Genomic DNA, 68,735 nt, shown 5'->3' with positions numbered 1-68,735 from the left:
CAGAATAATTATCTATTTTGTTTTTCATTTCAAGACAGCACTGGAGGCTTGGGAGACCACAAGCTACAGTACTGTACTGTACTGTACTGTACCTATCATTTCCTAAGAAAGTTTGTTTTTTCCTATTCCATCATTGTTCTCATTAATCATAAATACATAACCTTAACTACCTGTACAGTACTTCACAGGCAGTAATCCTCTTCTCAACCGTTTTGATATTGAGCTAAGTTACTTTGAAACTGAGGCCTACAGTACACTGTTTGTATTGATACTAACTCCTGTGTGGAATACAAGGCGTCTGTCAAGATCCTGGGGAGTCAGTTCAGTTTCACCTTCCTACCTCCGTTTCACAGTTAATGTACTACGTAGTCAGAGGTTTATATATTAAAAAAAAAAAGATGTTCACAGGGATTCGAATGAAAAAGATCTGCTAGGACGAGTCTCTAAGGAACTTGACGAAATCAATAAATAAATTACCCGTATTGGAGAATGCAGTACTAAATTATTCCCTCCCGCTAACGACGCAACATCAACATTGACTCTTTTCAGTTTTAACAATTTTAATACGAAGGTAATTTCAGTAAGCCTATACAGTAATTGATTGCGGTAAAGCGTCACTTGGTTTTCATATGAAAATGATTTTCTCGCATTCATTTTGAACATTGTTGATTCCGGTTAATGATGTAATGTTTTGGATTTAACCCCACAGTAATACATTTTATGATCACATGCGTAAGCTGTCATTTACCTGTTGGCACATATATCTATACTAAGCAAAATGTCACAAAAAATAATTTTCTCTGATACGGGAACAGTCGTAGAGAAAACTTCCATACGATACCTCAGGAGAATACTACGGTCTTTGGGCGATTTTGTGCAATGAGTGTGGGTATTAATAGACTATAGGTACTACCGTGACCATAGCAGTCACGGATACACTTAAGTTGACGAGAGGTGCCGGTATGGCCAGCATAATGACCGAACCAGACAATGTGATGTAGTCCTGGCCAGAATTAGGCTAGGATACAGACACATCTGGCAAGTTAGTAACGCTGTACTCATACCGGAACACTCGGCATATAAACTTTGTGATAAACCTTTAAAGCATACACTTGAACACTATATTATTGAATGTGACACTGTCAAAGACTTCAGGCCACCTGCCTTATTGTATCATGAACCTTGTAATTACTTTTTACTTTTAGCCTCTTCACCACTGATCGGCTCGTTAGCCGCTTGGGCGATCGGTCACGTCTCTTGTGCACTGTTGGCAAGCACTGGGCATGCACCGGCTCCTAAATGGTGGGGAGGCTCACAGCCACCCCCCCAAGCTGGGTGGGCTCGCTGTACTCGCCATGTTCCCCCACCCACAACTTCTTTTGAAATTCCTGGATCCGCCCGTTATGTGCACTGGCACTCTTCAACATGGTAATGTACAGTACTGTACACACCCACTCAATCAGGTTTTATTAAGCAGTCTCTATAACCAGTCCTCGTGACTGCCAGGTATTTGGCTAAACTTAAATTACTTGACAAGTTTCCTGATTCTTTATATTAATTCACACCCAGGAGCCGAGACGATGCCAGTTACTCATGGGCGATGAAGACAACGCACCGCCCACCACCCAATCGTACAAATGCTTTTATTTTTTCATCCGGGGAGAGAAGATATAACTTTACCAAATGTGATCAGCTGTCAACCAACATCCCTTGAATTTTAAGAAGAACTCTCGTTTTAACATATCTGATATATTTTAATCTAACCCCTTTGCTAGTAACTGCTCGGTTATTTACCTGTTGCGACTCAACACTCCTAGGAAGTAAAACTATTGTACACTAATGGAATGTACGGGCTCTCAAATGTATACATGATTTTTTTTTATCGGTGTTCAGACCTGGAATACTGTGGTTTTGCTTGGTCTTCGAGATATACCAAAGACTGCCAATTCACTGAAAACGTCCAAATGAGAGCTGCCATCAACTCCACGGGATGTGAGGAGGAAAAATGGCGGGTTATTCGGCAGACAAAAAACTTAACAAGGAGCGAGGCATCCCGGGGTGTATTCATTCACTCAGATCGCACAGCACAAGAAGCTCCTGCAGGACTTGAAGGGGGAGGAGTCAAGGAGGAACGGGGACGGGTGTACATGGGTTATATTCAGGGGGAGGGTAGTGGAAGCAAGTGTGACACAGGGCCAGGGGGCAGCGGCGCACCCTCCACCCGCTCTAACCCCACCCGGGAAGTGGCACCAGCTCCGCCTACCAGACAGGAGGAGGCGAGCGCCGTGTAAATAATGACATTTCTAACCACACCCTGCAAAATACAGTGTACTTAGCAAATGCTGCAGCAGAGACGTTACCGAGAACAAATTCTGGCTTGAATGTCATGTACACTAATACTGACACGTTTCTTGATAAGAGAGAGGAGTTTGAAACCCTACTAAAAGTACACCAACGAGATATTGTAGAAGTTGTAGAACTGTTGTACAAGAACAGGAGAATCGACCCAGAGGAATGTTTGCTGGATATGACTCATTTACGAACCTTTCTCAAGAAACTTGCAAGAGGGGTTTGGTTATCTATGCTAGGCAAGACCTTAGAGCCAGCCAGGCTATGGTACAGGGAGAGGATGTTTTTGAAGAGTCCAAGTGGTGTAAAATTAAATTAAAGGGAAGGGACTTACTTATCGTCGGGTGTATCTATAGATCCCCAAACTGTGGGCCACTAAATGAAAGGAACTTAAGAGCCTTAATAAACAATGCGGCGATGCTCAACCCTAGCCACCTCCTTATCATGGGGGACTTTAACTATGGCGAGATCGACTGGAGAAACGAGTTCACCCCAAATGACTTGAATAACCTTGCTACTCTATTTGTAGAAACTCTGAGAGATAATTTTCTGTTCCAACATGTTAGAGACCCGACACATTACAGAGGGAAGCAAACACCCAAGCCACTTGACCTCATCATGACAAACGAGGAAGGTATGGTGGCCAAACTGGAACAATTTACCCCAGTTGGCTCCAGTCACCATATAGTGTTGTCATTCAGATTTAACTGTTACCTAGTTCAGGATAAGGCCAGGCCAAGGTGCAAATATTACAAGGGAAATTACAACGGGATAAGGGAAGAGATGAGGGGTATCAACTGGCCTGACTCATTAAGGCACAAGAACGCAGACACTATGTTGAATATCATAACTAGTAAAGTGATCCATTTGATCGATAAATAATACCCAAGACCAAACCCAGTGCCTCTAGGAATACGAGGGGATCCCTACACATGAACCATGCGGCTGTCGACAGAGTTAAGATGAAAACCCAGAAATTCAAGACGTGGGTTGGGTCAAAGGATGAGCAGGACAGGAGGATGTATGCAAGATCCAGAAACCAAACAAAGATAGAGTGTAGAAGGGCTGAAAAGGAGTTCCAGAGGCTGATTGCAAGCGAGGTCAAGTCAAACCCAAAGGCGTTTTACCGCTATGCAAAGTCGAAATTGTAAACGCGAGTAGGAGTATCAGACCTGAGGCTTGAAGATGGTAGTTACGCAGATTCTGACCAGGACAAAGCTAAGGCATTGAACAGCTTCTTTTCCTCGGTGTTCACAAGAGAGGATGCAATTAACCTTCCTGCGTTTGAGGACAGACGGTTTGACAGAGCACTGACCCACATTGTGTTCACAGAAGAGGGTATTAGAAATAAACTGTCCAGGCTAAAGGGCCACAAGAGTCCCAGCCCTGACATGGTGCATCCTAGAGTGCTAAGAAAGTTGTGCAACAAGCTTGCCGAGCCCCTGAAGATCCTGTTTTGTAAATGTCTGGATGAACAAACGGTCCCCAGTGAATGGAAAGTGGCTTATGTGAGTCCTAACTATAGACCGGTGAGCCTGACCAGCATAATATGTAAAGTACTTGAGAGTATTATCAGAGATGCCGCAATGGAACATCTAATACGAAACAATCTTGTAAAGGATTGCCAACACGGTTTTATGCCGGGGCACTCCTGCTTAACACAATTGCTCAAGGTATTGGATATTTGGACCCATATTCTGGAACGGGGTGGTAATATCGACAATATTTAATATTTTGCCAAGGCTTTCGCCAGTGTACCCCATAAAAGGCTGAAAATCAAACTGGAAGGGTACGGAATTCGGGGAAATGTCCTAGCGTAGATAGAAGACTTTCTACATAACTGTAAGCAGTGTGTGGTGATTAATGGCACGAAATCATCATCCGTACTTGTCACAAGTGGGTTACCACAGGGCGGTGTATTGGGCTCGCTGTTGTTTGTTTGTTTCATAAATGACATGCCTGACGTTGTACACTCCTCCATACAAATGTTTGCCGATAACGACAAGCGGACTGTGAAGGGCTGCAGAAGGACCTCTGTGGGCACCAAGAATGGTCGAAGGAATGGCTGTTGAGATTCAATGTCACGAAGCGTAAGAGGATGCACCTGGGGCGTACCAACGGTAAGGAGGCGTATCATATGTCCCAACGGGATGAAGAAACTGCACTAGTTGAGACTGAATGTGAGAAGGACCTAGGTGCGTATGTTGACAATGAGCTGAAGTTCTCGGGCCATTGCGAGAAGAAAGGTAAATCTGGCAAATAAATTATTGGGTCTTATAAGAAGGTCGTTCAGATATCTAGACGGTCCGCCCCTCGTAACGATCTGCAAGAGTGAAGTGCTTCCCCTTCTGGAGTACTGTCATCCCGTCTGGTCCCCGAGATATGGTAGGGAGTGTCAGTTGGTTGAAAATGTTCAAAGGCAGGTGCCTGCACTTCGGCACCTCAGCTACCCTGAGAGATTGGAGCGCCTGAACTTGCCTAGCTTATACTACGGATGGGCAAGCGGTGACCTAATTGAGGTGTATAAGCATCTCAAGGGGCACTACTCAATCGAGTGTCCTTACTTGGAGCTGGCGGACGCTCACCCCACAAAGGGTCTCAGCTCAAGATTGAAGAAGCAGCAAGTCCAGAAAACTGTGAGGGCAAACTTTTTCGTGAGCGTTTTAAACTCTTGGAACAATGTACCAGAAAGTGTTGCTGAGGGATCGGCTATTTTCACACTTCATTTTTCCAGCATTCGCGGACTGTGATCCAATTTTTCTTCTGTGGAGCAGCATCTATCAACCTCTTCCCCCGACCTCTTACTACTCTCCGTACTTCAACTGACCAAAGCAGCGTCACCCAAACCTTTTCAAGTCTCTAACTACAACTTTTATACCTACTTCCGTTCTAAGGGAGGTGTATGAGCCTACTGCAACACACGTACACCCACAGCCCGACTCACGGATCTTGAATCTCCCCTTTATGATGTCATCTGGCTCAAAATATCTCTACCTACTGTGACTATTTTTCTTTGTTTCCTATACTGTTCTCCCAACTCTACCAACTATTTCGAACTCTTTGACTATCTCACTTATTGCCACGGGTCGTTGCTATCCACACACCCCAACACCGAGATCCTCTACCTAGGGGATTTCAATGTACATCACAGAGAGTGGCTTGGCTCTGCAAGGGATGACCCAGGTGGAGCTGAGGTACTCTCTTTTTCCTTACCTAATGATTTAGAACAAATAATCAAACACCTTACACGCGTTCCTAATCGACACGATCAACTTGCTAACATTCTTGATCTTTGTTTTACCTCTAACCCCTCACACTATTCATACTCAATTTTTGCCCCCTTAGGGTCTTCTGATCACAACCTTATTTCTATTAAATCAAACTGGGCACGACCACCTCCCCCACCCCCCTCTAAACGTCAACTATGGCACTATCGGAGGGCAAGCTGGCAATCCTTGCGAGAATTCTTCACCGACTTTCCCTGGGATGAATGTTGCTTTTCCACTCGGGACGCCTCGGTATGTGCTGACAGCATTGTTGGGGTTATACAGGGCGGTATGAGTGCATTTATCCCATCTTCTACCAAAACTTTCACATTACAATCATGGTTTGATTGCTCCGGCTCTCTTGTTTGCAGGGTGAGAGATAGGGCATATCGAGCTATGAAACTATCTCCTCCTATTACCCACACCTCTTCCATTACTTTTAGGAATCGTTGTAAGGCTGTTCTTCGTAGGGCCAAGCGGAATTTTATTAAAAGAAAGACAGCTGTCCTGACTAATTCTTCCTCTAGTAAATCCTTTTGGTCTTTAACTAAAAACATCTGTAACAACTTCTGCACGCCTTCTTTTCCTCCCTTCTTCCGTCCCAATAACTTTATAGCCAACTCTCCCCCTAACAAAGCCAACCTCTTTGGCACCTTATTCTCCTCTAATTCCACCTTAGACGATTACCACTGTATCCCTCCTATCCCTGCACCTCCTACTGAACCTATGCACTTTCCTATAATCTCCACTCGCAGGGTTGCCGGTGTGTTATCCAGGTTGGATGTGAGTAAGGGGCATGGACCGGACGGAATACCCCCTCGTGTTCTGAGGGAGTGTGCTGAAGCCCTGGCCCCTGTGCTTGCTCGCCTCTTTCGCCTTTGCCTCAAAACCCAAACTTTTCCTTCTTCTTGGAAGCATGCCTCGGTTCATCCCATCCCGAAGAAGGGTGACCATTCTAATCCCTCTATCTATCGCCCCATTGCCCTAACTTCATCCCTCTCTAAGATTTTCGAAACTATCTTGAACTCCCATTTTCTTCGTCACCTTGAACGCCTTTCTCTTTTGTTGGATCACCAGTATGGCTTTCGTCAGGCGAGATCTACTGGTGATCTGCTCTCCTACTGCACCCATCTTTGGTCATCCTCTCTTAGGGATTATGGGGAATTTTTTGTCGTGGCTCTCGACATCTCCAAAGCATTTGACAGGGTATGGCACAAGTCCTTGCTATCTAAACTTCTCTCTTTTGGTTTCTCTCCCCCACTTTGTTTTCTCATCTCTAGCTTCCTTGAGAACCGATCCATGGCCGTTGTTGTCGAGGGATCGATTTCTCGCTCTTTCTCTATCAGTAGTGGCGTCCCACAGGGTTCTGTTCTTTCACCAACTCTCTTCCTTCTTTTTATCAGTGATTTACTTCACACTACAACTCTTACGCTGATGATTCTACTCTTCACTCTTCCTCACATTTTCCCCTTCCTCCTAACTCTCAAACTAGATCTGTTTCTAGAACTAATATCATTACTTCTATCAACGCGGATCTGTGCAGCATCTCTGAATGGGGAGGTACAAACTTGGTTAAGTTCAATAGTAATAAAACTCAATATTTACCAATTACACTTTGTAAAATAGACGATCTCCCACCAATTACATTTCAGGACGCTATCATCCTCCCAAATTCTGAAATAAATATGTTAGGCCTCACCATTTCCTCCAATATGTCCTGGTAATCACACATCCTTAGTATAACTAAACTTGCCTCCCGAAAGTTGGGAATGCTGTACAGATGCCGCAGGTACTTCACTCCTGAGCAGCTACTCCAAGTATATAAGGGATTCATTCGTCCTAACTTGGATTACTCCTCTCATATCTGAGGTGGCTCTTCTTCTGTCCAACTATTAAATAGGGTGGATCAAAGGCATTTCGTCTTATTAATTCTCCTCCTTTAGTCGACAATCTCTCTTCCCTTTCTCTTCGCCGCAATGTTGCTTCACTCTCTCTCTTTTACAGTTACTTTAACGGGTAATGTTCGGTGGATTTGGCATCCTGTGTATCGCCGGCAAGGCCGTGGGTTCGTAACACACATCTTGCCCGCGGTGCCCACCGTTTCTCTGTGGATGTCGGTCACACGATAATAACCCGCTATAGTACCTCCTTCTTTCCTCACACAGCCAAACTGTGGAATGCTCTGCCTTCCTCAGTGTTTCCATGCTCTTACAATTTGTCTCACTTTAAAAAGCTGGTTTTCCGGCATCTTCGTGGTGTAAATTAATACAGTATAACTTTATTTTTCTATATTTACAATTTCTTTCCGTTCTTTTTTTTTTCGCCCCCCAGGCTCCGTTGTGGGTCGTTTGACCTGTGCCCGGGTGGGCTAATTCCCCTAAGAAAGAAAAAAAAGACGACCTACACTGGAGCGGGTTCAGATACATTCAGGAGCCGGTGCATGCCCAATACTTGCCAACAGTGCGTAACAGAGACGTGAAGAGGATAAAAGAAAATGAAAAGTAATCAGAGACGTGACCGATCGCCTAAGTAGCTAACGAGCCGATCAATGGTGAAGAGGATAAAAGTAAAAGAGAGCTACTTAACTTTCAGTACCGGGACTCAAGATACCTCACTCACCAAGAGAGACTAGAATGTCTGCTTTATATGTTGGGCATCTGTATAATTAAATATTCCATACTTGCCCCAAATTTATACGATTTTTATAAATCTCTTCAGCTTTTGAATAGAGCAGACGTAACACATAAACCTCGGGGCTACCAACTAATTCAGGTTTTACGGTGTTATAAAAGTCTTTATTTTATTGGTACACGAGCATGTTCTGGTCTAGCTAATTTTACAGTTTCAAGTAAAAGCTCAGGAAACCACAAAAAAGTTAGATCACTATATGCCAATAAAAGTTTTAAGCTGTTTTAGCAGCTATCTTAATTCCACATCCATTCTCCTGTTTACTTGGTAGGTAGTGAGTAAATGACCGTCAGGGAATATTAACTAAACTCGACAAAATATTACAGAGGATTATTTCACAGTCTTCTTCGTTTTATACATAATCATGTGGAAATACATGAGTCTGCAGCAACGAGGCTAATAAACGCCCAGAGTAAGAACATAGAAGCATGTGGCTTCTCATTCTCCCATTACACCATGTACAATACTACACATGTCAACTTATTTTTGCGTCAGTTTCTCGATAATTTTAAGAACTGGGAGCTCTAGGAATAACCAACTGTGAGCTCCACATATGACCAGACACACGACCAGCTAATAGGCTGTGGTAGCCGGTGTCAGTGGCGAAGAGGACAAATATTGATAGTATTGACAATGTTCTTGTGTACCACATGCCTAACACATTCTAACTTTGGTAAGAAGTAACATAATATATAATGGATATATATAATAAAATAAAGGCAGCATATAAACATACACATATATAACAACATGGCCACACGCGGGAAATAATATACCGTAACCAAACACCCTCATTTAATGTTAGGGTGTTTAGTCATCGGGTGAAATAAGCAGTGGTTCTTTATTATGAGATCGTGCGCGTGCCTCTGATTATTGTGTCCCGGGTTCAAATCCCCAAGCCAGATATAGGAAGGGTATTATCGTGATAATACCAAACACCATTACCAAATTTTCTCTGGGTAGTCCGGTTTCTTCCTATACTAACGCTAGACATTGCAGGGGGTTGATTTAAGGGGTGGAATAAAATCAAATTTCATCTTGCTCCATTTTATCGCTGTTATGTTAGTGGCGTTGATATTCAAATGCTTCATTAACGTAGAAACTAAAGCCATCACTGAATTAAGGTATCCGTTTTAATGTCTGGGATCATCATTTTCACCCTGCAAAGTTATATGACTGGATCATCCGATGAGTTAAGTGAAACAGATAAAAGTGACTAGTTTTGATGAGACAGATTTTAATTAGAAATAATAAATTTTAGGAATGTAAAGAATCCCTCAAAACTCTCAAATCTCGAACTTCATTTAAATTAAACGTAAAATAGATGGCTTTGAAGGATTATAGCCAGGGGTCAACCGGTCAAGGTTACGGTCATTTCTGGAAATGTTCGCACCTTGTATATCATATTCATTCCCTCTGCATATCTGTTCTTTCTCTGGTTCATTTTTCGTAGTGCCAAGTACTACAAGAATACATGAGAATATGCTGACATGAGTATCTGGCAACAGTGAGCAACGAGGAGGGCTCGCCTGAACCCTAGTGAGTTGTGAAACTCGGGACTGGGAGAGTGGGGGATCCGAGTCAAAAACTTCTGAGTCCTGACCCAATCTAATCAGTCTCCGGTTGTCCTTGCTACTGCGAAGACGTGGGAATTTTTCTCAACAGTTTATTTATTTTTTTTATCCCACACGGGTGGCCACTCATTGGAGCGTCACGGTAGGTTGTATTTGGCTTATTTCACCGTTGTAGTGCAGTACCTGTATGTGTTTTAATTTTAAACAGGTGCAGGGCTGAAATTGTGAAACAATTATGTAACTAATGTGGTATTCACATTCAGCCAAAAGCTCAGTGGTTAGTGTTGGTTCGTATTAATGTATACCCGCATTTGGCAAATAATTGAATCTCATCATTCATAATTTTTCTTTTGTCGTATTGTAATACTGGTAAAATGTAGGCTATGCACTATATGGTTGAATATAAGGTTGCGACCACGGACTGGAATGACAAATTAAGGCCTCTAAACTAATTTTTCTTCTATATGGTGTTTCAATTAAGTTTTCTAGTTGGTCTCGGTGTAATACTGATGTTATTTTGGTAATATTTTTCTTTGTTATAAGCGTCTTCTTTACTTCATTTTCAGTTACAAGGAAAATACGACGTATGGACTTTACAGAAATTTCTTTGACAGTTACAGAAATTTCTTTTGACAGTTTCAGAATGCGTATTTGCACTAAAAAGTCTAAAAAAAAAAAATACTAGCTTATATAAGTTGAGGATACGAGAAAGTTTTGTTGTGTAATATTTCTCTACTTTCTTGCCGTTTTCTACATTTTTCTAATTAGGTTAATGTTCCCCTTGATCTCCGCAGACAAGTAAAAAAATTGATCAAAGGTAGATAACTAGAAACAGATATCCCAAATAATCTAACGTATTCGTAGGTTGCAGTGGTGGTGATCATCGACCAGGATGTTGCTGATAGCTCTAGTGGTGTTGCTACTTGCTCGCTTTACCTACCGCGCGTACTCTGGAAGGTGCACCAGCAAAAGGACCCTCCGAGGCTTTACTGCCATCGTCACCGGCGGCTCTGCAGGTTCCTAAAATTTATCCATTTTGTTCATGTTTCCATTGTGTGTCTTGACTGTTTAGTTGATGCTCATTGTTTTAGATATAGTATACGTTTGTTCAATATTTGTTGTCCTCCCTCAGGTATTGGGAAGGAGGCAGCACGGGACCTAGCGGGGCGCGGAGCTCGTGTTATTCTTGCTTGTAGAAACCAGGTGAAGGCACAGATGGTGGCAGGTGGGTGTAGATGTCAAATGAGTGAAAGAACGTAGGTGGTTACAGTCCAGTGTAACCCATAGTAAGATTTACTTAACATTTAATAAGAAAAGTTTTAATTATTATTACAATAAAATAAAATAGAGGTTTGTACAGTACTGTACTGTACTTGGCAGACTTACCTGGGTAGTAAAGGCAATGCTGACTAAAAACAAACATATCTAACAGATGAAATCATGAGCGCCACAGGCAACAAGGAGGTGCTGGTGAGGAAGCTTGACACGGCAGACCTACAGTCAGTCAGAAGTTTCGCACAGGGGATTCTAGAGACGGAGGAAGCCCTCCACATCTTGGTGAGGACACCTCAGTTAAGAATACTTGAGTTTTCCGTTACTTTATGATATTTCGTAAATTATTTATAACGAGTACTGTACAGTATTTTTATTCCTATATCATACTGTACTGTACAACTTTTGTTCCAAAAAATAGCTGTACCTGGGCTTGGTAGATATACCTGTAGGTCTTGTGAATTATTTAGCAATAAAAGAAACTAAAATCTCAAAAGCCTTGATGAATATTTTTTTTATATGGGGAAAATAATGCCACAGTTCTAATTAAAAATAATGTGTCTGTCTCAGCCAGGGGTTTGGTAGTGGATTTAAAGTTCAAGTGCAGCAAATTTTTGTGGCCAGTTAATACCTAACAGAACCTGACCTTACCACCAATTAATTTAATTTTTCTTTGAGGTCGCAATTCATTTTGATTGTCACAGTGTTTTCCGTTTGATGTACAACTGTGATAATGCTTCACATGACACAATGCCAATGCAGATATAAAAAGCCAGATGTGTGTGTGTTTGTGTTTCAGGTGAATAACGCAGGTATGTATGGTACTGAGGAGCGGGAAGTGTCACCTGATGGACTGGAGATAACCATGGCTACCAACTACTACGGCCACTTCCTCCTTACCAACCTCCTCCTCGGTCAGTATCACACACCTCCTCTTCCTCCTCAGTCAGTATCACACATACCTCCTTCTCTGCCTCCTCAGTCAGTATCACACATACCTCCTTCTCTTCCTCCTCAGTCAGTATCACACACTCCTTCTCTTCCTCCTCAGTGAGTATCACACTCTTCCTCCTCAGTCAGTATCACACCCTTCCTCCTCAGTGAGTATCACACCCTTCCTCCTCAGTCAGAATCACACCCTTCCTCCTCAGTCAGTATCACACTCTTCCTCCTCAGTCAGAATCACACCCTTCCTCCTCAGTCAGTATCACACTCATCCTCCTCAGTCAGTATCACACACTCCTTCTCTTCCTCCTCAGTCAGTATCACACCCTTCCTCCTCAGTCAGTATCACACCCTCTCCTTCCACTCTTCCTCCACAGTCAGTATCACACCTTTCCTCCTCAGTCAGTATCACACCCTTCCTCCTCCTCAGTCAGTATCACACCCTTCCTCCTCAGTCATCACACCTTCCTCCTCAGTCAGTATCACACCCTTCCTCCTCAGTCAGTATCACACTCTTCCTCCTCCAGTAGAATCACACCCTTCCTCCTCAGTCAGTATCACACTCTTCCTCCTCAGTCAGAATCACAACCTTCCTCCTCAGTCAGTATCACACTCTTCCTCTTCATTCAGAATCACACCCTTCCTCCTCAGTCAGTATCACACTCTTCCTCCTCAGTCAGTATCACACCCTTCCTCCTCAGTCAGTATCACACTCTTCCTCCTCAGTCAGTATCACACCCTTCCTCCTCAGTCAGTATCACACTCTTCCTCCTCAGTCAGTATCACACCCTTCCTCCTCAGTCAGTATCACACTCTTCCTCCTCAGTCAGTATCACACCCTTCCTCCTCAGTCAGTATCACACCCTTCCTCCTCAGTCAGTATATCACACTCTTCCTCCTCAGTCAGATCACACCCTTCCTCCTCAGTCAGTATCACACTCTTCCTCCTCAGTCAGTATCACACCCTTCCTCCTCAGTCAGTATCACACTCTTCCTCCTCAGTCAGAATCACACCCTTCCTCCTCAGTCAGAATCACACCCTTCCTCCTCAGTCAGAATCACACCCTTCCTCCTCAGTCAGTATCACACTCTTCCTCCTCAGTCAGATCACACTCTTCCTCCTCAGTCAGTATCACACTCTTCCTCCTCAGTCAGAATCACACCCTTCCTCCTCAGTCAGAATCACACCCTTCCTCCTCAGTCAGAATCACACCCTTCCTCCTCAGTCAGTATCACACTCTTCCTCCTCAGTCAGTATCACACCCTTCCTCCTCTTACATAAAGTTTTTGCTCAGGTCTTGCCTGGGTTTATAGTATTTGTAAGGGGCAAGTACTCAGGGTTTCATAGTTACTCAACACATTCAATCAGGATTGCCATAAATGTTGGTGAATTTCTTAGTGAAGAATAAGTTTCTATTTAGTGCTGAAAAAAAATGTACAGTACAGTAGTTTGTTTCATATATCAAACTCCAAGAAGAATCTGTGTCACTTATTCTACAGAAGGCCACCAGTTTATCAGACATAAGGTTTTCAAGTATCTTGCAATATAAAGCAAAAATGTTTTGTATGTGCCACTTGTAATACTGTTTTTACTTTGCTAGCCTCTATTCATATTCAGGTTGACATGTGTAAGGAGTGGTGGGTGGAAGAGTGATACTGTATATGACAAAAGTGTTCTCTTACCAGCAGAGCTCCTCAAGAAGAGCGCTCCCAGCCGCATCATCAATGTGTCTTCAGCTGCTCATTTGTTCACCAGGAATATTAACATCAAAGATCTTAACTTCGAGAAGAAATCTTATGGCGCCTTTTCAGCATATTCCCAGAGCAAACTGTGCAACATTTTGTTTAGCCTCGAGCTGTCCAAGAAACTACGTGGCTCAGGTAGTGTGGTTAAGAATCAGTAACTTATTTCTACATGAGAACAAAGACAAGTGACTTACCAAAGGGATAATGAGTGGCTCAGGTAATATTCAAGAAGTGGTAGATAACAACTAGCAGTTATTACAGTATTATTGTCTGTAATAAAGGTGATAATTCATAAAACGATACAGTATATGTACTGTACAGTGGTCCCTTGGTTAACGAGCACAATCCGTTCCAGCAGGTTGCTCGTTAACCGAAACCATTGTTTCAATGGGTTTTTGGGTAATTGGTTCCAGCTCACCGAAAATTGCCTAAATTCAACAAAAAAGGTAGAAAAGTACATTTACTTTGAGGTGTGTATGTAGAAGGCTCCTGGATGATGATGATGATGGGAATTAGAATGGGGGTGGAGGAGAAGGGAGAAGAGAAGGCATTGGGGTGGAAGAGAAGTCACCCCATGGTGCTATTTCACCCATAAAATTTTAGTTCTCTTGGTGTAATTCAAGATTATTTTCTTTAAATCAACACTGCACTGCATTATATATTGTCAATATGTAAAATAAATTTCAAAATGGCCAATAATTTGCTTGGAAACACAGAAAAAAAGCGTTTAGTTGAAGAGAGTCTCAAGCAATATGTTATGTCCACTGAAAAGAGAGAGAGACTAACGCCTGTTTGTGTGTTAACAGGCTGGATGGCGTGCCAGAAACTAGTTTATTTACCTTCAATTACGTTTACTTTTATCCTCTTCGCCACTGATCGGCTCGCTAGCCACCCGGGCGATCGGTCACGTCTCTGTCACGCACTGTTGGCAAATACTGGGCATGCACCGGCTCCTGAATGTACCTGAACCCGCTCCAGTGTTGGTCAAGTCTTGTCTTGAAAGAGCTCACACTCGGTGCCGTCACAACACTCTCTGGTAGATTGTTCCAAGAGTTTACAACCCTCACTCCGAAAAAGTTTGCCTTCACGGTTTTCTGGACTTGCGGCTTCTTCAATCTTGAGCTGTGACCCCTTGTGGGGCGAGCTTCCGCCAGCTCCAAGTAAGGACACTCAACTGAGTAGTGCCCCCTGAGATGCTTATACACCTCAACTAGGTCCCCCCTTGCCCGTCTGTAGTATAAGCTAGGCAAGTTCAGGCGCTCCAATCTCTCAGGGTAGCTGAGGTGCTGAAGTGCAGGCACCAGTCTGGTGGCCCTCCTTTGAACATTTTCAACCAACTGACAGTCCCTAGCATATCTCGGGGACCAGATGGGGTGACAGTACTCCAGATGGGGAAGCACTTCACTCCTGAAGATCGTTACGAGGGTCGGACCGTCTAGATATCTGAACGACCTTCTTATAAGGCCCAATAATTTATTTGCCTGATTTACCTTCTTCTCACAATGGCCCGAGAACTTCAGCTCATTGTCAACATACACACCTAGGTCCTTCTCACACACAGTCTCAACTAGTGCAGTTTCTTCATCCCGTTGGGACATACCGGTATGATACGCCTCCTTACCGTTGGTACGCCCCAGGTGCATCCTCTTACACTTCGTGACATTGAATCTCAGCAGCCATTTCTTCTACCATTCCTGGAGCCCACAGAGGTTATGTTCAATAATTGTTAAAATTACTAAAAAATGTTAATATTAAACTTTTAAAATTATTGAATAGTATAAACTTAAAAAATGTTAATATTAAACTTTTAAAATTATTGAATAGTATAAACTTCTTGATATTTACTAAAATAGTAAGGAATTTAAGCCGTAAAACCGATTACTGTATTGGCGGACTAATACTACAGCTGGTGGACCGCCAAATGCAAGCGAAAACATGTTGAGGTCGGCTTGTAAAAAACTTGTTAATCGAGGGATTGCTCGTTAACCGAAGTTAAGAATCTTATGGAAGGTAAATCGTAAACCAAGGCGTTCGTTAACCGAGGGATCACTGTATTTGATGTACTTCATCACTCTTCCCCAGTACTGTACTGTATAGTATTGTGAAACAGGTAGAATTGGGGTTATGTGTACCTGTATTAATGTTTAATTATTTTAAAGTTTATGTATTCAGACCAACAATTATACTGATGCTGTTCAGGTGTGATGGTGAACAGCCTGCACCCCGGTACTGTGTCAACAGAAATCTTTTTGAAGGAGGAGAGGACCCGCAGCTTGCCCATAAAAGTGATTTGTCACTTACTTAATATTATTGTCAAGGTTGCTGGCAAGGTAAGTACTATACAGTACTCACCCATGTCTTTAGACTGTAGTTATCTAATGTTGTTCACCATTAGAAGGATAAAAAAGAAAAAAGAAAATAACATATCTCTTGGTCACTACAGTATTAAAATTACAATAAAGGGTAATAATTATATTCACACATGTATGAATTATACAGTATTTGTAATCACTGACCCCATAAAAATTATTCCATTTTAGGGAATGATTCAAGATATTACAGTACAGTAGTTAAGTTCCCCTGTGATGCCTCTATGTTATCCATAGTCAAAAGAAGTGTTATCAGTACAGTATACTGTATATAACATCTGTCTTAGTAACTCCATTATCTAGAATTTAATCAAATATAACCTACACTTTTTTGCAGGACAGTGAACTGGGGGCTCAGACCATCATCCACTTAGCTGTGTCAGAAAAAGTGGAACAAGTGTCAGGCAAATACTTTGAAGACTGTAAGGTATAGCTGTCAAAAATTCAGTACTGTACTGTTATTGCCTGAACAACAAAGTTACATCTCAACATAACTGTCTCTTACAGATCTTGTGGTAAAATTATTTACAGTAGGAAATAATTCCTCTATCATAAGGCCTTTTAACTTCTGCAGTATAATAATTGTTAATTTTGGTTCTATTAATATTACAATTGTACTTTTACCATTGGTTTTACAACATAGACATCAGCAGCCACAACAAGAATACAATAATTGGATTACAGTGTAGTGCTTCTTCCTGTAATACAGTACTATCAATAGAAATATATGTACTACTGTATTACAGTACAAGTAGTACTACTACCACCACTACCACTAATACTGTTGCTGTACCCTCTCCAGGAAGTGGGAAGCTCATGGTTGGCTCAGGACAAAGCAGTGGCCAAATCACTGTGGGAAATAAGCGAAGTAGATGTACAGCTTCGCCCCTCAGAAATGTACTATTAGAATCAGGCTGTATGAGATGTATTTGGTGAAGGGTGTATGGAGGCTATATGCTGTGTGGAAGAATTTATTTATTTATTTATTTTATATTTTTAATGGGGAGCCCACCCGGGCACGGGTCAATGACCCACACCAGGGCCTGGAGGGCAAAAATATAACAATAATAATAATAATAATAATAATAATAATAATAATAATAATAACTAACAAAATCTAATAAAAAAATAATAATAAAAAAATAATAATAAAAAATAAATAATAATAATAATAAAATACCCTGCATCATAAAAAAAAAAGATCAACAGTAAGAAACGATGTACTGTACTGTACTGTATGTACAGTATGTTGTGTTGTCAAAGTAGGAGAAACAATTGAGACCCTGCAATTGTGTGTTAATTAAATAAATAGGTAAATATTTCATAATAAATTGTCTTTATGTCAAAGATAAATGCTAATGATTGCAAGAAATCTTATTTGCATAAATTTGTCAAACAGTAGAGAGGAAACAATAGTATGAGTAGAAGTAAACTGTAAGAAAGCTGGTTCAAATAGTTGTTGGATTTTATACTGAATAAGGAAAAATATGGAGACTTCCTGGATTTCTCAGGATCTGAAGAATTTTTGAAGAACAAGATGGGAGGCTGTCCCCTGCAGGCCACAGATGCTGCAAAACCTATAAGACAAGCACGAAATCTTAATTTACTTAAAAACTGTACTACAATATAAAGCAAAATGTCTCATAAAATGTTCTTGACATCTGTACATTCTAAACAGAATATATATATATATATATATATATATATATATATATATATATATATATATATATATATATATATATATATATATATATATATATATATATATATATATATATATATATATATATATATAAAGGTCTTAATTTGCTACAAAACAATGATTTTAACTAAATGTTTTGGTTTACATAATGATTTTAAGACAATAATACATATACATGAAATAAATGCAATACACTCGCTGCCAGTGGCGGCTCGTGAAAAATAAAATGGAGGGACTGCAAGCCTCACACAACAGTAGGATACACAAATTTGACCTACCTCAGGTATGAGTTGTAGTTGATGTCCACGAATTCCCAGGGCAACGATAAATTAATCATGTTATTCATATGTTTGGCTGACTGCTCATGTTTCACTATTTTCTGTGGCAAATGCCTCAAGTCAGTCACACCACTTTTCGTCCATGCCGAGTCCCCACCAAACAATAAGCATGGAAAGCAGAATAAAGTATTTGCCTCGTCACAACCACAGAGCCATTCACATTTCTGATAAACACTGATGTTAAACTGGCGTGTATATTCTTTGTTCCTGCTTGTACTGTTCTGTTGAATGGATAAAACTGGTGTAGGTCTTCCTCTTGCTTTGATTTCAGTCTTTTCATTTAATGTCAGCTGGGAAAAGTTGATGTTTTGCAAATACTTCACTCGATTTTCCATCGTCAAAGGGTAATTAAAGAAAGCACGATTTAACCACACCGTCCACACGCAATGTAAACACGTTGTACGAGACTGAGCTGCTTCAAGTGCAGCTCATTGTCTCCAGAAGTGGTGCGGCGGCGGCGCCAATTAATAACAGACATGAATCGTACAGCATTGACAGCAACTATGAAAGTAACTTAAATTTTGGTCTGATTTTAATGAAAATTCACTTAGCAACATATTGAAAATAATTAAATAACATATAAAATGATATATTTGTTGGTAGTGTATTATTCAGCTGTCTCTCTAAAGGAATCATATGCCTGGCAGTGAGTGTCTGGGGGGACTGCAGCTCTGCAGCCCTATGCATGAGCCGCCACTGCTCGCTGCATGTTACCGAGTTGCTGTCATCACCCTTCTTACAGAAAACACGGTAATTTTCAAATTTCTGCCATGGGTACCTCAATCATGCCAATATCAGTACCCTGTACTGTACTTTTGTTTTTGCCAAATTCATTCATTTTCCCTCTTCAATACTATGTGCTATCAGCATTGTCACTGGCATACAACCCTTAGGGCAGACCATTCTTAAAGTCACCTGATATTGCCTCTAGCACTATGAGAAATGGGAGGGGACCCAAGACAGATCTGTGATGGACCCCTACTTTCACCTCAAGTTCCTCTCCGTTTACTCTCACTGAGGATTTCAAGCCCTCATATGATGCCATAACCACTCAAACAAGGTATTACTAGCTTTCTCACTGTCCAGTGTACTACTTCAAGGGTACCCATCAAATACTTTCTCTAAGTTTACAAGTATGAAATACAGTACTGTACAACTTTATCTCCCTAAATATTTCTCTCGTAGTTCCCTAGCCATAAACATTGCCTTGTAGTCCCCTATTTGGCATAAACCCAGACTATTTTGAATAAGTCCACTCTTCCATTTCAATTTCTTTATAACTCCTCCTTCAACTTTCAAACCCCATTCAAGTGCACCACATTTACCCTTGTAAGTAATCGTAATTGCTCTTCTGCCAGTTTCTGGAACAATACAATCATTATGATTACATTTACCAATTTTCTCATCATCAACATGCCTACATTGATTGACGCTTTCAGCTTTTCTGTAACTATTCCAGAGCTTCCAGTTGTCTTTCCATTCTTCATTTTATCAATCACTTTCTTCCCTGTACTGGTTCTGTTATCCCTAGGCTCCCCATCCCATTTGTACTCTTCATTCAGTTATCAATAATAGTATATTTCTACAGGCATCCTTGATTTCATCACTATCAACATTAGCATAGTTTCCATATTATCATTCACTGCTTACCATCATCATCTATGTTTCTACCCACTACAGGTACTTGCTTGGCTATTCTGAATACCTCTCCTCTTACATCTGCATTACTCAACTTTTCCACGAATGCATCCTGTTTGTGCTTCTTAGCCTTGTAAGCTCGCACTTGGTCTTCAGGTACTCCTTGTCGCCACCCATCAACTAGGCATTATAATCTTCTTTTCTCCTTATCACTCAATCAAATAAAGTATTAATACATGTAAGTGCTAAAACCATACCAAGCCAAAGTGGTCTAAGAGTCAAATACCAAAATATCAAACTTATCACAGACCTCTGGACATGAAATTAAACATAATCTTGTTTAAACTCTGTGTACCAAGAATACATAAGAAAAGGTAATGGTGCATAGCATAAGGGGTAAAACTTCGAGTGTGCTTAACTTTATATTTTCTCACAATACATACATGTTTATACTGTATATAAAATACATACCAGTGCAACCAAAAAATATATTATTACAAGGTAGATGTTCCTAGCTTAACTTGTTACACACTAAAAAAAAATCATCATACTTGAATCTCTAACCTCAATCCATTTGAATTTTATAGCAAAAGCTAGGTTCACATCTTTCAAAGAATTAATATTTAATTAAAAAAAAAATTAATAATAATCCTATACAGTACTGTATCAAATGTTTTATCCCAGAGTAAAACTCCCAAATTCTAAACTTTTATTGTACATACACCTACCTGTCCTTTCAACACAGTCCACTGAAATTTACTCTAAGGAATTGTCTCTGTCAGCCCCTGCTGTGTCTGCCTCATCCAGAGATGAAAAGTTGAGGAAGTGGGCTGGGCGGTGAACCTCATGATAGAACTCCTTTGGACTTGCCAGTTGCAGATCATATTTCATGTTGGGATCATGGCGGACTCCCATGAAGTTATAGTTCCACGAAGCTTGCAATGGAGTCATGAAAAGACCAAGGAATCGATCTGAGAGAAGCATTTGAACTTTTTCGTAGTGAGATGGCAAGTAACCCTTAGGATTATTACCCATGTCTTTATTGTTACGACCCCATTCAAAACCAGAAGGAGTTAGTTTGTATGCCTGTAAGGAGCAAGAGCCAGGGGTAAATGAACACGTAATAACTATGGTGCGATCTGTGGTCCATGAGCTATTGTCAGCCATGACAGTTGCATGTGTGGTAATATCATGGGGAGAAAGCTGTGGTAACTCATTGGGCTGAGTATGAATCCATCCTAAAGGCTCTAGCTCATTCAAAAATTCATGAGTAGGTAGCTTGTGTGGCAGGTGAACCATCTGATGTGTCCCCCACTGTGGTGGCATGACAATACACCGAATTTCCTTTACTTGTGGGTTATCTTGGGGACTAACACCGTACAGGTAGCCAGCTATCTGAGTACGAAGATCTGAGATAATGATAAATTTCTTCAACACATTCTTGGGCAAGATGTATGTAAAACCAGTTTCTTTTATGTCATCCGATGACACATAAATGTAGTTTGTACGCAGGTGAAGGTTTGTGGCAGATATTGCTCTTACCCTCCATTCAGTCTTGCTGCTAAATGTTGCCGTTTCATAATTGCTGGTGGTAGAGGTGATAATCTCATCACCATGTTTGTTGACAGTTCTAGTAGTTGTAGCTGTAAGCTGAGACTGCTCCTTAGTCTGCTTTTCAATTTCTGCAATCTGTTGCCTCTGCGCTGATGGTGCACTAATTTCCATACCTAGAATAATATCTCTGATTTCAGATTGAGTGAGAGATGCCACATTTACATTGTTCTTTTTACCATAATCAGCAAGGATGAGATCTTTGAGTTGAACTTCAACTTTCACCCAGTCTTCATCTGAAAGTGAGGGCCAGATATGATGAGGTTCTGTTATGGTGGTCTTATCTGGTTTAAGTAGAACCTTGGTTCGATCATTATTCACATGAAGGGCACGCAGTATAAGAATTAGACGAGAGAAAGCCGTGTAAGACGAGATATTCTTCAGCCAATCATCATAAAGATTGAAGAGAACCATCTGTGGCTCTGTAGCTTTCAGAATAAGATCTCCAAATTTCTCCACCTTCAGGCAAGCCTGGAAGGGCAGTTGCAGTTCTGAACCCTTGATCACAATGTTAGGGAAATCCAGCAAATGCACTTCAAGCGGATCTAACATACCTTTTCGAGTTACAATGATCTGTTTTGGCTGTTCTTCAACAGGCAGTGACCTAATCAATGCAGCAACTTCCTCAGCTGTTTTCCATTTGGCCAACTGACCTAGACGCTTTTGACCTGCCCACACAGATGTGTGAATGATCTTCAAAAAGAGCTGACCTGTCCGAGGGTTAAAGATGAAAATTGCACCATTGATTGGCTTTGTTGTTAAGTTACCCTCAAAGGTTTTGTGAATAGTTACTCTGTACACATTTGTATCATCCACAAACCAAATAATCTGGTTGGAGAATAGTTCACCATAATTCTGTGAAGACAGATACGGTTCTGTGGGTTCAGAAGAGTAGAGCTGAAGACCCTTACGAATGCGCTCACGTAATACATATAGAGCTGGGTTTGCCTTCATAATCTTAGCCATGGCTTGCTGTATCAAAGGTTTGGCTCCTGGGAACCAGTTGCCATATGCACTGTGTAAATTATATGCTAGATCAATTGCAATTAATACACCTGTAGGAGATGGGTACAATGACATGTTGTCAGTTGTGTAGTCCAAGAACTTTGCTCTTGCATAGCGTTCAACATCATGAGAGTCATAGTCGCCCCATCTGAGTTGTACATCAATCCAGTACTTCTGTGTGGTTGACCCATCCATTGTGTCCTTTGAATCTGCCAAGAGTGAAGGCTTTGAGTAGTTCCATTTGTAGGCAGCAAACAGTAAAATATCTGCACATGAGGAGTTCATCTTGTATGATTTCCTAGGATGTATAGTCTCTTTTTGTACAGTCTCAATCTCCAAAGCATCAAGTTCCTGATCAAAGACCTGACACAGATCCATTACCACCGACTCATGGATCTTCTGCCACAAATGGGCACGGAAGATTTGAATAAGAGAAATCTTGAGAGTGGGAATTTTTCCATGCATGAATATACCAGTCAGATCAAGTTGCACTTGGAAACCTACATACACATTGGCTCTGTTAATGGTTGGTGACCACCAAAGGGTAAATCGACGGTTAGGAATCTGATTAAGACCAGATCTTTGGGCATTTGTCAATTTCTTGTATTTCATACTCTCTTCAAAACCAGAGGCTTTCTCCCAGAAGAGACCTTCCCATGTTGGGAAATATGTACCTTTAAAGAGTGTATGTTCTAAAATACCTTCTACGCCACCTAATGCTTGAATCATGTCGGTACGATAATTGTTCAAATTCCATAGCTTACCATCATGGCGTTGATGTGTCCACCAGAAGGGATTCTGTTTGAGCACCTGGTATTGTTTAAATTCTGTTCGTATTCTCCAACCTTTGTCATATGCAAGTGTATGACGATCTTTCTGGAAAAGTGTGTTGATTCTAGGAATACCTCGATCCCATGAATCTTCTAAGTCTTCCAGAGTGAGACGACGATTCTGTGCAGTTGCCTCTTGTCTCTTAAGTGCATACTCAGCCCATACTCTTTGTGAATCAAGGAACTCAGTCTCCCAGGGCTGAATGTATCTATACAAGTTAGGAATAAGTTGGTCTTCATCATGACTCATGCCAGATCTGAAATGGGTAATGCCCACGTCAGTTTGCTTACTCCAACGCAAATCCGACTGTGGAATAAGTACATGACCCATTGATAACATACCAAGGCCCCCAAGCTCCTTTGGAGTATAAAATACTACAGGGGGAAATCTGGAAGGCATCTTTGAGTTCAAACCAATCTTAATACGTGTTTGAATCTTATTTTCGCATTTGACCAACAGATCTAATAGTTCTTGTGTGTTCACAACAGATTCTCTGTAGTATGTCATGAGACCAATCAAAGCTGTGTTCCACTTGTTAACAATCTTTGTGAATGTTGTGGAACCTGAAGCCATGAGAATTTGTCGAACACGATTGTGGAACCTTTGCATAGATTCATCATCAACACGCAAGAAACACTGTGAAGTTCGTTCTTTTGTAACTTCATTCTGTAAGTTCCACACGCCATCTCTATGCTTAAACTCCTCATGAGTCATGCGACACTTGGGCAAAATGCGGCATTCAAATCCAGACATATTGAATAAAAGATTAGGGTTGTCTTTAGAATACACAGAGACAAAGGAATTTTCCCAGTTGATAGTGGTGACAGATCTAGGCAATCTGTTCTTTATATCCCAAAACACTGCTCGTCCCAAATTGACATCATGCTTCATGAGCCTCATTCTTGCATCCCTTGGCCAGCACTTCTTGTTGTTGTAGCCTACAATGTTTTCATTATTTGGATCGGGATGCTCTGTCAGGTAACGCTGGATAAGATCTTTTGCCTCCTCAGCTGTAAAACGGAAAAAGATGTGTATTCTGTCAATGTATCGTGAGTACAATCTGATAGGATGCTGTGTCTCTGTGGCAACATCTTGAAAGTTTAAAAAGTCATTGGGCATTTGTGGGGGACCCGACATGTCAGCTGCACGTTTCAGACCCAAGACCAGTAAGTCCATTACTAAACCATAATACTGTACAATGAAGGAGGCAAACTGCAAGCCTCGGATGATGCCGTAACGGTTTGTGTGGTTCATATCCTTGTAGTTGATATCTACGTTATTCTTAGCTGTCATGTAATCAGCAATGTTATGGTCAACAATCAATCGCAGCAACCTGTTAAGTAATGTAAGATCAATCTTCTCATATAACTTTTCATACTTTGACTCCAGCATTACATTACATTCTCCATCAGCTGTATCCCAAACATCTGTGAGGTTATTTATGCCTTGACACCACTTGTACACCAGAAGAGGGGGAGGTTCCGAGTCTCCAGGTTTGACCCAAGGCGGGAAGAGGCGGCGCTTGTCGGCCTCATACCAGAGGTATTGGTCCAGGTAAGCATCTGTAATTTTCTCAAGGGGTTCTACATCGTACACAGGTATTAAATGACTGTAAAGGTCCATGAATTCAATGCCCACTTCCTTGAAAGCTCTCTGAGTTAGCAAATGACGTTTGATGCGAGACAGCGCTTCGTGGGGGTTGTCATATGCTTGTTCAATAAGACCCAATTCCTCTCGCTGGGACTGATTTAATCGTGATTTCACACTGTAAGCTTCTTTCAGTCTTTCCAGGGCCAAGATGAGCAGTTTTGTGTCATGCTTGTACGAGAGAGGTGGGAAAGGGATGGGAGCAAAACGACGAGACTCTAACCAATGGACAGTAGTGGTGTAAATGGCCACTGCTTCCTCAGGACTGATGTAGGGGCCATCCTTCTGGTAGTTGTGTTGCCGTTCCTGTTCAGATTTCAGGTACAGACGTGTAAGTCGGCCCATGTTCTTCTTGCAGACAGTCTTGTCCACAGTGGCACCACGACGAATACGCTCACGGTTGTAATGAGCAGTGTTGGTCCACCAATCAGCTTTCATCTTGACATATCGAAGAATCATATTCTCAATTGGTGTTGGCAAACCGGGTACTTTCCAGGGGATGTTAGCTTTCCAACATCGCCAAGCCTCAGAAAGATGCTGAAGAATTGTTCGAGCCTTATTCTGCTTGATACCCTCTGGCATCATGTCCAAAATGTCATGCATAACAGAGGCTCGTAACTCAAGATCAAAGTGAGACTCCACACGCTGCTTGGTCACAGTCTTAGCCACACCTTTGCTGTGTCGACCCTCAAACTGACGAGAGAGAAGGTTACCCAGCCAACGCTCCAACAATGGGGTAATTCCTCTCATGAAGAAGAGCCATACTCTCCACCCTGGAGCCCAAAAACCACAACCAGGACCTTTACCTACCTGACCAGTGTTGAACCTGTAGTATATGACATGCTTGAGATCTTTGCACATCCGGATCTGTCTCATTAGTTTGTACTTGTACCTGTACATACCAGTCAGTTGACCAACATGAGCAAAAATGTACTGAAGTCCATCTGCTAACTGGAAGGCATCCACATTGTTAAGCCTGTACTGTACATGTGCATCAACCACCAGCTTTGTCAACCTTAAAATTTCACGACACAAGTGGAATGCATTTCCAAACCTTGACTTCTTTCTCTCTTTAGTTGTAAGTGTTTTGACAGGTTTTAAGTTGAAGTTGTAATCCAGATGCAAATAATTAAGGTTTTTGCGATGAATAAGGAGGTTAAGCATGTTATATCCTTGACGACAGACCTGGAGGCCAACTTCTACCCAATCCAAGGTCGTGGTCTGGAAAAACTTGGTTGCCTTGAAGGAACGGAACAAGTAACGTTTCTTCTGAGCTTTGGGTGGACGGTGCTTGAGAGCATTGAGGACATAATACTTCAACAGCTTCTGATATGATACACGCACCTGTAAAACAAAATACAATACAGTACCATTACATACTTAAACAATATTTGTAGTTCTGTCTCAGCTATTTTCCATCCGAGTTCAACATGCTTATCATTCTCATGAAAGGTGACATACACATAACTCAGGTCAGGTATAGATATGGGGCTGCATCATGGGTAAAAGAGGTCCAAAAGCAGAAATACTTGGTGGCATAACAAACTGCAGGGCTGTGTTCAGTTGGGTAATACTACACTGTACATAGCACCCGGCTGGCTAGAAGGTGTACTGAATGGTTGATCAGCTGATCTCTGGTAAACATAAACAAACAAGAAGGCCAAAGCTGAATATAACTTGTTAAATAGCTGCTGATGTTTCATTTTCCCAGTCATTGGTCAATAAAATTACTAAATCATCAATGTGGTTCAACCTAAATATTAGATTATTGTAGTAGCTGAATATAATTTGTTAAATATCTACTCGTGTTTCCTTCCCCCACTGATTGGTAATTTTTATGTTATTATTTAACCAATTATCAACTCCCTAACCGTTCGGGCAGTTTGTTTTTCTTTGTTAAATTGCTATGAACTTTATTTGTCAGGTGTTAGTACAGGAGGAAACCTGTGGCATTTGGTAGAGTCACACTGGATAGTAACCCTTCTCATGTGTGTCCGGGCCAAGCAGAACTCGAACCCATGACATTGATGATAGTGGCTAGAGGTAATGCATGTTACTGCTGTACCACCACCAACATCGTAGTATTTTCGGTCATGTACCAACACCCACAATTAGTTATTTATGTTTCTACAGAAATTGTCTCAATCTACAAAATTATCATATGAAAAAAGTGATTTACAAAACAAATGCAAGTAAGCACTTATGGCTGTCCTCATCTTTTTTATTTGTAAACAAACCTTGCTACGAAGTGATCCACCTATAGCTATGGTTCAATTTGCATGGCATACGGAAAATGCGGCATTGCAATACTGTACTGTCCCGTTCAGCAGCTGAATGTGCATATTACCCAACTGAACACAGCCACAGTCCTAAAGGATCTATGTGAAGCACTTCATATTATTCATATTAATGCTGGAAAATACACAAATATTTATAGAAAAGGCAAGTCCCTTATATTCACTTATCTCTCTTACATCTTAACTTGAAAACTTCAATTAAATAATTACCTTAACTGGTTGACCAGGAGGACAATGTTCACGGTACCACATCTTAACTAGAGGGACATCAATTGCTCTTCTCATAGTACCAGAGCGCATGTTGAAGGGCCGAGGCCCCCATAACAGTGCTATGCCATTAGCTGTTGCATCATCATATAATTGCCATTCCTTCAACAAAGCTTCTACATCTTCTGGAAGTTCAAAGTCCTGCAAAGACAAAAATATAATGAATTTAAATATTAAATTTCTTTTCAAACAGGGATCAGTAATTCACATGTTCACTTATTAAGACGCTGAGCCATAATATTAAAACATCTATCAAGGAAAAACTTCTGAAATTATAACAATAAAATTTTACTTACCTCATCATCATCAGGAAGAAGAACCTCTCCTTTAACTGTGTTGCGGTGAGAGATTGGATTAATAAGAGGATCAAAGTAGAAGGCAGGAAGGTCGGGATCCTCAGTTTTGATGTAGAGGACAACCGGTGTGTGATACCAGCTGAGATGGACATACTGTGGCATATTATTAAACAAATATGGGAATGCTATGCGATATTCTGTTCGCACTTGATGACGTACGATGATCTTGTTAATGTCATTGAACTCATTCCAGTCTTCATCAGCAGGGTTCATGTCCTTAATCAATGGTTCAAACTTTGGTCCTCCAGGTAAAGCCATATTCAATGCCTGTAAACAAATTTAAAAGTACTGTATTATGTAATGAAAAATGAGGGTATGAACATACAACAATGCATCTAAGATATCAACTGGTTGTTTCTATACTAATGAGAGCATCAATGATGATTTTCTTCCAACCACATCCACAATTATATTTACAATCTGTCAAACACCTTAAACAATTTTAAACAAATGCTGTTACTCCAATTTCTAAGATATTGTGTCAGTCATTACTTCATTTTGAAGGATAGGTTTTTATAAACAATGAAAAACTATTTTCACAAAACATACATTTTGTTTAACACACCTCTCATGTTCAACTGGTTGGTAACCGTGATGAGAAGCATTAATTAAACAGGGTAAATAAATTTTAGGTAGGCTAACTTAAAACCAAGCAAGTTAGAGAATGACTATCAAATTGGGAGTATATTATGAAGAGGAACACATTAAAAACTCACCTTTGCTGTGAAGAAAGACTTTAAATCAAACAAGTAAAAGTAATTGTTATCCGAGACATCAGTCAGCAACTGGTTAGCAAGACGGTACAACGTTGCCATTTGAGGAAGAGTCAGGCGCCACTTACGATAAGTAGGACCATTCACATGTTTAGTGTCAATGAGAGGCTTGTGCTCATAAAACCAGTCTGCAACCTATGGAGAAGAACAATGTTGTCACCCATTAGCTAACAAAATGTACTGGAGTCAACATTATATTGCGAATAAAGGCTATATCAAACTGACACCATTTAACATTCATGTAACATATGTAAATTAACAATAGTTATGCCTAATGACACAATACACTTTGATAAGATACAATAAATAAGTCTAATAGCTATCAGATTCTCAAATGTAACAAGAGTTTAGTCAGATGAAATATTCTCTAATAAAGATTCCTCTACAAGAAATGGACTCCCAAAGGATGCTGTAATGCTTCAATTACAAAGTAGTATGTATTATTAACCATAAAATAAAGCCATTACTACTTCCCTTTACTACTTTGATGTTAGTACAGTACAGTTAAGAGAAAAAGAGACTGATACACTATATAGATGAAAACAGGGAAAATAGGTTTTGAGATTATGGATATCATGTAGATATTGGGGTTCTTTTTTTCTATGGAGTAAAGTTTATGATGAAGCAAAGTACCAGGTAATCATTTGATGTAAAGTATGTTCTGGGCTACAGGTATGAATTTCAGAGGAAAATACTGTGCAATACAGAACTCTGAAATTTTTTTGATGCAATCACACATACCAAAAATTTTAAAACAATTTAACAATACAGTACTGATATACTTTACAGAAATCATGAATATCACCACTGTCAAATACACAATTTACTCAAGGAATATTTTCACATTCATTTGCAAGGGTGAGAAGCAACCATTCCTACATAAGGTTTTTCAACACTTATATGTTCATATTAATTAGATTACACTACAGTAACATCCTTAATGAATACTCAAACTTGCTCAAAATTCTTCCAACACAAACTCCAGCAAAACCAATCAGATTAGTCTTTAAATCCTATCATCAACAAACAACTTCTCCAATCCCACCTGCTATGTATGCCCATCATTTATCTATAATCTCCTGTCACTAGTACTTACATACATCATGACTTGCACCATTCAAAAATAAACATCAGTCACCCCCAATATATAAAGCAAAATTACATGCACTTTAAACCTCACATTCATTCAAATCAAAAACAGTACCCTCACCTCTACATCTTCCTCAGGGTCTAGTTCCATCTGGATAGCTTCAAGGGGCTCCACATCTAACACATTGTCAGCAAAATCCAAAGGAGGCTCTTCATCATCAAATGGAGGGAATCTCATCCTCTTGAAATGCCGTCGATCTCTCTTTTCTCTTCTCATCATCATCCACATGGTAGACCACTGGGAGATGTAGACTGGTTCAATCACCCATGGTATCTCGTTGACAAATGTGATGGCTCCAGTGATGTGGTATAAAACCTGTTTGAAAAAGGAACATTTCACTTTCTGCTAATGGAGAAAAATACACCGAAAAGCTTGTTGTGGTAGATTTCTTTATAAATACTTAACAGTCTCATTCAAGATTCTTCAAACACTGCTGGAGACAGTTGGCAACTCAAGGCCCTTTGTTTACTATAGTACGGAGTAAAAATTTTGAATAAATGCAAAAGTGATCGGTGATTGGTTACTTAGTTCCCCGTTGCTTAATTTAATGGTTGGACTTTGTTTCGTATAATATTATACTACATACAGTACTATATAGTAAACAAACGGCCTTGGGTTGCCAGCTGTCTCCAGCAGTGTTCAAAGAATCTTGAACGAGACTGTACATGAAATTCCAGACTACACACACACTGAAAGCATTCAGCAGTGGAAGACTGTATCATACTTATTCACGTATAAATATGGAGTGTTGGAATAGAGATAAGCCTCATGACATTATATGCAGTTAAAACAGATGACTGGAAAGAAAATGTATAAATGGAGGTTAGAGGTACAACAAAAGTACTGTATTTAAACTATTCAACCAGGAGCAAACTTGTAGCAATGGTTTTAAATTAGACAAATTTAGATTTAGGCATGAGACAGGTAAACACTGGTTTGAAAATACAGTAGTATATGTGTGGAACAAGTTACTAAACATCATCAATAACTTGAATACGCTGGGAAACTTCAAATATAGGTTGGACAGCTATATGAGCGATAGGGCCACTGCAGTTTCCTCCATTCTTATATTATGTATATAATGGCATATAAGAAAGGTATATGGCAACTCTGAAGATACAAGTATAAGTTATTTTAAGTTTTTTCTTCATAACTCATAGCTCTTATTTTGAATGATTCCAATTAGTTTCACTTAAAATGAAGTACAGTAGTAATAATAGCAATAACAATAAAACCAATAGCCTCAGCCACAAAAATTTTACATGTTAAGTGTATATCTATGAACTTTTACTATGAAATGTAACTGAAAAAAAAAAAACGTAAGAGCCATAACTGCTAAAAATTGAGGCAGCATTAAGTACAGTTCTGAATGTATGTACAATGACACACCTTCAGTCAATGATCATCTTGCATGCAAAGTTCATTAAATGGACGAGTTAACAGTTCTGAGTAAACACAAGAAATACACTCTGCCACGTTCGTAGAGTGATACGGCATATACAAGTTGTAATAAAAGTTTAAAGTCCTGCTATTAGTCAAAATAAGTTTATTTCTCAAGAAACAGGGCCGCCATATGCAATGACGTCACTACCTTCAAACTCATCGCTGCAGTAAGAGGTAGTAGAAAGAATGGCCTCGATCAGGTAAGTTTTAAGGGTGTTTTTTATGGTCTAATTCATGGACATTTCACAGGTGAAGAAATGTGCAGTGAAGATCAACTGCAAACATAGATTGGATGGATATATGAGCGATAGGGGTTGGGTGTAAATAGGACTGCCCAGTATGGACCAATAAACCCGCTGCAGTTTCTCCCGTTCTTAAGTTCTTTTGGACATAAAAAATTCCCATGTTCACACCAGCTCAGCTGTCATGTACAGTGGGGTATGCTATAACGAACGGATCCTACTACGAATATTCCTATAACGAACGGTTTTACCTATAAAATTGAGAATGCTATAACGAACGAAACTCCTACAACGAACATTATTTAAAAAATTTTTTTTTTTTTTTTTTTTACTAATTTATTGTTTTTTATTACAAGTATTAATGATATTCTTTATTTCAGGGGTTTAGATGCATATGTATGCACTTTTTTAAAATTTTTACAATTTTATGTTATATTTTTCAGTTAAGTGGTTGTATTTGGGGGCCTGGAACGGATTAATCCTATGACGAACGAATGCTATAACGAACAAGGTTCTAGAACCAATTAGATTCGTAATAGCATACCCCACTGTACTCTTACCTGGTAGACTTTCTCTTCTTTTTCAGTGCATTTACAGAGTATATTGGTAGTAGATGGAGACAAGAGTAAATTTTGAAGTAATGACATTGCCTGGACTTTGTTTTGAGAATGCCTGATACCAGGTAAACATGACAACATAGTGTTGTTATTGTTTTGATGATTCACTAATGAACCACTGGGTATATCATCCTTTATATTAATTAATGGGTAAAATTTTACTTTAACCACCAGAAGTATTTGGAAGTTTAGATTTGAGACAGGTTATATTGGGTAAATTTTAAGTTTTGGTCATCCCTGTACTTAGACATGCAGACTATGTTTTTTTTCCTGATGGCTTGCAATGTGTTATGAACGATTTAGACCTTCATTTCAATCAGAAATCACTAGTTTTGAGTTACTACCCCCCCTTACTGATGTATGTTAAGCTAACCAATACCTCACATATGATATGTATTTTGTTATGAGATCGAAAAATGTTTTGTGACAGAAATCCTGTAGAGATAATGTGTCTTATTGTTTAATGTATTTAATCCCAGTTAGAATCTTAAGGTTCCCCAGATGACCAAAACCACAATAATACCAATATTGTTTGGAATGTTTATACAGTGACCCCTCGTTTAACGAACGCCTCGGTTAACGAACTGCCTTCCATAAGGATCTTCAATTCGGTTAACGAACAAAAATTCGGTTAACGAATTTCTTACGAACCGACCTCAACATGTTTTCGCTTGCACTGACCGGCCAACCAGCTTTAGTATCAGTCCACCAATACATTAATCGGTTCTAGGGCTTAAATTCCTTACTATTTTAGTAAATATCAAGAAGTTTATACTATTCAATAATTTTAAAAGTTCAATATTAAATTTTTTAGTCATTTTAACAATCATTGAACATAATTGAAGGTAAAGTGACTAGTTTAATGCGCGGCATCCAGCCTCTTAACACAGCAAACCGGCGTTAGTCTCTCTCTGTTTTCACTGGAGGTAACATCTTGCTTGAGACTCTTCAACTAAACGCTTTTTTCTGTGTTTCCAAGCAAATTATTGGTCATTTTGAAATTTATTTTACATATTGACAATATATAGCGCAGTGCAGTGTTATTTTAAAGAAAATATTCTTTATTTACAGCTAGTTTAACTTTGAAAAACACGTGTTGACATTGTCTGAATCCAGCATGGGGCCTAAGAGATCAAGAAAATCTATTTCAATCCAAACCAAGCAGGAAATCATAAAAAAAACATGAACAAGGCATTAAATCAAATGTGCTTAGCAAAGAATATGGCATGTCGGCATCAACTGTGTCGACAATTCTTGCACAGAAAGACAAATTTAAAGAAGTGAAAGTGAGTGACACAAATCTACAAGTGTTTAAAAATAGATCCCTAATCGTAGAAACTGAGAGGTTACTTATCATCTGGATTAGGGAAAAACAGATGAAAGGTGATTCAGTTTCTGGTGATTTCATTTGTGAAAGAGCCAAGATTTATGAACATTTAAAGGCAGATCAACCTGGTTCTTCAGGCACAGAATTTGAAGATTTTCGGGCCAGCAAAGGCTGGTTCGAAAAATTTAAGAAAAGAAGTGACATTTTAAGTGTTGTTAGGCATGGTGAAGCTGCTAGTGCTGATAAAGAAGGGGCAGCAAAGTTTTTAGTTGAATTCAAAAAACTGATGGAAGAAGAAAATTATCTTCCACAGCAAGTGTTCAATGTGGACGAAACTGGGCTGTTCTGGAAAAAGATGCCCAAAAGAACATTCATCACCAAAGATGAAGCCTCTTTACCTGGGCATAAACCCATGAAAGACCGTCTCACTCTATTGCTTGGTGCCAAAGCTTCAGGGGATTTCCGACTGAAGCCTATGCTTGTCTACCACTCTGAAAACCCCAGGGTGTTCAAGCAACAGAAAGTGGTAAGAACAAAACTTGGAGTTTATTGAAAGTCCAACCATAAGGCATGGGTGACAAGACAGCTCTTTAATGAATGGGCTGTTGATGTGTTTTGCCCTTCTGTCAAGAGCTACCTAACCACCAATAAACTCCCTTTAAAGGTTCTTCTCCTCATGGATAATGCTCCCGGTCATGACCCTGAACTTGCCAGCAATTTGGATTATCAATTTGACTTTGTGAAAGTGTTGTTTTTGCCTCCAAACACTACATCAATCATACAGCCAATGGACCAGAATGTGATCAGCAACTTCAAGAAGTTGTACATGAAGAAAATGTTTAGGAGGTGTCATCAGGCAACTTCCAATGATCCTGAACTAACACTGAAACAGTTCTGGAAGACACAATTCAACATCCTGAAGGCTGTAAAATTGATTGTGTCATCATGGCAAGAAGTCTCCACTAGATCCCTCAATTCTTCATGGAAAGCACTGTGGCCATCAGTAGTCCATGATTTTGAGGGATTTGAGGAAGAAACAGAGTTGGACAAGGAGATTGTGTCCATTGGTCAGTCATTGGGCCTTGAAGTGGAGGAGGAGGATGTGGAAGAGCTTGTGATGTCTCATGAGGAGGAACTTACTCCTGATGACTTGAAGCAACTGGATGAGATGTTACAGGTAGAGGCTGACAGTGGTGAGGAAGAAATTGAAAGTGATGACCATATGTCAGCTAAACAGTTGAAAGATGTGATTTACTGCTGGGAGAAGTTCAGGGAACTGGCTTCAAAGCACCCAGAAGTGGAAAAACTGAACTAACTTTGTGTCATGTTGAGGATTCAGTGGTCTCCTTCTTTAAACATAAGTTAATGGTGAGGAGGACAGATGCCCCACAGACCACAATTGACACTTTCTTCAGTAAAAGGCAGAGGGAACAAGATGCTATCCCTCAGCCTTCCACTTCAAGGAGGAGAGAGGATGTTCATGGTGGAGAATCTGTCAGTCCAGAGGTTCCTGACATTTTCATGGAAGGTGACTCACCTTCCAAGAAGCAGTAAAATGCTTCTCCTCCACCACCTTCTCTTCTCCCTTCTCCTCCTCCACCTCCCACTTCAAATGCACATCATCATCATCATCCAGGAGCCTTCTACATACACACCTCAAAGTAAGTGAACTTTTCTACCATTTTTGTTGAATTTAGGAAATTTTCGGTGAGCTGGAACCAATTACCCAAAACCCATTGAAACAATGGTTTCGGTTAACGAACTTTTCGGTTAACGAACGACCTTCTGGAACGGATTGAGTTCGTTAACCAAGGGGTCACTGTACTATGAAATTTGTTGTATGGGCAGCTAATATCCATTGAATTAGTTAATGTGCTTAGTAATATTTGTATATTCAAAATAGTATGACTGTGTTGCACAGTAAAGCACAACTAATTATCTAATAATATTTGTTTACAGAACTCGCCCCAGCCAGTGACGTCACAATCAATCTCAGAGCTTTTTGCAGTCACGTGACTTTTTAGCAACTTTAACCCTTATTTTAGACACTTTTTGTCCCAATTTATTAAAAAATATCATTACCATAGTGAATTTAAGCGTTTTCTTTGCCCATTGACCGGCCAACTTATGAAACAATTCCGACCATCAACTTGTCCATTCTGTGGAAAACTGTCAGGTACATTAAATGCATGAATAAAAACTCATAAATTGTACAGGGGTACCTAGTGACAGCACTAGGATCCTGCTTCCTCTATCAAGGAATAAACAATTGAAATTGAATTGAATAAAAACTGGAAGACCAAAAGAAATGTAGAGAGAGGAATAATAATAAGAAATATATGGTTTAAGAAGAAGCTAATTAAAAACTGTTGCACATGAAAATGTAGAAGATAGAGGTTATTATACTAAAGGCATTTATTGTAAGGAGTTTAAGAAGCACAGAACAGCTGATGTCAGCTTTCCCAGACTGTCATTAAAAAATTTGACATTATACCACATCTTGGGAATAACTGTTGTACAACCCAGTCCCCAGAAAACAATAAAATTAGGAGAACTGTTATTTGGACACAATACGTTAAGTGAAGAAAATATATACAGGGTGATTCAGCAAAGAGTAAATTAAATTGGAGGATTAAATCCTTGGATAATTCTAAACCACAATGTCTCTATGGTAAAATGTCAGATTTTGCATAGTTTCCATGTTACAATACATTTAAGATGTTGTATTAATGAGAGTGAATTTGAAGTGAAACCCTGTAGGTTTTTGTAATACAGTAATTTATTCACAGATCTCTACAGTGTGACCCCTCTTTGTTACAACCTAAAGGAAATGTTCAAAGTTGTCCCCTTCTGCCTTAATGTAGGCCTGTACACGACATGCCATTGATTGTCTGACGCGTTCCAGAATGCCTGGACTATGTTTAATTTGCTCGCACCTGTCACGAACACGTGGGCATACGCAGATTCTGACATTTTACCAAAGAGACATTGGGGTTTAGAATTACCCAAGTATTTCATCCTCCAATTTAATGCAATCTTTGCTGAATCAACCTGAATAAAATTATGGAAAGAAAGACAAAAAAGTAAAAAAAGTCCATCAGTCAACAATAAATAAGAATAACACAAAAAATCGGCCCGTTGTAAAGGTAATTTCTCCTGAAGATCGCAGCTAGATTCGCATATTTGTGCAAGAAATACGACGAATTTCAGGTTCGTTTAAGTCTTAACTTTTGCACTTACAGAACTGTAATCAACTTGTTCACCCTTATATAAAGTATCTTATGGGTAATGATATTAAAGTTTCAATCATCTTTGAGTAATTATCACTTTTGTTACACCAAATTCACTAACGGCTAATGAAATCGGACAGCGCCCACACAAAAAGTGCGGAGCCAAAACAGGTTTCAACTAGGCGCGATCCTTTTCAATCCTTTCATGCCTTACGCTTTGTTTTAGAACCTACCCAATATACAGTACTACTGTAGATAATTATTTTTATTATTATATCACAGTTTTTTATTGCCTTACATGCCCCAGCTCTTCAATATTAATCAGAATATTCTCCATAAGCGGTCATGATCCGCATATTTCAGTGGGAGAAATCGCTGATTGGTTGTTAGCTATTTGGGCCGCTTAAGGCTAACCCCTGATCGAGGTGTTAGCTTTTCCCTTTGAATGTCTCATGCGCACAAGTCAAAAGCAGTGTCTGCGCATACAGAATAGCTAACGCGTTAGCTAATCCGTGCATCTGAAACGCCTTACAATAACCGCCTTTAATGTATAATAGAAAAAAAAAAGACTGAGGTTTATGATATGGTCTGTGAGTGTTCTAAGAGCAGCAGCATAAGGAGTGTCTGACCATTACTTGGTAGAATAATAATAGAAAGTCAAAGATTCATGGCAAACAATAGCCCAAGAAGTGAGGTTATAAAAATTAAACAAGGCAAGGAAAGAGAATGCAGCTGAAAATTTTAAATAAAAAAAATAGCTTACAATAGGATGTAGTTATAAATAGACAATAAAGTCCTATAAATCTAACCTGGACATCTCGTATCTGCTCCCATGGCATTGGCATGTTTTCAAGAAGCTTCAGTACAGCATGAGGCATGAACTTCAAGGCTCCCAAGTATACACGCTTGTCATGACGGTACTTTCGACTTGACATATCTCCATGATCACGAATGATTTTGCGGATGTGTTCTGGTGGCATCTCTTCTTTTTGCACGTCAACAAAACCAAATTTTCTTTTCTCTGCATATTTCTTATTGTGAAGCTGTTGCCATCTGTAATTGCAATATTTTTACTTGTTGTTTTGGCCATTTCCCAACAATTTCTGCAATTACAGAAATGCAGTAAAATAATATACAATTATGATAACAGTACACATACAGTACTACTGTATATGATATACATACCTCCGAGCTTTCTCTTGCATCTTTTCCAAGGAAACATTTTCTACAGGTGGAGGTCCAGCCTGCGGGCGAGGAATGGCCTGTGCCTGGGAATGTGCTTGGGCTTGAGCCTGGAAGTGTGCATGCATCTGAGCATGGGCAGCCTGGGCCTGTGCAGCAGCAAGCTGGGCCTGCTGCTGGGCCATGTATGCCCAAGGGCTGCCCGGAATAAGGTACGGAGGCAGGGCCATTTTTTGTTTGTTTGCCTGAAATAGATTAAAATGGTACATATTAAGAGATGAATACAAATGGCTTCACAGAAAAGAAACATATGATGTATTATTAGGGATAAGCATAGAGTAAATACTTTTCTGAGATTCAAGTATGCAGTACTGTACCCTTAGAGGCTAGGATGGATGAACGAGATTAAAAACTGGGTCCCCAGAGATGCAAAATCTCAGAGGCTTGGTAACAACAGCCCAAAAGCATTTAGTGGGGAACTGTGGTCTCACAAATCTCAGATATGAGGATGGTACTTTGACCGAATCCCTATTCCATCTCTAAGTGCTGCAAAAAAGGTGTTCTTTTTTAGTATTTTATCCCACATTTTCCCTCTACTTCTAAGCCCTGCCTACTTTGAACAACCAATATTGTTGGTAATTGGAGAGGTATTATCAGTCAAAATACTCTAAAAATATAAATTTGTGCCAGGAATGTAATAGAATAAACTATTATTTGTTCTGCTCTGTCTCCCGATATAAATAGAAATATGAAATTTCATGCTCAACCTAAAATGAATCTCTGCCATTTAGTCAATTCTAGGATACTTTTCCTCTTTGACGTTACCCTCGCAAATGACTTATACTGTATATGCCATAGGGTCCAAGGACGAAGGCCTCTGGTCAGGTTACATTAGGTTGTTTGTGAGAAACATCATAGAAGTGTCATAGATTTATCTAAACTTCTGGAAAAACATGTTTTCATTTATCAAAACAATTAAAAACTGCAAGAAAAATAATACCCTAAAATCTACCCAATTCTCGGGTGGGCATATAACGAATCTTTACCAAAGGTTGGTTAATCCAGACTCTCGTTCTTAACTATGGTTAATATTTGTCTTTAACCCATTCCTCTCTAGTGCTTTGACTACCCTAAATATGTTAGTTTTTTAATTACTAATCAGTATCTAATATCAACATTTCTTGTGCAAATACAGTACTGTACTTATTTTTATTTTTTTTTATTTACAAGGGAGGATCCTGGGGGTTCAGATCCCCCTTTTCACCAGAAAATTCCAATACTCCATTTTTAGTGCAGTATTCTACTCAGGCATTTTTGTATAGTAAAAAGTATTTCCTATTTACTTCAGAATATCTCCTAATATCAAGTGCACATGGCTTCAAAATGACCTCTAAATGCCCATGATATGGATCAGATTTCAAAAAAATTTCTAGGGGGATAACAGTAACCCCTCAAGTCCGTGCTTTATTACTTTATTAATAAAGCACGGACTTGAGGGTAGACTGTCACATTTTTAATAAAATTGTTTCTAATTATTTGTGAGAGAATTTTCCCAATATTATTTATTGTGTATTTACAATACAGATAGAAGAAATTACTGTCTCTAGAACAAATGGCTCCCTGTCCCAGCCAGCAAAATGCCGGCAACCTTAAAACTACCCACAGTCATTCTTGGGTACATCCAGAGTGTCATCTGCGAATAATAGAGGACCGCAAAATAAAACTCCACGAATTTGGAGGGGGCGCCTGTATATCAGTGGCATCTGACAAAGTATCTACAGTATTATAAATCATTAAATAATGGGTGCAAAATACTTACAGCAAAAGAATATTAAGCTTTCAGTGTGATCGACAGTAATTTAGAAATAAAGTTGTTAAAAAAATGACTACCGGTAGGCATCATGCACAATGCTGGCCCTCTGTAAAGTTGCCAATGATCTTATTGCTGAACATTTAAATAATTGGTAAATATTTATATTTATAAGATCCGATTACTATTTCAAGTAAAATAGAAAATTGAATAACTTTCCCAAGCGAAAAAACTACAACTGAAAGTGGACCGTCGGGTTATTTAGATATATAAAAATAATAATGTGGACCAGTTTTATCCAGCTGACAGAGAGCCGCCGCCGGTCTACATAGCTTCTCCACAAGTGAATGCAGTTTTCTTAGTACATGCATTTGTACCCATTACATGTACAGAAACCTTATTAAATAGCAACTCTTATGGAACAACAACTCTTAGGCAATATAAAATCACCATATATCATAAGACTTCATGCTTATTAAGGGAAAAAAGAATTAAATTTGACTAAAATGGCTTTAATTCCTTACGCTCCAACACAATAAAGTTCATTTTAGCATGTTATTGATAGGATGGTTATGTCTATATGTCCATTAAGGGCATGCGGCTTATCCTTCTGCAGGCATTGAGGGACGCCGAGTCTCCTCGACTCTCCTGAGTGAAAACTGTGAAGACTCTAAAATTAAATCTGTATTATTGAAGATACGTACCCTGTACTATTTAAAAATATATTTTGCTTTCTACTCGGCATACAATGCATGACTTGCAGTCATTAAGAATACGCCACGGTTAGGTTGGTTCTTTTGTTATGATAATAGGTTTTATTTCGTGGGTTTTTTTGTGTGTTTTACTTAAATCTGACCTCTATTTTTTTAAACTGTCTGTTTGTTAAAAATGAGAATGTATTTTTTTTTTTGCAAAAACTGCTAATTTGCACAAGAAATGAAGGTCAGATTTCAGTAAAACACACTGAAAAATGTCAAAAAACCCTATCCACATACCAAAATCTGAAAACAACCAATGGGCGAATATTTAACCTCCCAAAACCGCCCAGCTGGGTAGGCTAGCTGTGATCATCATGTTTCCATATTGATATTCCTGGATCTGCCCCTGATTTACCCTAAAATATATAGACCTGTTTTCAGCTGTACCAAGGTGATTTAGTGTTCCAATAGAGTGGGTAGGTTTGGCCTCTGGCTCTTCAAAAACACAATCTCTGGTTACTGCACAAAAGAGAGTTGTACGGACAATGACCTACTTGAAAAAACAGATCACACAAACGAAAAATTTGCTATATTGAAAATTTTAAAATTGAAGATATTAACACCTACTGCTGTGCCCTCTTTGTTTACAAATCTATCAATCACTTGCTTGACAATAATTATTTCCAGTTCCGGAATAATCAGAGATACAACTTAAGGCACCCAGAGCTACTAAGACCACCCCCCATGCACTCCTCTCAGTCCCAGACCTCCATAAAATATCATGGTGTGAAGGTGTGGAACAACTTACCCCCACCCATCCGAGCAAAGACTACGCTCCCTTCCTTTAAATCATCTCTTAAAAAATATCTATTGTCTAAGTATTAATATTTCTTGTAACACCTACTATATTTACAGTACCTGCTTTTATTGTACCATCAAAACCGTTTTATCGGAAATTATCATGTAAATAGATAAGTAATTACCATTGCAATAAACATAATTGCCAACTAGACATAATCCTGACAGCTCTGTCCTCTTGTTCAACCTTATTACTGTACAACCCATGTTGTACTGCTCCCCCATTATACTTATGTTTTTCAATTCCACTGTAATTTATATGTATATGTGTATATATATATATATATATATATATATATATATATATATATATATATATATATATATATATATATATATATATATATATATATATATATATATATATATATATATATATATATATATATAAAATAAACAAAAAATAAAATAAAAAATAAATAAATAAAATTAATAAATATTGAAGTGATAATCGTGGTAACATTATGAGATCTTATTACTACCATGCTATTGTACTATTCCAGATGATACTAAATGTTACATAATACTTCCTTGAGATAAATGTATAGCATATATCAGGTGCCTCATAGAGAGCTCAGGTTCTCAACTGGCTCAGCCATGTTAATATTATTATTATCCACTCTGTATCTGTGTTTTTCTGGCTAAATAAACTGTTTCAATTAAAATTCAATTCCTTTAGTCCAAGTTACCAGCAATTCGGTCAGCAAAGGTAGGTTAGGTCAGGTTAGGTTACCGTCTTTTGATGAGAAATTTTTTTTCTGGTATATTTTGGTGTATTATAGACATATATTTCCTTCATTTCTTGTGAAAATGGCCGTTTTTGGGAGTTTTGTAGATTTTCTAGAAAAAAAGGGCTCAAATACACAAGTAATCAAGGTAATATTGGACTAAAACAGACCAAAATAAACCAGGAAAAACAATTTATCATATCAAAAAGGAGAATTGGCGAAAAATAAACAATCACCCCAGTAAAATTGAAATAAACATCAGAAATTTGTAAAAACAAAATTACACAAGAAAAACACTAAATTAACACTACGGTAAAGCTGAAGCGAGTTTAAATAAGTATATTTAATCTATATTAATCTTTACAGAGTTGACAGATAGAAAAGAATAAATAAATACACAGATAATCAGTCAGTTAAATTATCATACATGTTTACAATTGGTTCAGCATGTATATAGACAAGGCAGGAATACATGTGTTCCCCTACAGTTTCTACCACACACACGGAACAAGCTGCTGTCTCGTTATTATCGTGTATAATGTACTGTTATGTTCATTCGATATAAAGTATTCAACAAATCACTCACCTCCTATTGTTAAAAAAATTCTACAACATTATGATCAAATGCGGCTTAGATGGTTGATACACCAAACGTTCTACTGCTACACACTCACAACAAATCCACGTGAATATTAACATGATATTGTTCATATATTTTTTTAAATTAGTCGAAATATACATCTTCCTTCTGCGTATTTAAAATATAATCATTACTTTCAGATAATCTATTCTGCTACAACGTAAGCTAAAAAATTATTATTATGTAACCACCTACTTCCAGATAATTTTTTTATATATACTGCTTTATAAAGGCTTTATAGGAATTTGGATATGAATTTCTTTAATTTTCTTGATTTATAAGCAAAGACAGACGGAAAATTAATATTCTTTAAGCTGGAACATACTTCACTCGGGGACACTCCAGTCCGACAGTGGTGTGACCAAGGCAATTATTTTCCTTGGATATACTTTACTTTTACTTCACCACTGATCGGCTCGTTAGCCTCTTGGGCGATCGGTCACGTCTCTGTTACGCACTGTTGGCAAGTACTGGGCATGCACCAGCTCCTGAATGTACCTGAACCCGCTCCAGTGTTGGTCAAGTCTTGTCTTGAAAGAGCTTACGCTCAGTGCGTCACAACACTTTCTGGTAGAATGTTCCAAGAGTTCACAACTCTCACTCCGAAAAAGTTTGTCCTCACGGTTTTCTGGACCTGCGGCTTCTTCAATCTTGAGCCGTGACCCTTTGTGGGGCGAGCGTCCGCCAGCTCCAAGTAATGACACTCGACTGAGTAGTGCCCCTTAAGATGCTTATACACCTCAGTTAGGTCACCCCTTGCCCGTCTGTAGTATAAGCTAGGCAAGTTCAGGCGCTCCAATCTCTCAGGGTAGCTGAGGTGCCGAAGTGCAGGCACCAGTCTGGTGCCCCTCCTTTGAACATTTTCAACCAACTGACAGTCCCTAGCATATCTCGGGGATCAGAAGGGGTGACAGTAGTCCAGATGGGGAAGACTTCACTGTTGAAGATCGTTACGAGGGACGGACCGTCTAGATATCTGAACGACCTTATAAGACCCAATAATTTATTTGCCCGATTTACCTTCTTCTCGCAATGGTCCGAGAACTTCAGCTCATTGTCAACATACACACTTAGGTCCTTCTCACATTCAGTCTCAAATAGTGCAGTTTCTTCATCCCGTTGGGACATATGATACGCCTCCTTACTATTGGTACGCCTCAGGTGCATCCTCTTACACTTCGTGACATTGAATCACAGCAGCCATTTCTTCGACCATTCCTGGAGCTCACAGAGATCCTTCTGCAGCTCTTCACAGTCCACATGGTTCTTGATTTCCCGAAATAACTTGGCGTCATCGGCATGTCATCGGCATGTCATTTATGAAACAAACAAACAACAGCGGGCCCAATACACTGCCCTTTGATTTAGTAGGCCACAGTTTGGGGATCTGTAGATACACCCGACAATAAGTAAGTCCCCTCCCTTAATTTAATTTTACACCACTTGGACTCTTCAAAAACATCCTCTCCCTGTACCCTCGCCTGGCTGGCTCAAGGTCTTGCCAAGTTGCCTATCATAGATAACCACACCCCTCTTGCAAGTTTGTTCGTAAAGGAGTCATATCCAGCAATACTGAACTTACATTCCTCTGGGTCGATTCTCCTGCTCTTGTACAGTTCTACATCTCCTACAATATCGGGTTGGTGTACCTTCAGTAGTGTTTCAAACTCCTCTCTCTCTTCAGTATTAGTCAGTGTACATGACATTCAAGCTAGAGTTTGTTCTGTTTTGTTTGTTTTATCCTTTTCACCACTGATCGGCTCGTTAGCCGCTTGGGCGATCGGTCACATCTCTGATTACTTTTCCTTTTCTTTTATCCTCGGTAACGTCTCTGCTCTTAGTAGTAACTCCGGCCCCCTCCATTCTCAGAAGCTGCAGCACTTGCCAAGTACACTATATTTTGCAGGGTGTGGTTAGAAATGTCATTGTTTACACGGCGTTCGCCTCCTCCCGGTTGGTAGGCGGAGCTGGTGTCACCTCCCGGGTGGGAGGGTAGAACAGGTGTAGGGTTCGCTGCTGCCTCCTGGCTCTGTGTCGGCACACTTGCTTCCAATATCTTTCCCCTGAATATAACCCATGTACACCAGACCCCGTTCCTCCTCGACTCCTCCCTCCTCTGCTTCAAGTGGAGCTTCTTGTGCTGTTCCTTCTGCATTACCGTGCGATCTGGGTGAATGAATAAACTCCGAGATGCCTCTCTCCTTGCTAAGTTTTTTGCCTGCTGAATAACCTCCCATTTCTCCTTTTCACTCACTAGTGTAATCCTGAGAGGGCGAGGCTTGTCTCCCTTCTTTTGTCCCAGCCTCCTCACATCCTAAGGGGTTGATGGCATCTTCAGAACCTCTGTACAAATATTCTTAAACTGCATCTTATCGTATGTTATCCTAATCTCAGTTCCCTCCGCCTGGCTCTCAGGGACTCCAAAAACTATTACATTGTTCCTTCGCTGGAAACGTTCCCGTTGTTCCTCTTCTCCCCTAACAGTTTGTCCGCTAATTGGCATTCCACACACTTCTTCAGAGTCCCTAGCTGCTGTAGAACCTGTTCTGATCCTGCATTACTCTCCGCCACCTCCCGTGGCCCTTCTAGGGCCTCAGCATAACTCCTCTTGGCAACCACCTACATTCTATCGGCTACTTCCTCAGTCTTAGCAAGGACCTCTTTTCCATCTTGTTCTAGTTTGGCAACCAGCAAGGATCCAGCTCCATCTATTTTCGTCCTTAGGGAACTCGTTCCCCTATGGCTTGCAATCGCCTCTTTCACCTTGACTATGCAATCAGGGCAATACCAGCAATTAAAAACGCGTGAGTAGGAGTATAAGACCTCAGGCTTGAAGATGGTAGTTACACAGATTCTGACCAGGATAAAGCTGAGGTATTGAACAGCTTCTTTTCCTTGGTGTTCACAAGAGAGGATGCGATTAACATTCCTGAGTTTGAAGACAGACGGTTCGATACAGCACTGACCCACATTGTGTTCACAGAAGAGGGTATTAGAAATAAACTGTCAAAGCTAAAGGTCCATAAAAGTCCCGGCCCTGAAATGCATCCCAGAGTGCTAAGAGAGTTGTGCAACGAGCTTGCCGAGCCCCTGAAGATCCGGTTTTGCAAATGCCTGGATGAACAAAAGGTCCCCAGTGATTGGAAAGTGGTTTATGTGAGTCCTATCTTCAAGAAGGGCGATCGTCACTCCACAAACAACTATAGACCGGTGAGCCTGACCAGCATAATATGTAAAGTATTTGAGAGTATTGTCAGAGATGCCGCAATGGAACATCTACTACGAAACAACCTTTAAAGGGTTGACAACACGGTTTTATGCCGGGGCGCTCCTGCTTAACACAATTGCTCAAGGTATTGGATATTTGGACCCATATTCTGGAACGGGGTGGTAATATCGACAATACATACCTAGACTTTGCCAAGGCTTTCGACAATGTAACCCACTAAAGGCTGAAAATCAAACTGGAAGGGTACGAAATACGGGGAAATGTCCTAGCGTGGATAGAAGACTTTCTACATGATCGCAAACAGTGTGTGGTGATTAATGGCACGAAATCATCATCTGTACATGTCACAAGTGGGGTACCACAGGGCAGTGTATTCGGCCCGATGTTGTTTTTTTAATAAATGATATGCCTGACGTTGTACTATCCTCCATACAAATGTTTGCCGATGACGCGAAGTTATTTCGGGAAATCAAGAACCCTGTGGCATGTAAAGAGCTGCAGAAGGATCTCCGAGCTCCAAGAATGGTCGAAGAAATGGCTGCTGAGATTCAATGTCACGATGTGTAAAAGGATGCACCTGGGGCGTACCAACGGTAAAGAGGCGTATCATATTTTTTTTTCATCCTCTTCACCACTGATCGGCTCATTAGCCGCTCGGGCGATCGGTCACGTCTCTGTTACGCACTGTTGGCATCCGCCAGCTCCAAGTAAGGACACTCGACTGAGTAGTGCCCCTTGAGATGTTAAACACCTCAATTAGGTCACCCCTTGCCCGTCTGTAGCATAAGCTAGGCAAGTTAAGGCGCTCCAATCTCTCAGGGTATTTGAGGTGCCGAAGAGCAGGCACCAGTCTGGTGGCCTTTCTTTGAACATTTTCTACTGTTACGAACCACGCCATCAATTGTCATGATCTACCTACCCAGCACCACGAGCATCGCCATCTAGGGACGAAACCCGAGTATGACTACTCTTAGTTACCACTCCGGGGTTTCCCTTCTCCATATCCACTGATGCTGAAAGCATAGCCATCCTCGCGGGCATTCATGAGGGGGCGACCTATGCTCGCACTGAACGCCGGAACCTCCTTATAATCAGTGACAGCACTTCTGCGCTAGCGAGGCTCAAATTACCCTCCCCCTCCTCCCCTGCCGCCCAACACACCCTAGCCGCCGTTGCCGGGCTAGAACAAACTGATGACATCCGTGTCAAGTTTCTTTGGATCCCGTCACATATAGGAATAACTGCCTGTGACACTGTTGATCGGCTTGCCAAAGAAGCTACACAAGAAGAAGATACTGAAGCCACTCTCGCCCTCTCCCTGAATCATCTCAAATCTCGCATACACGCCACACAACGAGAGGCATTCAACGAAAATTGGACACACCTGAAACAACGGGGTAGCGTCACACTATGCCACTATGACGCTGTAACCGGTGACGACAACCGCCACTACAAAGAATATCAATCCCTGACTCGATCTCAACAGCTTATATACATGAGACTGCGCCTAGGGTACAGGTACCTATGGGAGTACATTGGCAACCCTGAGCCTCACCGCACTGTTTGTAAACTTTGTGGCCAACCCGACTCTCACACCCTCTCTCACTACATCCTCACTTGCCCTATGACCTCCTCCTACAGGTCCCCAGCCGTTACCAACACCTCTTCCCTCCCAGACCAGATATCCCTCCTCCTTGTCACAGGCCTGGCATTTGACATTATTAGGGACCTGCCACTCTTTGCCATAAACAGATAAAATGTACCGGGAACTTTCCCCCCACACACTCATCATTCTCTCACTTTATGTAACTTGACAGAACCTATGACCCTTCAGGCTTTTACGCCCTTAATGTACGAGTCATAAAGGCAAGTATGAACTTTTCATACTTCCCTGTTGGGCGCTGTAAACACTTCTGCGCTTCACCTTGCACAGGATGTAAGGGGGTGCCCAATAAACTAGCCCCCTCGGGGGCAAATCTGAATCTGAATCCTTCTCCATATCCTGGTTGTTGCGTCACCTCCTCAAAGTCTTCCTCATCAGCTATAGTTCGATGAGAGGTCAGTGAACTCTGGGAAGTGACCACAGGATCACCTATCCTGGAAACCTACGGCACAGTGACTACCTACCGTCTTCTACAATACTCAGCCTTACTCGTCAGCCATCTCAGCTCCGCACTTCAGTATTTGTAATCTTATATTGCCTCCCCACCTCTACCTTTCTTCAAATTATTGTATGTTGTATAAATATGTATATACTGTTAATGTTTAGGTTAAGTATGGTTAAGGGTAAATTATAGAAAGCTGAATATTTTTTTAAGGGATTTATGGTACTTTATTATACACAACAAAAACTCGCATCCTTTGTCTACCCTTTTATAGTCAGATTGTCTTTGTTGTTTTTTTTTTTTTGTTGCCTGTTGGGATCTGGGTAGACTTTTAACTATATTCTAAATCCCCAACTCGTAACACTACCAACTGACAATCCGGAGCATATCTCGGAGACCAGACGGGGTGACAGTACTCAACACGGGGAAGCACTTCACTCATGATGATATCTGAACGACCTTCTTATGAGACCCAATAATTTATTTTCCTGATTTACCTTATCGCAATGGCCCGAGAACTTCAGCTCCTTGTCAACATACACACCGAGATCCTTCTGCAGCTCTTGACAGTCCGCTTGATATAAGAATTATGGCTCCGTTATCCACTTAAGTGTGTCTTGTGTTAATCCAGCAAAAAAGTCACAGGAAAAAAGGCACGGAATAAACCTAACTTAAACTAACCTACGTGCAATACCATCATATACATAAATTATGTTGCTGTTTCAATTCAATTCAAATTCAATGTGTACAAGTCATACTTTTATCCTTTTTTTTTTCCTGTGACTTTATTTCCATTCACTTCTTGTATACCTGCATTATCTTATATACACGATGAATCAATGTAAATTTGAGTGATTTTACTGATTAAATATATATATCTTATAAATGCATCAGACATCAGAGTGAGGGACTAAGGCTCAACTGTTCTTGCTCCTCTAAACAAACATCATGGCTACACGTGGGGCTGATGGTTGTAAGTTTAAGAAAAAGAAAAAAGACAATTTCCTTCGACAAGCTAAGAGACACGCGAAAAGGGGTAACTTTGGCTTAGGGAAAAGATTATCTGAAGAAGAGTATAATTATTATATGCGTGTGTTTGAGCAGCTGAAACATGTGGATGGTGAAGAAAAAGGTATGGTATGATTGACTTTCCTTTAGATTACTTGGGTTATTTTTTTGTTTTAGATTACCTTATGTTTGATTACTTGACATTCCGGTAATACTGTAAGTTTGTATGTCAATTACCTACCCGTTACTTGAATTTTTTTTATGGAAGATGAAATAGTTTTGCAGTTTGGGCCAATACATGGATGATTGTTTTAACCATCTCCAACCTTTAGATCTCCTTATTTGGAGTATTTCTAACCCCATTTCAACCAGGGAACAAAGAATAAAACTTCTGAAATGAGTTATAAAGTTTTCCATATTTGTTTTATTTTTTTTGGAGGGGGGGGGGGGGATAACTCCAAAACAGGTACTTTGGTAAATTTATAGTAGTTCACACGGGTCCGACTAATTACCCAAATGTAGCCAAATGTAGCCGGAATGAAGTCAAATAATGGTCCTAGATGAATTAATTGGACTGCCAATCACTTCTCGACTCGTATTTGGTGTCACGAAGTCACAAAAAATTGGTAAACTTAATTTAATCTGAGTTAATAGATCGAGTGCATGTACCTAACCTAACCTAACCTCGACTAGTATTTGGTGTCACGAAGTCACAAAAAATTGGTAAACTTAATTTAATCTGAATTAATAGATCTAACCTAACCTAACCTAACACAACACAACTCAGATTAAATTAAGTTTACCAATTTTTTTTTACTTTATGACACCAAATAATAATCAAGAAGTGATTCACAGCCCGAATTACGCTTGTACGACCATCATTTGACTTCATTGCGGCTACATTTGGGTACATTTGGGTAATTAGTCGGACCCCCATATATACATGGCGGAAATGGATAATAGTGACACAATTGAATTTAATTGATTTTAAGTAGTTTTCAGTCTTCGTCTGTGAGATGATGTTATCGGTATATCACGCATGCGCAATGTTGACTGTAGTCATCCAGTCATGACCAATGAGGTGTCAATATCTTCATGCAATTTTTTTCGACCAATTAATTACATTTGATTTTTTTTTTTTTCAAAGGAAGCAGCCTGGGTAATTTTATTGCCCAGTCTTACACTGGCTGTGGTGGAGGTTGGTTGTCATTTGTACTCCTACGATTATTTTAAGTTTATTGCCGAGTTTTACAAGAAAGACGATCATTCTATCCAATTCTTACGTATCCCTGGTCCTCCCACTTTTAACTAAGGTATTGAATTTTCGGACATGGCACGCCCCAAAGTTTTTAACTACTGAAACATTTAGTTTAGTTTAAGCTAGGCCTACTGAGGATCCAGGGGCAGAGCCCCCGGCTAGGGGTCAGGTTAGGCTTACCGGGTGTCTGGGGGCGGAGCCCCTGGCCTGGAGTTAGGTTAGTTAGGTTAGGTTTTGTTAGGTCAGTTGACTTGTTTTCGTTTTCTCCCCCACCCAAAAACCCTGATTAATGTTGGGGGGGGGGGTGCAAAAACGAGCAATTTCAATTAAGGTCAGATTCGTTTAAAACACACCAAAATACACTGGAAAAACATATTGGTCAACCCCTAGGGACTCGTGTCCTAAAGTAAAAATTTACCCCTTTTTTTCTAGTGTTTTTGTGTGTTTTGATTGGTTCTGACCTTGATTTCCGTCGGAAATTGCCTGTTTTTTAGTTATTGCCCCCGTCTACCCCTAACAAGATAGGGGACCCTGTTGGGAACAGGGGTTTTGGGTGGGGCAGAGAAACAAGCATTTTCTGACAAAAATCATGGCCAAGTGAATACAATACACCAAAAAAACACTAGAAAACATATAAACCTAACCTTTTTTTTGGATGACCTAACCTAACCTAGCCTGACCTAACCTACTCTACTGCAATGCCACCATGTTGGTTTTGACGATATTTACACTCCTTATTACACTTAGAACACTTTACTGAGGTTGGGAGAACACCATGAGATCTATAAAATGCTATAGCTGGTTCGTGTTTTTCCCCAAAACGCTCAATTAACTCCATATAATTGAAGTGACACCCATCGCAGACTTCCATAGTCGGAAATGAATTTGAATTTCGAAGCATGAAACCCAAAATCACAATCAAATCTGATTGGGCAAAAAATACAGCTAATTCTATAAGCAGAAACCACAATTAATTTTAATTGGTGTAAAAAAAGAAGAATGCTATTGATTGGCTGCGTGACGTGTACGGGAACGCATGCGCTTGGCGATTTATGAAGGGAAGATTAATGGAATTAAATAGAGAAAGATTTGGCATGCGCTATCTCCGTTATTATACGTTTCCTACGGTAATGTAATAGAATAAAGTTATCTTAAAATTTGACGTAGGAATGATGTGTGAACTACCATAAAAATACTGGTACTTTCCCCCGGAGGTAAGGGTCAAATTTGACTGTCACACCAAAATACACAGGATAAACTAATTTCTAAACTACTAGGGCATATTGGCTAAAACTGCAATTTTACCTTTATTTTAGATAGTTGTCATATGACTTGGTTCTTAGCACCTAACAAATCCCTGATACTGTACTAAATAATTTAGGGAAAGCAGATCAGATGATGTCATAATTTCTTATGGTGTATATACTCCTCAGTACAGTACTGAACTGATTATCCACATCTATGAGAGCTTGAATTTATTTTCCTGCTTATGGATCTTTGTGACTATTTTTTAAAACTTTTAAAATTTTTCAGAGATTTTGGTGAGAAATTTTTTTTATGAATTGGAGCGAGAGGGACAGGTGAAGAGTTTAGCAAGTAACCAGGTTATATCCCGTATTCTTGATGATGCTCTGCCTCTAGCTGACATCAAGCAAGTTCAGGCACTGTCTCAGGTCTTTGCCACTGATCTCCGACCGACATGTATTGATCCTTATGCTTCACATGTTCTGCAGACTTTACTCACACTTTCATTAAAGTATGGACAGGTAATTAAATTAATTTGTTTTGGTTTATGAATGTCTTTGGGGTAGTTGTCAATAATTACAATGTCTTTTATACAGTGCAGTTACAGTACAGTATTAGGTAAAGTATGAGAACACCTCTACCACCAGAAGGAGTTGTTCGATAAATTGTTAATTTTTTCCACAGATGTTCTTATTCCTATTATAGTAAATATTTAAAAAGAGGTAACATTTACTAGAACCTGACCTGACCTTACCAACCAAAGCAAACTACCTAACCATACTAACTTCCTAGCCAGGGGGATCTGTCCCCCATCATATTAAATAGAAAATAATTATTTTTATATTTGGTACCAATGAAAGCAACTTTGTTGAAGCATCATGGTGTAATTTAAATGTTTTTCTGGATTTGACAGTATGCCTAGACCGAGTGGTTCGGTTATAACAGAGACATGCTGTAACTCGGCATATTTTTCAGAGGAGTATTTACAGTAAATAATTAATTTCTTCATGTACAAAGCACGTGGAGACATCATTTTAGTGTAATATGATAAGTTTTTCACTGTTTATTACCCAGCAATTTCTCTTGTACTTCATGCCTTGCCCACTACAGGTGATTATGATCATAGATAAAGAGACAAAAAAATTATAATTAAAATAAATAGTTGTCGCCTCTTTTAAAATACCTACTAGTATAATGATAAGAACATCAGTGGAAAAAATGAACGTAATTGAACAACTTCCTTCTGGTGGTAGAGGTTTTCTCATAAATTACCCAGTATTAAAGACAGCTGTAATGCAATGCAGTATTTTATTTAACCACAAACTTACTTATGTATAGTAATTAAATTTTTCCTTTCTTTTGTGAAACTTAAACTGTTTACGTATTTTGAGGATTTAACATTGCATCTCTTAATTTATTGCAAATGAAAGGATTTAATATATATTTTGTTTATGGCTAGAGAGGTGCAGTGCAGAAGCGATGTGAGGAAAATGATGAAGGAGAGACTAAGGAAATAATAATTGAAGTTACTGATGAACAAAGAGAGGAATTTAACACCTTCATGAATAAGGTATGTGTTGCGGTACAAAGCCACTTTTTAATTCACCCCTCCCATAACAAATTCTTCAGCCTGTTTAATAAGGAAAATTACCTTAAAAGTTCAAACTTACTATTTATTTGCAAAAGTAACTAAAGGTGATGACGGAATTTTATACAAAATATTTACTACAAAAGAAATTGGAAAACTCAAGTACAGGTAGTAATAAATGAACATTAAATCCTAACCATCACACTATAATATATAATCACTAAATCCTAAACATTGCCATATAGAATATAATAACACTGGGGTCTAGAGCAATAAGAGTACACTAACACTTGATGCTTATGGTTTAGGAGACCAGATGTTGACTTCACAGCCTATACTCAGTAACTGACTGGGGCACACCAGATTTTCCACCTCCCTTCCAGGACCAATCGCAGGCCTCCACATACTATTGTACCAAGGCCGCCGAGTTATACCCCAGACTGACTGATGGCCAGTGCCATCTTGTGACCATAGTCTTCCCTACACAAACTGAGAATTAGTTTATCATAACATATGACTTGTACGCTCACTTTTGTTACTGTATCATCTTCTCAACTAAAGTGCAATGTTCAGTAGATGTCTTCAGTACTACTTACTTGCCTTCACCTTTCTCCTCTTTGAAGCAAAGGGTCATTGTACTTACCTTCTGTGTTAACTATCAGGTTCTTTATACTTATTGACAATGCCCTCGGTAATTTTGCATCACCATGAAGTAATATGAGAATAATCTACCACTATTATTTTCTTTCATGTTTTGGGAGGGGAAGGGGGTTCTAATTCTTAATCAATATTGAAGCAAAAAAAATACTTCTTTGGCATTCTTCTTTACCTCTTCCATATGAAATTTACCTACAAGTGCACCTGTTTTCTTCTCTTTAAAGCTATCAACAGGAAGTAAGCAAAGAGTGCATGCTGACTTCTCTGACTCCTTCTCTAACACTAAATCAATGAGTAGGTTTGATTAACAGCAGCTTTTTAATGCCAGTACATTGTATTTACATCATTGATGTCGATTTTCTCCAAGATATCAGCAAGTTTTGTAGTTTACCTTACTCTATGCTTTTTTCAGAATCTACAAAACAGATATGCAATTTCTTGTAACCTTAAAAGCCCTTACACTTCAACTCAAACATGAGATGCTTCACTTAGTGTTAAAAGGTAGATAATTTATGCATAGAAATACATGTATGGTGCAGAGAGTCTTAGTGTTCTGATATTTCTGTTTGAACCATTATAAATCGTGGATGCATAGGATACAGAGAATACTCAGTTTGGAAATACAAAGATGTAGAAGGAAACGAAATTCCAGACAGAGGGCTAAGGTGTAGATAGAATGGTGATTGAATGACTGGTAAAAAAGAAATAAAATTCAGGAATAGATGATGGGAAGGGAGGAAAAGACCAAGGAAAAGGTGGAAGAGCAAGAGTGAAGAAACTATTGGATAGATGACTGATATAGGTACACTCACCAAAAACTTCTCGAAGACTATAAGCAATCTGCAATATGAAAAATGAATGAAGAATCTAAAACCATTCCACGATGACAAGCACCATTCTGCTCATTCTTACATTCATCGTGTTCAAGAAGTTTTTGTTGAGTGTACATGTAGGAAACAGCAGAGTGTAAGCATGATAGGAGAGTGGTGTTGAGTGGTTTATGAGGATGGGTATATCGCTATTGAATGATGGACATGTTGGGGCCATATAGTTGATAAAGAACACCATAACATAACACATTTGTTACTGCAATTAGAGAAAATGAACGACTGGCAACAGAAGAGTGAATCTGTTACCCTTGATCTGACAAACTCATGACATGTAGGAACTTATTTACAAAAATAGAAATGTTGTACTTTTAGGTTATAGAAATGTATCTTAATAGGATTTATACACGTTTAAGGAGTGGTGATAGTTTGCTCGTATGATACTGTGCTTACATCTTACATATACTGGGTACTTATATTTTTTTCTTTTGTGTTTGACTTGCCATTGTAGGTGGGACGATTTGTATACAATAACTTGGAAGACTTTGTGTGCAACACATATGCCAGTCATGTCATACGCACTGTATTAGAAATATGTTCGGGTGTGGAACTTCAAGATTCTGTAAAGAGCAGTCATCGAGCACAAACTACACATGCCCTGCAAAAAGAAGTGGGGAAGTTCATCACAGTTCCTTCTAAATTGAAGGAGTTGCTACATGATATTGCTGTCAGATTCACTAAGTTACCAAACCTTTCAGGTAAGTCCTGGCTTATTCACCTATATACAGTATTTCCATTGTGCAATTTGCCAAATTTTAACCAGTGCCTGTTTTGCAAAATTATTAGATTTTGTGATTACTGCACATTTAACCTTACTTCATTTTAGGAATCTTTTTGTTTAGTCACTTCTTCTAACCTTGTTGATCTTAATTAGATTTTAATTTTACTTCATTGCTTCATATTTCAATTTCTTTATCACACCCTTAACTATTGTATTTACTGTACTCTGAATGTTGTTGTTCTTCACTCTTGTTGCTGTCCAAACTCTGTTAACTCCATCCCAAAGTTAATGTCAACATTTTGTTGTGAGCTCTCCAATTCTGATAGTATAATCATTCTCACATCCAGTCATGACATTGGGTTGCTTCAGGTGATCATCTACATGGATTTGACTTATACAGTATTTCAAGGTCAGGACTGAGTTAGTTTTCTGGATATCCAGATGGAAATTTTTGCTAAAATTTTGTCTTATAGTATACTTCAGCTACTTAGAGTGCGTTTTTTCTCAGCTGAGAAAAGATGCCCCGCCCCCTCATCAAGCATTTTTTCCGCCTCTGCTGACGGCCGTGTAATATTTCAATGTGATTCTGATCTTTTAAAATTTTGTTTTTTGCATAATGTAGTATTACTGATACGTAATTTGTCATACTATGCCTTAGTGTGGGTAAAAATAAATACAGTCAATCTCACATTACGCGGTCCCGCATTCCGCGTTTCACCGTTAACGCGGTGCCTTGCCAGAACCTAACATGCTCACATTCCGCGGTCGTGAACCCCATTACGCGGAGAGCGGCTGGCAAGCCGCGCCATTTTTGGATCCAAACCTCCCGCCATCCGCCATGTTGTGTAAGAGGCGCGAAAATGGTGCGCACAAGGTCGCCCAGTCATCAAAACATTACCGAGTTCTTTACCCGCCACCCACCACAACCGGCCCAAGTCAGTGATAGTGATAATTATAGTGAGGATATGGACTTATATGGACTTTGAGGGGTTTAACAAAGAGGCCCTGCAAGCCTCTGTGGTGGATAGTGATACAATTGATACCAGTGATACAGGTGAGGGCCAATAATCTGCCCTCTGCCTCGGAACCAACCCCCCATCCCCGTGTGCCCAGCCATCTTTTCTACTAATGTAAGTGTTAAAAAACCTAATATTATTGATATTTCTCTTAATTATTAATTGTGTGTGCATGCCATCATAAAGTTAAGATAATATTTTTACTACAACATAGTTGTGTGTCGTCAAAAAGTGGAGTTTGGGGATCGGCCTGGACTCCATTTCAATTAATCCCATATGTTATGTTATTCACTTTACGCGTTCCTCACTTTCCGCGGTACCCTCCGGGTTACATTAACCGCGTAATGTGAGACCCAACTGTATATATTAAATACATCCTCCAAAAGTGTGAATTTGATACCAGAGTTTAACAGTTAATTCATGTATAATACTTCTAATAAACTTCCTACGTGCTTATGTTTGAAATAATGAATGTATGTATCTTTATATAATTTAGCTAAATATCTTTCTCGTCAGAAACGGTCATCCCAACGATTATGAATAAACTCATTTAGAAATACATCATTAATTCAGGACAAAATCGGACAGGTTTGCAACAGCCAATCAGTTGTAACTTTTGAGGAAGGGGCGGGGCATCTTTTCTCAGCTGGGAAAAAATGCGCTATAGTGGGAGAAACTTCCACAAAACTGCACATTAGAATTACAGTATATACCTGTACCACCAAAATGAAAATGGGAAAATGCTTGAAAACATTTTTCTATGATTTTGTCAATTAATCTAATTTTTACTTATGCTTATGTATTGTTTCTACACCAATTTGTCCATTTTATTTATTTACAGTATTTATTTTGATAAATGCAGCTGTTGCAAGTTTTCCCTTTTGGTTCTACTTTAATTAATTCAAATTTATTGTTTGAAGGACAGGGTAAAGTGCATTGCCAGTATGACACTTGAAGGATGATATCAAAATACTTGGTAAATATCCTTACAATGGTTGTTATTCTGACCTGAAGATGTACACTCTCACCAAAAACTTCTTGAACGCTTTAAGCACTATGCAATCTGAAAAAAAGAATAATGAATCTGAAACCATTCCGAGATGACAAGCCCCATTCTGCTCATTCTCACAGCCATCGTGCCCAGGTGTTCGAGAAGTTTTTGTTGAGAGTGTACCTATGGCCTTCATGTACAGTTGTATCTGGGAAAATTACAAGGAATACATCTGAGGGTAAATAAGTAGGAGTGTACGTTACTGAATATTAGGACATACTGTAGATAAACCAAGTGAATGTTTATGTGAGGAGGAAGTGAGCATAGATGATAGCAAAAGATACTACTGTTCTGACAGTAACAGGTAGATGATTGTGATGGTAGAGTGATTACATATGTTTGAATTGTTATGGGAAGGTGAGAATAATGTTTCATCCAAGAACACAGTTTATGTTTTAATGATCTTAGAACAGTAAACAAATCACAAATAAATGTTTTCTTCGCTTTCAGAAATAATCCAATATGACTGTGGTTCAGCAGTGTTACAGTCTCTGCTCATGGTTTTAAGAGATGTTGAAGAGGAACAGTGTCAAACATTAGTGACTCATATTCTGCAGCATGGCTTGACTGGGGTGTCTGCTTATTATGATGATGGTAGCAATTATGAAGGTGTGCCTGTTGGTTTGCCTACACTGTTCCAAGATAAACCAGCCTCACGCCTGCTGGAGGTACTTAAGTGCTTCTACATTTGTTGCTGTAGCCATTGTTTAGATGGAGAATTGTGTAGGCAGTAAATAGTAGGAATTGTAAAATAGTGCAGTTAAAAAGACATTAGATCATCATTGAATATGACTGGTAATTTAAAAAAGTGATTGGGCCTTAGCCTCTTAAGTATCTAGCTTGTATCAAGTTCTCTGTTTTTTCAAAGGTATGTACACTCGTCACAAAAACTTCTTGAATGCTCTAAGGGTCATACAATATGACAAAACGAACGAGAAATCTGAACACTACTCTCTGAGGAAGCTTTGTTGCAAATTAAATTACGGTGCTTCTTTTCACCTGTAAATACTATAAATTATGAAGACAAGCAACATATATTATTATGAAATATTGAGTCACTTCGCAACCAGGCATACCAACCATTCTGAGATGACACGGACCTTAGTACTGTACTCATTCTGAAATCTGTCGTGCCCAACTGCTCGAGAACTTTTTGTGGTTAATGTACATGTACATGTACAGTATATGTTTACATAAGGCCCCCCCCCCCAAATTCGCGGGGTTAGGTTCTCAAAATGGCTGCGAATCACCAAATCCACGAATAACATTTGCAGAGGGGGGGTACATTTTTATTTGTGTACAAAAAAATTTATATTCCCTTTATGTGTTTGCTCTTAGGGCAATTATTTCTTATACCTGTAGTATTGTGCGTGTGTGTGTGTAGACACACACACACATTCAAATAAATGATAATTGGAAAAATCCTCTTACAAATAATCAGAAACATATTTATAAAAAATGTGACAGTCTTCCCTCAAATTCGTGCTCTATTAATGAAGTACTGAATAGAGCATGGAATTGAGGGTAGACTCACATTTTTAATAAATTTGTTTCTGATTATTTGTGAGAGTATTTTCCCATTATTATTTATTTGTATGTGTTTTGTGTGTGTGTGTGTCTACACACACACAAAACACATATTTACAATACAGGTAAAAGAAGTTACTGTCTCTAGAACGAATAGTTCCCTGTCCCAGCCGCGAAAATGCCGGCAACTTTAAAACTACCCACAGACATTCTTGGGTACATCCAGGGTGTCATCCGTGATTAACCGAGGACTGCGAAGTAAAAATTCGCGAAATTGGGGTGGCCCCTGTACTGTTTCCATTTGTCTACATACCCAAAACACACACACAATTGGACTCATAGGTACAGTCTTATATTTAGGTTACTGGCAGCTAAATTGTCATCAACTTTTCAAACTCATTTATTATTTTCCACTTAAAAAAGATTGAAGTTTACGTTGCTTGTATGAAGGTCTGGCCCGCAGGATGTAGGGCTCGGCAAATCAGCCTAACGCTCTCTTAAAAATGGAATACAGTACAGTATAATAAAAAATGCCCTTTGCATCTCATTGGACATATAGCGTTGTTTGCAGTACTGAACCTTATTACTTAGTTTATAAAAACTGGGGATTCTTTAATTATTGCATACTGTGTTCTGCTCTTTCAGGTCATGATAATGTCTTCCACAGCTGAACAACAAAAAGAAATTTTCCAACAGTATTTCAAGGGAAATATGAAGACGCTAGTTCAACATCATTCAGCAAACTTTGCTGTACAGAAGCTTTTGTCATCTTGGAAAGAAAAAGATACGGTACAGTAAAGTTTCAGATTGTCTTGAGTAATTTACAGGGTTTTGGTAAGTTTGACAGCACTGTATAGGTATTTATGCATCTAATCATGCATAGTTAATCTTGTAAGGATAATTGATTTAGAATGCTTTTGATTATAGAATTATGGACAGTTATTGACATGAAAATTAGGAAATCAAGATGGAATATTATAATTTTCCCTTAACCTTGCATTTGTTAATCCAGCATACAGATGTTATAAAGATAGGAAGCTGTAAATTGATGATATGAAAGACAAAATTCTATGCATTTAGAGATGTAACTATTTGGGTTGTCTTTGGGGTTCAAGTCATAGGAACAGTTTCTGGTCATCCCTACATTTATGATGGCGACTGGATAAACCTTGTATAGTGGAGATGAGTGAAGAGAGATCATTACAGGGGAGAAAACTGATTAGATCTTTGGTGAGGAATATTGAGAGGGGGAAATATAACCGTAGATATACGGTGCAGGGTTGAGGTAGCATAGTCCATAAAACTAAAACCTTATGATTTAATAGGGGGATGCATTTGGTGATAGCATATGAGAAAACACAAGGAGTAAGTAACTACAAAAATGTAACGGTGAATTAAATATAGTCAACAATCTAAACATTTTAACTTGTGTGAGTTCACTGGCGGTGGTCACATGGGTCAAAGGTAAAGGTCTCCTCCTTGTTGATAGACTATATCTCTCCATAGTACCTCATCCTTCATGCCTGGCTGTCTGTTCTATCTATTTATTTTTGTCTGATTAGATGTGCCTGTAGGTTGTTTCATTGTATTTCCTCATGCGTCAAAATTAACATTTACATTATATTGTTGGGTGTGTCTCATCAGAAAGAAAAATGCTGTAGCTGTTGGAAAAATCAATGTATTCACAGACTGCTTCACTCATCTTCTGTTAAATGCCAAGAAACATTAACATTTTACTTAAAAAATTATTATGACGAATTTGTTTCATAAATGGGAAAAAGACTAATTGTAAACAGAAATAGCGTAAGTTGGACGTGATGATAAACTGTTTCACTGTCCGTGCTAATACAATACAATATTAACATTACTTTTGGGTTAGGTAGGATATAAATTTTGGTGCATTGGCCCGCAGAAAAATACCTAAATCATAATGCGGCCCATGACTGCGGAAAGGTTGCCTATGCCTGGAGTACGTTATGTATGACTGAGCTAGAAAATTTTGGATTGTTGAGTTTTGATGAATTATTGTACCAATTGTAATATTTTCTTTATCTACCCAGTAACACAAAGATTATTTATTCCTTCAGTTTGGGGAGCTGTTTGAAGAAGTGTGTGAAGCATTAGAAGCAGCAACTGAGGCTCAACATATGGGTGTGGTTCATGCACTTAGCCAGGCATGTCGCAGACTCTCCGCTTCCCAGTCAAGATGTATGCAGGTAATACAGTACAGTACTAAGGATCTTTAAGGGGTACTTTTGTTATAGAGCAGTGGTTCACAAGCATTTTCTAGTGCAACCCTGTCTAGTACTGTCACCTATCCAGTGTGACCTCAAGTCATTACATACAGTATGCTGTATATATGAAGATTCTCAGAGTAAATACGGACATATTGATATATGTATTTAACTTTAAAAATGATTAAGGAAAACGTTTTACAAATTGAGAAGTCTAAAAGTAAACACTGGCAGAAACAGTCCTCTGTCATGTTTAATATGTGACATTATATGATCATTTAACATTCTATATGTGGGAATATAATTACATGGTTAAGCAACATAATATATAAAATTTTCATAGTTACATCTCTGTCATACTGTACGTGACTTGTGTGCATCATCATATAATTAATTTTCATTACAGGTTACATCAGTCATAATTTATATGTAATGTGTGTGCATTATCATTTAATAAATTTTCTGTTAACTGGGGGTATAATTATGTGATTAAACAACATAACACGCTTCTCTAAGTTTAAGCTTGATATATGGTTACAGTGATAATTTTTTATAAACACCATTGACGAGAAAGCTGCCTCACAGACTTCCAAATTATATCAGAACTTTAATATCTCGATATTTAGCCGCTGAATGTCAATTTGATAAATACAGTCGACCCTCGTTAATTCGGACCCCTTTAATTCGGATTTCGGATAAATCGGACGAAATCTGAACTGTCCATATCAAATTTCTGGTTCTGGAATTGTCCCAGTTGCAATTGGGGTTGCAATTTCAAATTCTGTGTCATTACTAAGAAATAAAGAAGTCACTGGTGTACTGCACTCTAAGATTAAGAGAAAACGGACGACTCAGGCATCCTGAAGTGAGAGAAAACGGACTTCTTTGACGGGGCACTCAAATAAAGAGAGATATAGCTACATGTTTTGTGGACTACCCACTGTACAGTATCCTTTTCATCACTTTGTAATAAACCTCGTCATGCCTATATGTTTCTGATAATTACCATCACATTATATATTTAGCGGTTGTACAAACACAAGGCCTCACACATGCCATTCAGACTGACAGACTTGACAAGTTTTACTAACCATAAAGACAGTTGAAGCTTTAAACATCACTCACAATGGATCTTGAATATTCCAACTGTAATCAGACATACCTAAGTTGCCTCAATAATTGCAGCCCCAGTTGCAATTTCAAATTCTGTGTCATTACTAAGAAATGAAGAAGTCACTGGTGTACTGCACTGTAAGATTAAGAGAAAACGGACGACTCAGGCGTCCTGAAGTGAGAGAAAACGGACTCCTATGACGGGGCACTCAAATAAACATACACATAGCTTTATAATGCAATATTATGCAATATTAACCCCTAAATCGGTTAATTTGGACAATCGGCTAAAACGGACACCCTTCCCCCCCTATTAGTCCGTATTAACGAGGGTCGACTGTAACCCAAAATATTGATTTGTCATCATGGATGGTAAAAATCACCCTTGCCTCGTTGTCAGCCTGTAATTCTGCTATTTCGAGGACAAAGGAGCCACACTGAACAGAAACTGAACAAAATCCAAAGATTCAGTAAGCAACTCAAGGAATGTATCATTGAAATTTGTTGCCATTTTTTGTCTGCATCCATGGGAAGTACAGCGTGCATTGAGCTGAGAACAATTCAAAGGAAGGAGTGTGAATTTTCTTCAGCTTAACGTGTCATCAGCGTTTGCCTTCCCTGGACTAACCTGACTTGACACAAGGAGAGTAACTGCTCTATTCCCTTGACCATAATTTATGGTCCCGATTTAACGAGACAGCACCTGTAGGCCACGTCCTTCAGTCCTTGACATCTGGACTATGAGCTTTATGGGAATCATTACAATGCATCTTGCGAATGCGACCCCGTGTTTGGAGATGATCTATTTAAGTATAATTGAAAATATTGAGAAAAGGATATTCATTGGCAGGAGGATGAGGATAGTATCTTTTGTTAAAATAAGATTGGTAAGTAAAATTTATTGTTTGAATGCAGTTGCTTTTTTAATGCTGAAGGAAGACTGGTTTCCTTTTTAGTTTTGTCAAGTCACCTCGGTTGACTGACTGATTGATTTCGGGAAGTTTTGACCAACACTCAATGAAGTAGCTTAAAACTTGATTTCAGCTGTTTTGTAATGGAAAGTTGTGAGGACCAAAATACAGAAGTGAAATGTGTGAAGGTTTTGAATTTGGAAAATTGGATTAGTTCATATTGTCAATTTGCTTAAAGTCAACATAATCATTATTATTATTTTAAGTTCACTTGTCTCAGAAATTTAGGGTACTAAGTTCAGTTCCTCGTAGGGTACATGGAGGTTCCCTCCTTGTACACTTCACTTTGCATATGCAGCAGTAGAATAGAGCACGCTATCTGGTGTGCTTGTTGCTGGTGCAACAACCCTTTAGTGGACAGTCATCCTGCCTAGGAGATGATGTAACACACTAGTTGCAGGATGATAAGAATTGGAGAATCATTTCTTTGCTTATGTGAAAGGTTGTTTTTTTTTAAAACCTTACTTTTAACTAATGACCCTTCATAGAACTAGAGAATTGAATACAGTATCTCTTTTCTTGCTTGTTAGTTAGTGTTCCTGATAGAGAAAATGAAGGAGCAATATATAAATGACAGTAATACCACTCTCAAGCATTTATATTAAAAGTGGTATAATTTGCTTCTCTAGGCTTTGATGCAGTTACTTGGGTGCTGGGAGCCAGAAAGATTGCAGGTACAGTTTGCTCCAATGCTGCTGCGGATGATGCCTTATAAGGAGTATCAGGCCAAACACTCAGAGGGTAACTTGCCTCCTATATCTCTACAAGGTGCTCTCACTCTCCAGGAGCTACTACATTTCCATAAGCCTATCAAGGTAATTTAATTTAATTATTTTTCTTCATGATATTAATTTGGATTTTGTAGAGGTAAGATGTCAAGTGTTTTCATTGATAATATTATCTGAAATATTATTACAGTAGCTATGAATAAAGATAATGTGTTGCATCATTGGACTTTTTTAATCTCTCCAGCCCATGTCCATTACATGTTAAAAGAAAGGTAACAGACCACATTTAGAATATATACAGTAACACTTAATTACCAAAACGGACTAGAACAATGGCAGTGGTGAAAAACAGCAGTAGGAGCTGAACGTATTTAACAGAGTAGAAGGTAAGAATAGGACTGGTAGGCGCATTAAAATACTTGGGAATTAATTTTTTGTCCAGGTATGTGACTTCAAGATGTAGTGTGAAGAAGTTAACCATATTATGAAGTAGGTTGTATCCATATGCTTAGACTTCAATTTTAATTTTAGATTTTAATAGTGACAGCCCTTTTTGTACTAGTGGTGATGGAATTCTGCTATAAATCATTAAAACCACCTGGAAATAATAATAAAAAACAAACAAATTATTGACACTAATGAAGAGAAGAGGTTAAAAAACACCTCCAAAACAATACCTTTTATTTGGTTTAGGTCAGCCAATCCTGTGTGGAGAGGTGATTTGCATGTGCTATTGATGTTTGGTAGCATTATGAAATTTTATTTTTATTTTATTTTCATGTCATGGATGACAGGACATGTCTCTTACCATGTTGTGTTCAGACAAAAATAAGTTCCCCCAGAAAAAAGGATATCAGGAGCAGTCCTGAAAATATAGAAGTTAAGACTAATCTTCGAAATAATATTACCTTACCTTCTCAAATAACTGTCCAGAGTCTAATGGATTATTTAATGTGATTTTCAGGTGGTGAACAGCTTACTTGACATGAGTGTAGCAGACCTACAGGTGATGGCCTGTGACCCCCGTGGCTCTCATGTTGTTGATGCCTTTGTTTTGAGCACCTTTTTGGGGGCTAAAAATCGAGAAAAATTTTTGAATAGATTTAAGGTAGGTGAGAAAAATAAAATAATTTTGGTGGTAGCTGATCTCTAGGATAAACAACAAGACAAAATGGTTTAAGAATGTAAAACAAAAATTTTATTATTAAAGAATTCATACCAGACTTCAAAACAAATTTATACTTGAGAGATGGAGGAGATCCAGAACAAGGTGGATTGATAGGGCGAAGGATACGCTGGAAGTGAGGGGGATAGACTTTCAGGAAGCAGGTATTTGTGTCGATATGTTGGGAGCATGATGTTGAGAGATTTGGGGTAAGAATGTGCTACTGACAGGTGATTTTTGCATCTGCAAATGGCAGAAGAAAGCAGATTTGGGGTCTTGTGGATGGGTGATGCCATACCATAACACATGTTTAACAGTAATAAGGAAGAATGTATTTATATTTGCTCATTTCAAACCACCCTGCATTTAGCAAGTAAAGGTTTGAAAGAAAAAAGTATTCTGTATTCATGTAAATAACATAGTGAAAAACTTACTTGTTTAGTCAGTAAGAATATATTGATTTTTGGGTATTAGGTAAAACGAGTGATAATTTTTATATAGACATACTGTAATGTAATTTTGTGCTTCTTCTCCAAGGGAACGTGCACATCACTTGCTTGTTCCAAGCACGGCTCCCGTAGCTTGGAGGCATTGTGGAAAGTGGCCAGCACCAAAATCAAGACACAAATATGTAGTGAACTTGTTGTGGATGAGTTGAAATTGAAGGGCAGTCCATTTGGAATTATAATTTATACAAATTTTCAGGTGAGTTTCTAAATTTTTTAATCTTTCTGTATACAGTATTTGTTAAAGCAGCAATATGAGGTAGTGTTGATATTTGATTATTGGGGAATTTACATTTATGGTTAATTAAATGTATGGAGTATTGGTGCATGTAAAGCATGAAATGCTGAGAGTAGGTAAGCTTCATTGGATTTAGGGTATGGTAGTAACTTTACTAGAAGGGATGAAGTGGAAGGAAAATGTTAAAGGAGTGAGGTGAAACACATGGCTTTAGGCCGTATACTTTATAAGTGTTGCCAGACATATACTTACTTGCTAGATGATTGATGTTATGGCATGTTTCCATTAAGAAGGACGTGAGGATACAATAAATGGTCTTGTGAGAGTTGAACAGAGACAATTTGTCATAGTGGAAAAACATACCTCATTATATAACAGGTAATCTTTGTTTACCTCAGGGAATAGCGATCCTGCCTTGCCAGTCAAGAAGGCATTTGCAAGTCTTACATTTGAAGCCCAGTTCCCTTTATTTAAAAGTTGGTTGATGATAGAAAGTGCATCCAGCCATAGAACTTGCTTTAAATGTGCCTGATGGCAACTGGGACACCATGCCATCAGGTAATCACAGCTAACCCATATAAGTGTGGAAAATGGCCATAGAAGATGATAATGATTTTAAGCATTTTCACTATAATTTTTTTTCATAGTACTTTACCTGTACATATAAAATGTGTGAACATTACTATTGTGGAGGGCAGTGTCCCCAACCTGTAGTTGGGCACCTGCAAAACCATATGGAGCCTGCAGGTTTATTAGAAAAATTTGAATTATTTGGGATTCTTTGTAAGAGTGAAATTATTGAAAATATATAATAATTTGATACAACTTTATAGTTTGAGAGAGAGAGAGAGAGAGAGAGTCAGCTTTCTCACTGGGGTAAATACAGGAATCCCTCAAACCTGGAACTCTCTGATAGCCAGAATTGGAATTTTCTCGGAAAATCGTTCCCAAAGCTGGAAAATTCGAGAAAATTTTTCCAGTACCCGGAAAATTACAGGGATGGAGTTATTTTTCCGGATTTGAGAGATGAAAATCAGGTGTATTTTTCGGAAATTCAGAGAAAAATTTTCCGATATATACCCGGAAAATTCCAGAGATGGGGAATAATTTTTTCAGGTTTGAGAGATGATATAATGCACAATTCCTGGAACTTCTGAGAATAATTTTCCATTACCCGGAAAATTCTGGGGATGCAGTTTTTTCCGGCTTTGAGGGAGTCGTCTCATTACCCAGAAATCTCTCATTCCCGGAAGTGCTCTGCACCAATTGTTCCGGCTATCGGAAATATCACTACACACGTCCTCTCCAAGAGTAAATGTAAAAAGTGTGTAACTGGTAATGGTTAGACTTGTAAAACTGCAAATAACTGTACAGTACAGCATATTCGAGAAAAAACACTTTCTTGAATGTAGATCCGAAGTTTTGGTGCCCTACACTTTCTACAAAAGGTTGGGACCACTGGTGTAGGATGATATATATTTATTTATTTACTGTACATGTATTTATTTATTTATCCTAAAGGTTCATATGTTCAGAAGAGGAGATAAATCTGACTGGCAAGAGCTCATAGACAAGGCAGAGAAGAAGCGAAAACTGTTTGATGATTTGTTGGTGGAAAGTGGAGGTCAGTATGTACAGTATGTTGGTGACTGTCACTCCATTTAGAGGCTATCAAAAAAAATTATATGGATATGGATTGCAGAAAAGTATACAGTAGGTATCTCCTGTTACTGTATCCTGCAATTTTACTGTGTTGAATGTTTTATGCCATTTATTTCTGGATTATTTCTTTATAACTCCCATAAATTCACTTCAATTTTGAAAAACAAATGTATGTTTTACAGTGCAGTACTGGATGTATACAGTATTGTTAAATTTTAAAAAGAAGCCATCAGATAGTTGTTTTGGACATTAATTATTTTACAATGGTTCAGCCAAGTGTATTTTTTTTATATTGCTGTACGTGGGAATTATATTTCAATGGAAACCTTTATATTTTTTAAAGGAACTCTACCTTCAGGGTCAAAAAGTAAATTTTTGGGTAATTAGTACTTCATGTAATGACTCTTGGAAAAGTGTACAATGTAATTAGCATTGGAACATTAATTACTTACCACAAAAAACATGTTAATTTTCAATTCTGAGAGAAAAAGTGTTTTGTTGGCCACAAGATCACTAACGCGTAAGCCTTACTATTCCCGCCACAATTCTGAAAATTTTATTTGTGCCCAAAATCTCAATGTAAGCACTGTACACTGTACCCTCGTTAATTCGAATCATTAAAATTCATATTTCGGCTTAATTTATATGTTTTAATAGAAATTAAATTAAACTATCTTAATTCAGAATGAATAAGAATTAACTGAGCGGTTCTGGAGTCGATTATTATTATAGGAATATATTATGAAATAAATTAAGATGAATGAATTATAGGAATACAGTCATGTGCCGGTTAACGTCCAACCGAACAACGTCCGATCGCATATACGTTCGTGGCCCCCCCCACCCCCCCCAAAAAAAAAACACGTGACGCCTGCTGGACCACCACTCCACGACCCCCTGACGGAGACACGATGATCCTCCCCATACTGGTCAGATATTATGTGTTAAAAGAATATGCTTCCTTACTTAGGTTTTTCTAAGCATTTGCCTACAGGTAAAATGTTAAACTACATCTATTGAGGATAAAATCTTTCACCTACAAATTGACAATAACACATTTGCTGTAATCAGACATATCTAGTTGCAAGTTGCAATTGGGGTTGCAATTTCAAATTCTGTGGCATTACTAAAAATAGTAAAGTTTCTGGTGCACTCTAAGATTAAGAGAGAAAACAGAGGACTCAGGCGTCCTGATGTGACAGAAAACGGACTCGTATGACGGGG

The 68,735-nt window shown here is 39.0% G+C and overlaps 3 protein-coding genes across 4 annotated transcripts in view; 2 read left to right on the top strand and 1 right to left on the bottom strand.

Annotated features, from left to right (window-relative positions):
• The first annotated feature begins 8,143 nt into the window (after positions 1–8,143).
• On the top strand, positions 8,144–17,250 carry LOC121878523 (retinol dehydrogenase 11-like). Of its 2 annotated transcripts, XM_042384784.1 has the most exons (9): positions 8,145–10,019; positions 10,742–10,893; positions 11,010–11,102; positions 11,310–11,434; positions 11,949–12,063; positions 13,784–13,975; positions 16,040–16,170; positions 16,547–16,636; positions 17,012–17,250. In XM_042384784.1, the coding sequence occupies exons 2-9, from the start codon at positions 10,770–10,772 to the stop codon at positions 17,114–17,116; spliced, it is 975 nt and encodes a 324-aa protein (XP_042240718.1). In that variant the 5' UTR covers positions 8,145–10,019; positions 10,742–10,769; the 3' UTR covers positions 17,117–17,250. The 2 variants fall into 2 exon arrangements, with proteins under 2 accessions (XP_042240719.1, XP_042240718.1); XM_042384785.1 differs by lacking the exon at positions 10,742–10,893 and having other exon boundaries at positions 8,144–10,019.
• Positions 17,251–20,299: 3,049 nt separating this feature from the next.
• LOC121878445 (pre-mRNA-processing-splicing factor 8) lies at positions 20,300–42,632 on the bottom strand. Its single transcript, XM_042384675.1, has 8 exons — positions 42,549–42,632; positions 37,872–38,113; positions 37,496–37,739; positions 29,888–30,142; positions 28,621–28,812; positions 27,845–28,171; positions 27,492–27,689; positions 20,300–26,328 (listed from the first exon to the last, which is right to left on the bottom strand). Exons 2-8 carry the CDS (start codon positions 38,096–38,098, stop codon positions 20,647–20,649), a joined length of 7,125 nt encoding a protein of 2,374 aa, XP_042240609.1. The 5' UTR covers positions 38,099–38,113; positions 42,549–42,632; the 3' UTR covers positions 20,300–20,646.
• Positions 42,633–48,840: 6,208 nt separating this feature from the next.
• Positions 48,841–68,735, top strand: part of LOC121878396 (nucleolar protein 9-like) — a 26,346-nt gene continuing 6,451 nt past the window's right edge. The window contains exons 1-11 of the mRNA XM_042384606.1: positions 48,841–49,068; positions 51,736–51,968; positions 52,907–53,017; positions 55,031–55,277; positions 57,818–58,035; positions 59,540–59,683; positions 60,982–61,110; positions 63,842–64,027; positions 64,905–65,048; positions 65,643–65,810; positions 67,371–67,473. Coding sequence (XP_042240540.1) covers positions 48,885–49,068; positions 51,736–51,968; positions 52,907–53,017; positions 55,031–55,277; positions 57,818–58,035; positions 59,540–59,683; positions 60,982–61,110; positions 63,842–64,027; positions 64,905–65,048; positions 65,643–65,810; positions 67,371–67,473 — 1,867 coding nt within the window. The 5' untranslated portion in view covers positions 48,841–48,884. The remainder of the gene's footprint in view (positions 49,069–51,735; positions 51,969–52,906; positions 53,018–55,030; positions 55,278–57,817; positions 58,036–59,539; positions 59,684–60,981; positions 61,111–63,841; positions 64,028–64,904; positions 65,049–65,642; positions 65,811–67,370; positions 67,474–68,735) is intronic.

The sequence above is a fragment of the Homarus americanus genome, unplaced genomic scaffold (assembly GCF_018991925.1).
Source record: "Homarus americanus isolate GMGI-L3 unplaced genomic scaffold, GMGI_Hamer_2.0 scaffold41027, whole genome shotgun sequence".
Lineage (NCBI taxonomy): Eukaryota > Metazoa > Arthropoda > Malacostraca > Decapoda > Nephropidae > Homarus > Homarus americanus.
Note: the sequence above shows the minus strand (reverse complement) of the source record. Positions and strands in the feature narration are given on the sequence as shown.

Coding starts and splice junctions, on each gene's coding strand:
- LOC121878445 (XM_042384675.1), bottom strand. CDS start 38,098: ATGGCCCTGCCTCCGTACCTTATTCCGGGCAGCCCTTGGGCATACATG. Junction 37,740..37,871: donor ATGCAAGAGAAAGCTCGGAG/GTATGTATATCA, acceptor TTGCAATTACAG/ATGGCAACAGCTTCACAATA. Junction 26,329..27,491: donor CTCCTGGTCAACCAGTTAAG/GTAATTATTTAA, acceptor TTTGTTTTACAG/GTGCGTGTATCATATCAGAA.
- LOC121878523 (XM_042384784.1), top strand. CDS start 10,770: ATGTTGCTGATAGCTCTAGTGGTGTTGCTACTTGCTCGCTTTACCTAC. Junction 11,103..11,309: donor GAAGGCACAGATGGTGGCAG/GTGGGTGTAGAT, acceptor CATATCTAACAG/ATGAAATCATGAGCGCCACA. Junction 16,171..16,546: donor TTGTCAAGGTTGCTGGCAAG/GTAAGTACTATA, acceptor ACTTTTTTGCAG/GACAGTGAACTGGGGGCTCA.